This window comes from Mustela lutreola, chromosome 10 (assembly GCF_030435805.1).
Source record: "Mustela lutreola isolate mMusLut2 chromosome 10, mMusLut2.pri, whole genome shotgun sequence".
NCBI classification, from domain to species: Eukaryota; Metazoa; Chordata; class Mammalia; order Carnivora; family Mustelidae; genus Mustela; species Mustela lutreola.
Genome location: NC_081299.1, coordinates 37,220,515 through 37,292,389, shown reverse-complemented (window position 1 = coordinate 37,292,389; position 71,875 = coordinate 37,220,515).

The following is a 71,875-nucleotide window of genomic DNA, read 5'->3' as shown; positions in this document are numbered from 1 at the left end:
CTCATGGAAAACTGATATAATCTTTTCAAAACTATAAAGATCGCTCACCCGAAGGAACATCTGCATGGAAAAAGAAAAGGGTTTTAAACAAACTGGAAAGGGGTCGGGTAACTTGTAAAGGCCGGAGTGTCAGGAGACTGCTGGCTCGTCCCGGGCCCGCTGTCACTCTGCGGGGGGAAGGCCATCCTCGGAGGAGCCAGTTCCCTCACCGAGAGCTCCCGCCATCTGGAATTCATTGCAGGAGGGAACACTGGTGTTTGGAAAAAGAACCTCGGCCTTAACAATCGTCGTTCCTTAAAATATTAATATGGTCCAAGTTCCAGATGGAGAATCCGAGGACAGGAGGGACAGGCCAGGGACCCAGGGCCGCGGTCCTGGTCCACTCCACTGCCCTCCTCCTTGGAAGCCCTGACCACCTCCTCACAGAAACAGGCTCAGGTCAGATTCTAGGCTCTTCCACTAGCCAGCCTTCCACCGCCCCAGACAAGAAACTGCTGCTAAGCAGTTATCTGCGAAGACTCTTCGGGTTCTTAGTTACCCTCTGAGTTCAGGGGCCCAGAAGAGGCTGAAGCTTGTGTCTTAAAGTCCCTGCTGGAGGCCCAACTGCCCGAGCGCCCACATTCCCCAGAGGACTCCAGGGCCCCGTTGGCGGTAACAGTCTGCAAAGGCAGCATCTTCCTTACCCAGGAGATCTGATGAGAGATGAGCTCACACACCCGAGACACGTAGGCTCAAGATACAGCCAGCATGGGCAAGACCCAAGTGCATGACTCAGGCTGTTCAACCACCCAAGATCTGAGATGGAAGAGGTTCTTGTGGGCCCGAGCACAGGGTTTTAGAATAACAGCATCTGAAGATATGCATGGAGAGGTCTGAATGCTGACCTTGTCGCCGCCCTTGGACATATTGATTTTCTGAAAAGTCAAAGGCAGCCTACAGGCCCAGGGAGACCAGAGGTGACTGAAACCCACGTAGGCCCCTGAACACCCAGGGCCTGTGAGCCACAGGACAGCAGAGAGGCCCTCCACCCTGGACAAGAATTGCCTCTGGGCAGGAGTCCCTGTCCCAAAGCGCTGGGCCAATCAAAAAGTTCTGCCCTCTGGGGTATGCGGTGCCTCTGTCCCTCCTCTGTTGTCTGCCCTGGAGCTCTCCAGGGGCCCCTGCCTTTCTTCCTCAGAGCTCTGAGGGAGCTGAACAAGCTCTCCGGTGATGGCCTCAGTTACCATCTCTGTGCTTCTGACCCACAATTCTTGACTCCAGCCTCTCTCTGTGTCTCTCCTGAGTGGAGACCCACAGATTCAACTACCTACCAAACACTCCCTCCTTGAGATCTCGCAGCCTCTGAGCCCCAGCAAATCTCAACCAGAACTCTTCATCCCCCTGAGATGATCCCTCCTCAGTGTCCCCACCTCAGGGAAGGCATTGCCATCTGCCAGGTCCCTCATCCTGGAACGGGAGAGTCATCCCTGATATCTCTCTTGCTTTCTTCTCCCAATTCCCAAGCCCCAAAGACCTGTCCGTTCTTCCTCCCACAGATTTCTCAAAGCCATTCCAATCTTTCCACCCCTACTCTCAGGCCTCACCATTTCATGCCTGGGTCACTGCCACCTGTTCTGGACTCATGTCCAGATCTCCCACCAGGCAGCTAGGGCCATCTTTCTAAAACACAAATCTTACGTGGTTTCTCTCTGCTCAAAAATATCCTTTAAGTAATCATCCATAGGAAATAGTCCCATTCTGTCACTGTACTAGTCCAGATTTGTTAAGTTATGCTGCAGTAACTAACATCTCAGAAATCTCATAAGCTTAAAATATCAGTATTTCCCACTCACACTGAGACATTGAGGGTTGACAGTGGGCTCTACTCATTGTAAGGTCCCCAGGCTCTCAGGGTCCCTGGCTATTAGAGCAGCTGCCATCTTGAGAGTTGTCAGCCACTGTGATGGAAGGAAAGAATGCCGTGGAAGGTTTCACACTGTAATTAAAATGCTGGAGCCTGGAAGTGGCACATGCCACTTCCTTTCACAACTCAATTGCCAGAACTAGTTGTATGAAACCATCCAACCACAGGGTGGCCAGTAAAGGTAGCCCTCCCACGTACTCAGAAGGGGAGAGCCAGAAATAGTTGATAATACCATATTCATACACTTCTTTCAGTGCCCAAATGCCCATGCTTTCTCTTACTTCTGTGTCTTTCCAAAAGCTTCTCCTTCAACCTGGAACACTCATCCTCACACCTAAGTTAACTAATTACCACCCATCCTAGGATCTCAACTTAGACATCACACGCCTATACTGAACTCCCCATCATGGTATGGGCCTCTCCTCTGGACTCTCAAGGCTTTGTTCATTCATACTCTATTACAATTACATTTACTGTCTTCTCTTTCTTGGGCTGTGAGTTCTATGAAAACAGAGGCTTGAATACTGTGTTTATCACTGTATCCCCCGTGCCTGCTCAAGTGCCCACATGGAAGGGTAAGCAGAATTGTTGAATGAATGAATGAATGAATAAGAGAAACAGCAAGATCCCAGAGCTATTCGGAGTGGCAGAGAGCCAGAAGGCTTCAGGAATAAAGCCAACAGTACCTCCTGAGGAGTTCCAAAGGCCGGCATCCATGGGCTCGTGGAGCAGAAGGAAAGAAGGTCTCTGATAGTGCCCACATGAAGAAGGACGGGCCCCATGGAGAACGACAACCTACAGCTCAGTCCCCCAGCCGTCCTCAGTCAGTCACAGAGTCCATGGGAAGCCTCCCCTCCCCCAAAAGCCAAGGGTGAGGAGGGGGTGGAGCGCAGGCCAGGGTCCAGATGAGAGAAGTAGAGTGCCCACATAAAACCTGAGCCAGGGCTGCCCTCCAACTTTCCTGACCCTCTTCACCCCTCCTCTCATCCCCTCCAGACTCCTTCACCTGCTCTGGGGCTGCTAATAGCAGAAACCGTTTGTTTATTTTATTTTGGAAAGCCTTGGGTGCACTCCAAGAGTAAAGATGTGTGTCTCTCCTGCTTCCCAGCAATAAGTTCGGTACTTGGCACATAGTAGTAGCTCAATAAATATTCAAATCTGACTCTGATCCACTTCCTACTCTCCAAGCCCTCAGAAGAGCTCAGCCTGCCTGAGGGCTCAGTGGTAACCACTGTCTCTCTGGTTATCAAGGCATTGGCCTCCGTTGCCTCTCCCCCCTCCCATCTCCCCACTTCTGATCCTGACATTCCTGGGAGTAGATAGGGATGTGTAGACTGAGTGCCCAGACTTGACTCAAGCTCCATGTATCTCAGCCGAGACTCTCTGTCATGGGAAGCTCCTGGGCCAGCCTCCAGGGCATCCCCTCTGAGGCCTCAAAGGCCCCCAAAAAACAAAAACAAACAAAAAATACCAACATCTATTCAGTGTAAGTAATATCATGGTTTCCAAGCTGAGCGCTCCAGGGACAGGGTCCAAGTACTTTATGGGACCTACTGTGGACTCTACTCAACACCCAAGGGCCTAGGAGTCCACAATCCTGACCATTCTCCTCCCCTCACCCCACCCCCCAATGATCCTATCAGTCACCAAGACCTTTCTGGTCTACCTCCTAAATGTCTCTGGAATCCATCCAGGCGCCTGAATCACCTCTAGCTCACTTCTCTGGCCCCAGCCTACTCTTTACACCGCAGCTAGAGTCATCTTCCTAAAGCCCCATAGAGCTTAGATCTTGCTCCTCCTTAAAACCTTCTCCTCTGGAGTTAGGGATAAGGCCTACAAGATTCTCCATGCTCTGCCCCTAGCTTACCTGCCCTCTGCCCCCAGCCTCATCTCTTGCTACCTCTGCCCTCATACTCTCCACCTTTCAGCTTAGCACATGCTGTTCCTTCTACCTGGAACTCTTCTCTCCTAGAAAATATCTACCCATTTCAAAGATTTTTACTCAATTCTCACCTCCTCTAGGAGGCTTTGCCTGAATGCCTGCCCCCCCCCCCCGAGAGTCAGATACACCCTCCTTTCTGTTCCCACAGTCTCCAGGGTTCTTTCTATTATAGTGCCTATTACCATGTCCTATTTTCCTTCCTTCATTCACTAGTACCTAGTATCTAGTCCCCTAGAAATATCTATTGAAGAAGGATGAGAAGGAAGAGGAAGTGTCCAGCTGGTACAGAGTTGAGCAGGACAGAGAGGAAGACTGGAGGAAGTGGGAAGAATCTGACTACTGAGTGAGCTGAGTGGGCTCCCTGGAAGAGGAGTGGCTGGTGGAGAGCCCAGAATGGCAAGAAACATTCAGTTATGGGGAGAATAGGGGCTGGGCCAATTTCTGATAGGAGAATGGGGTGGCCTGGGAGCTGATACAAGGCCCCAAATACTAAGCTAATGAGTTTAGACTCTATTCTGAGGTCAACTACAAAAGGATTTCAAGTAGATGATAAGGAAATGCTTATGATTAAACCGGGATTCGATCTGAGTGTTTGAAGGGTCTCCCTGGCCACAGCATGGTGGGCAGAGACCAGTTAAGAGGCTGCCCCAAGCTCTGTGGAGAATGAGGATGGCCTGCAGGGAGGCCAGATGGACTGAATGAGATCAAGGAATGGGTCTGAGGCCTACCCGGCAGGGCGAACTGACAGGACTTGGACACTGACTGAGGCAGAAAGGGAGAATAGAGTTGAGGAGGCCTCTCAATTTCCCCATCTGGATGACCAGTACCTGCTGAAGACGATTTGTTTTTCTCTGGACACATTGGACATTGAAACTTCAGGTAGGACAGAGGAGGGGAAGGTGGCCCTTAAGCAGTTAACATAGTAGGGCCAGAGTACATAGTAGGAGTGCAGATAAGGTCAGCTGACTTCCATGGAGGTGCTGGGTCTCATCATAAAAGAGCAGATGTGTTCCCCACTCCTACGGCTCAGGATGGGCCTGCAGGCCACATCGGGGTGGGAGGACCAGCCTCAGCAAAGGCCTGGAGGTGAGCACCCCCAGAGTATGTAGGATCAGGTAGACAACATCCAGCAACAGAGCAGACAAGCTGCCCTCTAGAGGACCCAGGCTTCATCTGACGGAACAATGGGTGTGTTCCTAATTTGTCCTCCAAGAAAAGGGCTCTGGTGGTGCTGGCAGACAGAGAGAAGGTCGGAGTTGGTATTCTGGTGCCCAGAAGTCAGAGAGTGGCCTATCCACAGAGTCCAGGCAGCTATACAAGGAAGCCAGAGAAGACCAGAGCATGCCAGCTGCAAGAGACAGTCCACTCAGCTAGCCCCAAAGGCCAGGAATTCCACACAGGAGAGGAGGGCTGGGAGATCTCCAAGTCCAAGGCTGATACACAGTAGGATCTCAATCAGTGTCTCAGATCAGACAGACCATTCTCTGTGCCATGAGTTCCAGACTCCCAGGATCCAGGATGAAGGGAAGCAGAGACACCCTCTGGGCTGCGAGTTCACCCCATGCTCACCCCCCACCCTCAGCTCCAGGCTGGTGGAATGCACCACACTCCCCAGGGCCCTCTGTGCCTCCTCCTCCTTCCTGGCTTTTGTTCATGGCTCTTCCTTCCTCTTGAAACTCACTCATTCTCCCCTACCCCTTTATCCAGCTTAGATGTCACCTCCTCTAGGAAGTCCTTCCTGATACCACCAGGCTAGAGTCATCTCTGTGCCCTCACAGCCCACTCCAGCCCCTGGAAATCACTGTAAAGATCACCCAACAATGTGTCCCTTTTCACTGCATCCTGGCCCCTTGCCTGCTGAACTCCAGCCTTGGGCTCTTCAGTGTGTTCTTCCCCCACCGCCGGGCCATCACAGCCACCCTTCCTTTGCCCAGAAGACCCCCTCTTCTGACTCCACTTGGGCAGCACGAGCCAGGCTCAAGACAAAGCTTCCATCCTTGCAGGCCATTCTTGACCATCATTTTGACCACCCTGGGCCGGGGGCCACTGTTAGAATTTCCCTTAGCCCCTCAGCCAGTGCCACCGTGCTTCCTATCATTCCTGTTGCTCTGTGTGGCCAGGAGGCACAGCCGTCACCTGGAGCCAGAACACCCCATTCACATCCCAGCCCTGCCCCTCCCCAGCTCTGTGTCCTGGGGACAGTTCCTTGGCCTCTCTGCACCTCACTTCTCCCGTCAGCAAAGTGGGATGATCAAATGACCTCCTGCACTGAGCTGAGGTGATGCTCAACTCTGTCATGGACACACGGCCCTGTGGCCATCCTTGGGGCTGTTCATGAAGAGCCTGCGTCTCCCCTCCCTCGTGTCTATGGCAGGACTGAACCCCCACTACCTCCGAAGCCCAGCACAGCCAGGCAGCTGCATTGGCTTGTGATGTAGGAGCTCAGTTAAATGTGCCACTTCCAGGAGGAAGCCTTAGGAGACACTGTGGAATTTGTCACATCCCTTGGTCCTGCCTGTCCCTCATCCCAGGTGCCTGAGCGAGAGCCGGGTGCTATCTCCTGCTGACCCATAGTGAACATATGCTATGAAGGAGAAATAAGCCTGGGTCGTTTCAGTCATCTGAGAGTTGGGGATGCCTGTTTCCGCAGCATACCTCTCCCCTCCTGACTGACGGGAGCATTTAGGGCGGGGCTTGGCCGAGAGTACAGGCTGTAGCCAAGAGTAAAGGTTACCTGTTATCACGGCCTTTCCACACCTGCGGGCTAGAGACCAAGAGTGAAGCCTGCTGTCTTGTGCTCCCTGCAGTGGCCCCAGCTCCTGGCACAGTGCTTAGCAGGTAACAGTTGCTCAATAAAATATGTGTTGATGGTTAGGCAGGGGACCTGGCCAATCACGCACATCCACCCCACCCACCTGACCGGTTCCCAGTAGTGGGTGACTCGGACCCGGCTAAGCTAAGAATCACCCCTCTGCGTTGCCATAATTCCCAATGGCATCGTTTCTTTTGAACAGCCCCCAGAGTTCTTCCATCCTAGCAACGTCTGTCAGTGTGATGGAATAATCTGGTCTCGCCAAGGCTGTGGTCTGGCCCATCCACTGTGGCTCCCTTGTGGATATACTTCCTGGCCTGGCATGGTGGGCGGCCCTTCCCCTGGCAATTATTTGCCAAGCGGTTCCAGGTGGTTTCATTTCACTCAGCAAATCCAAACCACCCAGGGTCTGAGAAAATTCTAGATTCTGATAAAAGGACTATGTCTCATCTCAATCCAGTAAACATCATCCCAGGAGGCACCAGTCGCTGTTTGCCCACCTCTGCTGATGGGGACCTCACTGCCTGAAGAGTTTTAGCTCCACAGCTCTTCCCAATATATGGCTGCCCTCTGTGTGTCTGTACAAGATATTAATAGTTGTTCCTTTAGCAAGATCGTAGAAGACCTCAAAAGTATCTCCAGAAGGATGGCCACTCATGGAAACGTTGACTGGCATTTAAGTTCCAGCCCTGACACGAATTTTGTGTGATCCTAGGTGAATCCCTTCACTTCTCAGGGCCTTAGTTACCCCCATGTCCTCGCAGTAGGGAAGTGGTACTCAGTAATCTCTAAAGGCCCTCCTGGCTCTATTAACCACCCACTTCTTAGTATGAATGAGTACCTTGGCTTAGAGGCAGCAGTGATTAGGTCTCCAAATGGACTGGCTGTGGGTGGCAGTTGAAGAAACAGAAACCAACTCTGGCTAACTCAAGGAGAGTTGAAGAAGGAGGAAGAGTAGCTGAAGGAGGAGGAGGAGAGAGGGGGAGGAGGGTTTATAGGAAGCTTTTGAGTGAACCAGAGAATTAAGGGGAAGACTTGAGCACCATGCTCACAAAATGAGCAGAAGCCAAGGGAAAGCAAAAAGGCAGAACCACAGATAAGTTCATTCCCCCAAAACAGCCTGTTTAGGGAGGTCTGTCTCTTCCTGCCAGGGTAAAGCTTATGCTGTCTTTATATTTTCTCTTCTCTTGATTTTTGAGACTCTACTCCCTCCAATTCTCCCACCATCCTCTTCATTGGCCACTTCTTTCTCTGACTTCCAAATAGATTCAGTTCCCTGAGGTTCTGTCCTCAGCTCTGACCCAGCTGCTGGCTGAACTGGGTTCACAGCTAGAGCCGAGGGCCATCTCCATGATAGCCAATCCTCTCTCCTGGGCCCTCCCTTCTGCTTCCTGCTCTTAACCAAGTGGCTTCCACTTTCCAAGCTGGGTGTTTTCATCACTAAACTGAGGACTGACCTGTGCCCTGAGCTGGTGAAATTTAGGGAGTGCTAGGACAGAAGTACTCAGGACAACAAATTTGCAACCAGCTTTGTGCTCCCCGCTGGGGTGTGGAGTGAGAGTGGGGCACCCCTCTCCTCTGTTCCTGGCCTCTCCTCCTTACTGGTGCCATTTCTTTAATAGCTGGGCTGCAGAGCTGACTTCTGTGGCCCGGCCCCTGACAATTGAAGGGGGCCACCACTGAGTGGGTAGGTGTGGTGGGGGGGATTGTCTCGCTGTTCAAGTCCCCTTTGCATTTGAGCTAAGAGCCCCTTCAGGGTGGCAGCTGTGGCTGGGGTGAGACACCCCAAGTCTGGACAACACTCTCCCTCTCCACCTGTGGCTCTTCGTTGAAGGCCTCTTGTGCCATCATGAGGCTAAGTGGATGTTTTCCTGGCCGGGGAGGGGGGCAAAGGAGCAGGGCCTTTTCGGTAGCTTTCAAAGAGCCTCTGGCTTTATTACCGCCCGTCGTCTCCCCTTCCCCTTCTCATCCTGGAGAGCCCACCCTCCTCCCCATCAGGGGGAAATTATACCAGGTTCTAAGAGGGGGTTGAAGGGAAAGCGTCCCCTCTATTCATCCGGGCGGCTGAACGGGCCTCTTGAGCACCCATTGTGCCCATCCTGCCGCCTCTGCCTCAATTGAGATCAGGTGGTCTGGTATGACCCCCTCCCCCTGGCCTGGGACAGGAAAGGGCTCAGGCAATGGGCCGGCCCACAGACTTCTCTGTCCATCCTCTCAGGGGGCTTTTGTTGAATAAAATAGCACCCGCCACTGGGCCACTTTAAACCAAGGCCAGGCACTTGAATGTGAAAATGGGGCCCAGGCGCTGAGAGTGCAGGGACAATGGCTGCCCTCAATTAGCTCACTGAGGTGCCCCAAATGGACTTGAGGAGGGGCACAAGCACAGCCCATTCATGCATATTTATCACAAGCTGCTGCACATCGGTGTGCACTGTTCCCATGGCAGCGCTGGGGACGGGCGGAGGGGCGAGGGGCTCACCAGGCCCTGCAGGGACTGTGGTTCAGGGACGCTCTGGGCTGTCCCCAGAAGATTGGAAACTACCCCCCATGCCATGTCCCCCTGCCTTTACCTGACCCTGAGACTCTCGAGCCAGCCTAACGCAGAAACCCTAGAAAACAAGACAAAAGGGGCTTCGAAAGGTACAGAGCACACCCACTTGACAGGTGGAGAAGTTAAGGCTCAGAGCAGAGGAAAATGATTTTTTTTTTTCCTTTTTCCAGTTTACATCTAGGATGAGAGGAGGTCAGCAGCAAGAAAAGTATGTATGTATGCATATATTTATAATAAAAGGATTTAACGAATGTCTACTAGGTGCCAGGATCTGTGCTTGGTATGTTCAACTGTCCCAGCAATGCTATGAGATAAATGTTGTATTATCCTCACTTGAGAAGACTGAAGCCCAGGAGACAGCAGAGAATTTTTCCAATATTACATGGTGGGTACGGGTCCCAGAGCTGGGCTACTCACCGTGGCTGTCATTCTCCATAGCCTAGGGCCTGGCCACTGCAAAGACAGTAAAGCAGGAGGAGGCTGTAAGTCGGTCATCAGCTGCTGTGTGCCAGGCACTGCATGAGACGTCAAATTCCCTACTTGGTCATGAACAATACCATGTGAGAGCTCCACGTAACATATGGGGAGACTGAAGTCCAGAGAGACAAAGGGGCCTGCCCGCAGGCCACACAGCTATCAAGCAGCAGGCCTAGGATGGAAGCCGGGCATGGAGGGATGGCCATCCCCAGCTTGCTCTAGGCCACTCATTTCCTTCTTTTCAGGAGCTTCTGGAACAGGAAGGCAATTTGGCTTCCAGATGCTGCTGAGCTACGGAGAATCTCACCCATGTAGGAGGGGCTGCGGCCGGGCCTCCGCTCACAGGGGCTTCCTGAGAACCCATCTGGCAGCAGCTACTCCTTATGGCTCCTAGGCTCTGAAGTTCTCTCAGGAGTCTAGCTCTTCCAAAGAACTGCAAGCCTCAGCTGAGATGCAGGCATGTAGATAAGGTGGGCAGAGCTGTGCCCTCCGCCTGGCAGGCGGCTGCAGCAGTGAGGCCCCGGGTCCCCTCCCAATCTGGGCCATCCTTCTCCCAGAGAGAAACTCCCAGTGTGCTGACCTTGTTCATCATGGGCCCATCCCCCTTGTCCCCGGGCAAGCATCCCAACCACCATATCTTGGCTCAGGCTCTTTCTTCTGCTTGGATTGTGACTTGAGTTGCAACGAGTTGGGGAGAGTAGGAGAGTGTGATTGTTAGTCTGGTTTGGTTGGATCATGTCTGTTGGGTTTGATCTGTGGCATGGGAGCTGAGCTGAGTTCCATGCCATTGAGTTTAGCTGAGTTGAGCTAAAGTCATTTGGGCTGAGCGGAACGAGAATGAATTAAACAAGCAGGGCGGCGAAGCCTCAAGTTAGTAACCTTCAAGGAAACCCCAACTCTGGAAAACTGGGATTCCAGGAATCAGGAGTCCGCCAAAAGCAGAGAGGGTGCTCTTTCCGTTAGGTCCCTCATTTGCTGTGGGACTTGACTCCCCCTTGAGCTGGAAAGTGGATGGAGGCCTGCGGAGCTGTCTCATTATTTTTTATCAGCTCCTTTCAAAGTCAGAGGAGCAATGATCGTGATGTCTGGGAGAAGTCAAAAATCCTCAAACACTGACTCTTGAGAGTGGGGATTCCCTGGAGTCCAAGACCTGCAGCAAATAGCAGGAGAGACTCACAAATCATCTCTCTGTTCCCCCATCGTCCCCAAAGCCAGGACCCCTCCATGGGTCCCCTGAAGGGGCCTATCAGCCTCTGCTCAGAGACAGGATGCCCACCACCTCAAGGGACCACAGTGTCATCTAGTGGTAAAGAATTCTGAGTCGGGCTTGCTCACTGGCTCCTTGGCAGCAACGTGGAACTAATAACTTTCCCTCTCTGAGATTTCTGGGAGGATGGGGTTTTGTGGACGTGAATGAGACAAAATGCATGGGCCACTTAACCTAACACCTGGCGTTCAATGACATCTTCGTCAAAGGCGCTTTCTGTCGCCATCACTAATCCTATTGCCCCTGACTCTTACTATTACCATTGACAATACTGATGATTGTCTAGCTGCCTATCAGAAAACGCTCTGCACTTCTGAGCCGGACGCCCTCACCCACACTGAGCCCCCAGCCTGATTCCCTCACCTCTTCCTTTCCTGACACAGTTTCTTCCCCACTGCACTCAGCTGCCGGTCACAGCTGACTCCTTTTGCTCAGGGACTGGCCCTCCTCCTGGCTTGGACATCGCTTTGTGGGCTGACCTGGGACACGTCCCTTCTCTTCTGAACCTATTAAGTGGAGGATCAGGCTAAATTCCCTGGAGACAGCCCCAGCTCACACACCCCAGTTATGCATCTGAGACTCACTTTCCTCTCTCTTCCCTCCAGTCCCCTGGGCAGGAGTCTGCATGGCCCCCGTTTTTCTGGTCAGTCCCGAGCACCAACTCTGACAAGGATTTACACCAAAAGGCTCCCAGGAAAAGGCGTCAGACCCAGCCACTACGTCCACACCCAGAGCCTAGTGCTAAAGGCCTGACTTAACATCACTGTTCACTTCCCAAGAGCCGGCTGGCCCCAGGCAGGTAAAAACTCCCCAAGGACCACCAAGCAAATGGAAGGCGCAAATCCAGGCCTCCCATCTTCTAGTCCAATCCTCCTCTCTCTGTCAGCAGTCCGTCTGTCCAGGGCATCAGCTGCGTACCAAGAACTGCTCGGCACTGAGAATATCAGGGTGAGAGGAACTCAGCCCATGCCATTGAGGAATTTCAAGAAAGTTCCTAGAAAGAGAGTCATTCATTCATTCATTCATTCAACAAACATACGAGTGCCTGCTTCACCCAGGTCAAAAGACCAGCTCAGACCCGAAGCCCAGCTCCCACTCCTCCCATGGCCTGGCCCCTGTGGTGAGGACAAGGCCTGGTGGTTTGGCAGGCCACCCACGGCCTCCCAAAGGGACTGGCGGGCATGAGCTCATGTCTGCGGAGCCCCGCGGCTCTCAGAGCAGCCTCTGAGCACAAGGCCTCCTTGTGATTCCGAGAGAGATGCGGCGGGGGCTGCTGGGCCCACGAAGCCCTGGGCACTGTGGGGCTGTCAGCAGACACTCCCGAGGCCGAGGGTGCTGGGCTTTGATATGGCATTAATGCGCTAATATCTTAATCCAGCCGCCCCCCGCCAGCTGCCTGGCCACACAGCAGGGCCCTGGGGAATGGGGTTTCCAAATTACATTATTGAATGTTTACCTAGTGAGCTGGCCAACGAGTGTTTAACACCAGCTGAGGGGAGCACACGTGCGCGGGACAGCCCCACACCCTCTGCCCTCACGCATACCACACACACTCGCACTCCCACCTCCTGGGGCTCAGAGACACGTGCGTTCAGAGGTGCGCGGACAGCGTGGTCCTCGGCTGCACGGGGGAATACACACGCGGGCACCCGGCGCCTCACAGACGACAAGCACACCACACACCGGCCCGTGCCCCGCACACATACACACTCATCCCCTGTGCGTTCATGTAGCCCTCGGGGGCTGCCACCAGGACGCCTGCTTTCCCTCCCCTCACACAGTCACCCAGCAGGAGAGTCCTGGGTGGTGGCAGGAAGCTGTCCCTGACTATGCTTGCCAGGCCTCTCTAGGCTCCTGGGACCTCGTTTCCAAGTTCAGACAGACACCAAACAGTTCTTGATGACCAAGCTGTTGGTACGGCTGGTCCTGCCCCCAGGGAATGCAGGGCAGACGTCAGGCCTGGCCCTGTCCTGGTATGGGGACCCTTCTCCACACCCCTCCCCCATCACCCTTCTCCCCGCTAAGCCCTCTATCTACCTGCCCCGTCCTTCTCACATGACATCCTCCAGTCCAAGTTATTCGTGCTTCACGTGACCTCACTGCCCTTCTTCTGAAAGTTATCCCTGCTCCAGCCAGCAGAAGGAAGACCCCCTTTCATGCGTGGGTCCCCACACTGGGAACTCGACTAATGGCTCCCAGCAGGAACTGCCTTGGCGTGAGGATGGGAGCAAGGCCTGCTTCACGGGGCTGCGGCGAGAATTAAGCATTCACACAGGGCTGGCGTACAGAAGTCACTCCACTAAGTATTACCAGCATTATCAGCATTATCAGGGGATGACGATGGTGGTGATGGTTGCAATAGTGGCGGCTGTGACTCCCAACGCCTGGGTTCCGTCTCTTCAAGAGGCCGACCTGACATCCCCCTCCAGCCCTCAGTTGGAACTCAGTGTTGGTTGAGAAAATGACCAAGAAGCCCACTCTCTGCCCTTACATTTCCATGACCAAAGAATGGATTGTTCTAGAAATACCCAATTGAGAGGCAAATGCGAAAAATTCACTGAACTCCGTAGAAGTCCCTAGATCCCCCAATCCTGGCTCTGCCACAACACTCTGTGGCCCCAGATGGTTCCATTCTTCTTGCTGCGACTCAGTTTCCTCATCTGTCAAATAAAAAGTTTGCATGGCAAGGTTTCCAAATTCCTTCCAGCTCTGAAGTTCTAGAATTCTAAGGATTAGGCACAACCTCACCACTAGGGCAGACATCAAGTGGGGAAGCAGGGCATGTCAGCAGAAGTGGCCAGCTTCAGCCAGGACCACCTGGGAAGGAAGAGGAGATGGAAGAAGGGAGGAGGGAAGGCACAGCATGGTGAGAACGGCAGCAGGGGCTCAGAGGCTGCCTCCCTCATGCACTTCTCGGGCATCAGTGACCGCACCAGATAGAATGGAGGATTGGCCCAGGGGGCACCATGGATCCATAAAGCCAAAGGAGTGGATAGAGGCTGGTCTACCCACAGCCCTGCAGACTAGACTGAGCAATTGTGGTTTTATCTTACAGGCCCACGTGTTCCAAACTTGCCTGATCTTCAAAATCAGAATGTGGCAATTGCTAGCAATACAGATTCTTGGATCCCTACCTCAGGCCCTCATTTGCAAGGGACTAGGGATCTGTACTTATGTTAGGTGCTCTTGGTGAGTCTGACAAATCCAGCAAGTTTGGGAAATACAATGGGATGAGAAGCCAACTCACTGAACAGTACAGCAGGTGGGAGAGACGCGTCCAAATGTGCATCGCTACAGGCCATGGGCTCTGGAGTTCTGACTCCTCCACTTTGTAGCACTGGCCTTGGGAAAGTGACTTGGCCTTTCTTCTCTTCCCACCTGTAAAATGGGAATGATCCAGCACTTACCTTAATGGTTGATCATGTACCTTAAATGAGCTCCCAAGAGCCTTACCAGGATCAGGAATGGGGAGGCTGTTTCAGAAAACATGAGCAAATATGCCACCCAAGAGATTTGAGGGAAGCAAGGCAGCCACAACAGAGGAGCCATCTGTGAGTGGAGGCCTGGGCCACAGTGGGCTGGGAAGGAGATAACTGGTGAGTGGAAGCATCTGCTTCCACTGGCTTCCAGAGACTCCTTTGGGCCATGTGGGTTTCATTCATTCACTCGTTCATTCATCCAACAATACTTACTGCATACCTGCCATGATGCTAGGTGCTGGGAGTACGAATAGGAATGAGAAAGACCACACTATGTGTCTCCTTGCAGAGCTGACATTCTAGAGGGAAAGGTTAAATATGGACAAGTAACGGAAATAATTCCAAGTCATAACAAATGGCATGAAGGAAACCAACAAGGGGGTGATCAGAGAAGACCTTTCTGATGGGATGACATTGATGAGAAGGGAGAGGGGATAACCTGGGGAAGTATGAGAGACCACTATTCTAGGCAGAGGGCAGAGCATGTGCAAAGATGCTGAGGAGGAAAATCCCACTTGGTATCCCTGCAGGAACATAACAGTCTGGCCCGCATGGTGAGTGAAGGGCAAAATGGCCCAGATGAAGTTGGAGAGGTTGATAGAGGCAAGGTCACATAGGCCCTTGCAGGCCATGACCAGAAATATGGATTTTATTTAAGTGCAATTGAAGGGTTTTAAGCTGAAGAATGATGTGATTTGATTTATATCCTAAGAAAATCCCTCCAACAGGTGTACGGAGAATGGATTATAGGTGGGGTAAGAGGGGAAGCAGGGAGACCTACTAGAAGGTATTAATCCACTAGGGTGGCAGCAGAAGAAGAGACACGTGCACAAACTCAGAAGGTATTCTGGTGCAGGACTGATGGGACTTAACAGAAAGACTGGCTGTGGGACAGAAGAGCAAAGGGACAGGGAGGGATCAGGGAGCACGCCCAGGTTTCTGGCTTTCAAACTCGGGCATTGAGGGTGCCACTTACAGAGTTGGGGAAAGTTGAAGGGCTCTGTTGTTATCAACTGCACAGTACATACAAGATCCTCCAGGACCTAGAGACCTAAGCAAGCCTGATGCTGAAGCTCTGAGTTGTTGCCTTTCCCACCATAGGCCTGGGGCTTTCCAGCCTCCCTGCCCAAAGCTAATCTCAGAAAAGAATAAGATAGTCATCACCTGCCACTTTCTTGCAGGAATTCTGCAGCCCCCCCTCCCCCACCCCCTGCTATCCCCTGGCCAGGCCTTGTCCCCAGGGAACTGATATATAGCTAGTGTTTAAAAACATGCAGGGGCGCCTGGGTGGCTCAGTCAGTTAAGCATCTACCTTCAGCTCCGGTCATGAATCCAGGGTCCTGGGATCGAGCCCCACATCGGGCTCTCTGCTCAGCTGGGAGCCTGCTTCCTTCCTCTCTGCCTGCCTCCTTCCTCTCTGCCTGCCTCTCTGCTACTTGTGCTCTTTCTCTGTCAAATAAATAAATAAAATCTTTAAAAAATTGGATTCTACCTGGTTTTTGACTGGATTATTTTTTCTCTGAGTGTTGAGTTTGATAAGTTCTTCACAGATTTCAGATACTAGCCCTTTATCTGATAAGACATTTGCCAATATCTTCTCCCATTCAGTCCATTATCTTTTGGTTTCTGTCAGCTGTTTCCTTTGCTGTGCACAAGCTGTTTATCTTGATGAAGTCCCAGTAGTTCATTTTTGCCTTTGTTTCCCTTTCCTCTGGAGACGTGTCTAGCAAGAACTTGCTGTGGCTGAGGTCACAGGGATTGCTGGCTGTGTTTTCCTCTAGGATTTTGATGGTTTCCTCTCTCACATTTAGGTCTTTCATTCATTTTGAGTTTATTTTTGTGTGTGGTGTAAGGAAATGGTCCAGTTTCATTCTTCTGCATGTGGCTGTCTGATTTTCCCAGTACCATTTGTTGAAGAGACTGTCTTTTTTCCATGGGACATTCTTTCCTGCTTTGTTGAAGATTATTTGACCATAGAGTTGAGGGTCCAGATTGCAACGACATGCATGGAACTAGAGGGTACTATGCTAAGCAAAATTAGTCAACCAGGGAAAGACAATTATGATATGATTTCACTCATTTGTAGAATTCAAGCAATAACATGGAGGCTCATAGGGGAAGGGAGGGCAAAAGAAAATCCGATGGAATCAGAGAGGAAGATAAACCATAGGAGACTCTTCACTCTAGGAAACAAACTGAGGATTGCTGGGTGGGGGTGAGGGTGGGGGCCTGGGGTAACTGGGTGACGGGCATTTAGGAGGACACAAGATGTAAGAGCACTGGGTGTTATGTAAGACTGATGAATCACTGAACTCTGCCTCTGAAACTAGTAATACACTACATGTTAATTAACGAATTTAAATTAAACAAACTAACAAAAAATAATATGGGTTCTAGAGCCAGAACACAGAACCTGTGTTCAAATCCCAGCTCTGTCACTTCCGGGCTGTGTGACTCTCCCCCGTGTCCAACCCCAGTAAGTTATTTACCTTCTTTTCCTCATAAAATGTAGGATGGTAATAGTGCCTATTTCATGGGGTTGATACGCGGACCAAACGAGTGTAATGCTTCCCTTGGAAGTGCTTAGAAAAGTGCTCTGGTACTGAGTGGGTGTCAGGAGACGTTAGCAGCTGCTGTGACGTCAACGTCATGGCTACTGGCCACCTTCATTTGTTAGGGATCCAGGGGTCCTCCCCGCCAGAGCTGCCCTTTGCACTTCTGGGCTCCAGATCTCCGTCTTCCAATTGGCAGTGGCACAGCTGTGCACGGTTGCCCTGCGATGGTGTAGGTGATCTCTGTCCTGCCTGCTTCCTAGGTTTGGAGCAAGGGCTCAGTGAGAGGGTGGGCAGATATGAGGCCACACACGGAGATGGAATGTGCCTGTTGATTCAGCACCTTCCCTGCTGCGTAAGTCAGCCACTGTCCTGAACGATGAATCCACAGGACAGGACCGCAGGGTGATACCCGCTCAGAGCTCCACGATGGGCTCAGGTCGGGCTCACTCTTGGTTGAGGCTCTCCCAGGGTCCAGGACCAAGCTTGATTGTCCCCCAGAAATAATGACTCCAGATGCTTCCCTTTCTCCATGAGACTTTCACAGGGTGCCATGACACCCCATAATCTCCTCTAACTCTCACAGCCACAGAGGAGGTCAGGGAGCAGCCTCCCAGGTGGGGGGATGGGGCCTCTGAGGGTGGAGGTGCTCCCTGCTGGCCTGAAGTGCTCTCCCCTACCAGCATCCTCCACTCCCTGCCACTCCGTCCTGCCCCTGCCCTGCCCCCACAGGGCTCTCTTTCCCAAACTCTGTTTTGTCTGGATCTCCCCCCACCCGGCTTTCTCCTTGACTTCCTCCACGTCTCCTCTTTTTCTCCTTAAGAATCTCCTCAGAGACGCTCCTGAGATGGCAGGTCTGGAATTCCAGCCACGCCAACCTCCTCAGGAGATGCCCGTTCTGACCCAGTCTGTCCCTTCTAGCCTGCTTGCGTGGTGCCCCCTCCCCACAGCTCTCCACAACTGGGCCCTTGCTGGTGTTCATGTCTCAAGGGTTTACCAGGCTCCAGACAATTCCAGTTTAGCTCTTGGAAGAGAAAGTCAGAGGAGAAATGGAAAAAGAGAAACAATTTCCCTGCCCCCAGCCACACATTTTTATAACCTGCTCCAAACTCCTCAGCTATAAATGACTTAATTTTGACTGTTTTACAAGCAACTTGACTTTAAAATGGATGGGAGGAGAAGGGATGTGAAGGAGTCTCGAGAGAGACTGACCGAATCCCAAGAAGCAACACAGCGCACCCAGACCGCAGGCCCGGCCCCGCCCGCCTCTGCTCCCCCCCCCCCCCGACGCCTGGCGGGCCCCAGGCCCCAAGAGGTAGAGCCTGGGGTGGGCAGAGTCCGCGCTGGGAGTCAGAAGACCTAAACCCCGGTCCTAAATCTGCCTTTTTTTTTGGATCTCAGTTTCTCCATCTATTAAATGGAGGTTTGGACCAGATGACCTCTAAGGACTTGTCCTGCCCTAGGGGACATGGTGTCTGGGAGGACTAGGACCCAGAGGCCACAGGGGAATAAAGTGCATGCTGAGCACTGGGGGCTATAAAACACCCAGAGAAAGATTGCATTGGCCTCTGGCCGGACTGAGGCCTCCAGGGAGGGAAGATGGCAAATCAGCCACCACTCCCGGGATTCACCCCTCAGTGGTTCTCCACCGCCATTAGGCATCCTAAGCGCTAACTCTGCTGTAGGCCTGAGGCCCCTCTCCAGCACCTCTGTCCCATACCCCCCACCCCCGTGTGGCCCTAAAAAACCAAAGTGCTCCGTTCATTTGCACGAACTTCTCCTCTGCAGTCTCCTTCACAGGGGCACCTTGGCCTGAATACCAACCCCCTTTCGTCTCCCCTCTGGTGAACCCTCCCTTCTCAGGGCCCATTCAGGGAGTGCTCCCATGGGAAGCACTCAGGGTCACCAGACAGGAAGCCACGGCCCTGCATTCACCTGGCAGTGCGTGGCCCAGGTGGGAGGAGGAAGCCTGCCCATTATCACACACGGACGGACGGACGGGGACCTACTGGGAGAGGGAGCAAGGGAATCAGAAAGGGAGATCAAGAGGGGGCTGGAGAAGGCCGGACACTGCCATGACACCCTCCTTTCGCAGACGTCTGAGCAGAGTAACCTTCCCTAGCAGGCTGGAGTACCAGATACACCAGCTAGCTCCAAAGCCCACCTTCTCTGTCCTCCCAGGCAGGATGAAAAACAAAGGTGGGAACCACAGTCACAGAGTTCAGGGATGTTCCAGCAAAAAGCGCTCTTTCTTTAAGCCAGATGGACCCATGTTGGTTGACAGGGAGGAAGAGAGGTGACCCCATTGCACAGATGGAGACGGGGAGGCCCAGGGAAGCAAGGCCACTTGCCCCTGATCACACCGCGCTTGAGGGCAAAGGGCGGCATTTTGAGGAGGAGGAATGCTTTAAAATAATATAGGCATCTAAAAATAGTGCGTGGCTTGGCCTGGCTGACTCAAAGGGGTCAGGTTTTATGGCTGCCCCCATCTGCTTTTCTGGGCTGGTGCAGCCCAGCCTGCTCTGGTTATAGTTTTTCCATGAGCTCGGCTCGAATTTCCCTGTCCCAGTGGTGAGCCCACGGGTCAGTGCCTAATTTTCCAACGTTTATCTTTCCCATTTACAATTTCCCCATGTAAACAACCAATTCCTTCGGTCCCCTGTGTTTCAGACTCCAGACCTAGAATTAGGGGTAACCAGGCACGCAGCGCTCCCACACTCCTCAGAGAGCCCCAGAGCCATTTGCGAGGGCTGCATCCGTCGAGATGGAGCCTGACATGCGCTGCCCACTGCCCCATGCCCACCGAAAAGGACCACAACTGTGCCCCATTGGTTCCCCACCTCTCCATTGCTCCCACAGCTCCAGGGGCAGTGGCCTCGGTCCCTCGTCCAGTCACTGCTCTGCAGGCCAGAGGTAAGTTTGAGGCCCCGTGCTAAGGACGCAAATGTGCGTTTGGCGTCCTCAGTGCCTTCACAGTGCCCACAGCCTAGAAAGAGGAGACAGCGAGGTGTGGCAGCTCTCTCCACACAGAAGGGACAATGGGCATGTGGGGAAGGTGCAGGCTTTGCAGGGCTATGTGAACTTGGAAGCTCCAGGGGAGATGTCTTCCCTGTAACTTGGGTGTGAGGGCTTGGGGTTCCCCCGAGCAGTCTGGGCTGGTATGCCCCTGGCTGTCTCCACCCTGCCCACAGGAAGGATGCTGATGGCACCCTCCAGCTCTATGTCCCATCCCCTCTTGGACCTGTTCCCATTTGTACCCTGTGTGATTGTCCATCTCCCCAGAGAGCCCACCACAGGGTCTGCACAGAGCAGAGGATGACAGGTGCGCCACATGGATCAGGTTGAATGGAAAGCCCAGCTACGTCTCTCTAGCCAGTTCACCGCCATCTTCAGGAAGACAAAGGAGTAGAGAGAAAGAAACGGTCCCCAGAGCTGTGGGTTTGGCTCACGCCTGTGAAAATGAGTGTGGACCTGGCAGATAAGAGGCCAGGGCTCCTGGACAACTGCTCTGGGAGCAGGTTCATTTCTGAGAGAGCTCCTTCTCTCTCAGGAGAAGGAGCTCCTTCTCCCAAACCTGGCACGAGGTCCCTCCTCCCCCTTCCCTCCCTCTCAGGGAGCAGCCCAGAAAGAGTCTCAAAAGGAGGCCACTTACAGATGGGTTTGAGGTTGGTTGGGGTCTACAATGGGCAAGGTCCACCAAAATCTTGCGAGAAACCAGTTTTGAACCAAAACGTTGAGACACCTGAAGCCTCCTGCTTCCTTCTTAGGACCTACCTGGAGCAACAGTACGGGTCCCTCGTACTCCTATTGTCTGCACAATCATGAACTCATCCCTTTCTCTGGGGAACATTCTTGCTCCATTATACAGATAAATAAACTGAGGCTCAGTGAACAGTAGTTCCTGTAATTAGGAATTAATAGAAATAACAGAGCTGATCTGGAAGCCCCTGTACTTTGCCCATGGTTGCCCAGAAAGACCCACGTGGGGCTGCACTTGGAACTTGGAGAGAAAACCATGACTAACTCAAGGATATTCATCTGGTTTCCCTGGGCTCATTTGAATTTGGTCCTCTGCTTTCCCTTCGGTGATCTCAGCCCGTCTGTCTGCAAATGCTGTCCACATGCAGATGACACCCAAATATAAATCCACATTCAAGGACTCCAGGTGCATCCCCCTGGGCACCTTCCACTTCCCCGCTCAACTCTCAACTGACCCCCCCCCCCCCCCAGCCCATTCGTCCCCAGCCTTTCTGCATCCCAGGCAAAGACTCCACCATACACCCGGCTGCTTGTCCAAGGATTGTCTTCGATGCCTCTGCCCCTCACAGCCCTATCTGATCCTTCGGAAACCTTCATTGCTCAGAAACGTATCCCAATCCGTCTACCTCCCTACCCCTCTGCTGTAGCATCTCCACCAAGTCAGGGCTTGCTTTTTTCTGGACTCTGCTCCTTTTTTTCTGGAGCTCCCCAGAGGGCCCCCTGTTGCCGCATTTTCTCACCTCCTCCCCCACACTCTCCACTTCAGTAGCCTGACCAATCCTGAGGAGGGCAGATCAGCTCAAGCCACACCCTGGCTGGTTTTAAGTGGCCCCCCACTGCAACGAAAACATAATCCAATCTCCTTGTGCGGGTCTACCAGGCTCTATCTAACCCACACACCTGCCACCTGATCTCATGTCCTCACCTGCACCCAGTCTCTGGCCCTCAAATGCACGAAGATCATTCCACCCCAGGACCTTTGCTATAGCTGCTGCCTCTTCTTCAAATGTTTCTTCCCGGGAATACCACTGCGTGGTTGGCTTTTATCTTTGCAAATGCCTCCCCTTCCTACCAAAATAGCCACTCCCAACCTATTGGAGGAGCTCTCCTGCTGTCTTCTTGAAGGGCTTGCTGTCTGTCTCTGCCCACAGCCCCCAGCCAGCAACGACCCCATCTGTCTTGTTCTCCACTCCGACTTCCTGCAGGCAGGTGTTCCCAGCACCTACAACAGGCCAGGCCTGGGCAGGTGTTGAGTGACCGAATGGATAAATGAATGAAGCAGCTCATACCTTCTTGCATGAGAATTAAATACAGTATGGTAAAGAAACCACTACAATCCATAGCTCTCTGCCAGGCATCCACGTGCGGATAACACATGTAATAGCCACAGAAAAACAAGGGCTCAGGAGTCAGAAACATTTATTAGTGACCTGACTTCAGAGGATTTTTTAAATCTTTCTGAACCTCAATTTCCTTATCTGAAAAATGGTATTAATACCACTTCCCTCCTTGAAATAGCGTGAGGGCTTGACATCCGTCCATCATGGTGACAGCACCTTGCAGGCAACTGGTGGGCTCCCTCAATGGTGTCTGGCATTATCTTTGCTGTTACCAAGTGCCTCTACAGTCCCTGGCCTTGTCACCCAAGCCCGGTAACTCTCTGGCCTTCTGGTCTCGCTCCTGTCATAATGGCTCAAGGTATGTCGCTTTCAAGTCAGAAAGGAGCAGGACCAAGCCCTCCCTCACCATGTACAGCTTCCTGACCTTGGACTTCTCGGGGCTCTGACCTCTTTCCTTGGAAATGCTGCTCACCGTAGGCCTCACCCCCTAGAGGTGGTGCGACCACCAAATGCAGTGAAGTCGGGAAGATGCCTCCCACCGTGACTGGCACATTGCGGGTGTTTGAAAAGTGACCACTGTTGTTGTCTGTCCATTTGTACCTGCACATGCACACGCTCACACACGTGCACATACACATGGACACACACAGGCCTGCACACGAAAGGCTCTTCTCTGGGCTGGGTCGGAGAGCTACTGATTTGAACTCTAGGGATGGAATCAATTAGAATTATTTTTAAAACCTCATCTGTTTTTATTTAACAGAAAGCTTCTGTTCAATGAAATGCTGCATTAGTCAATGAAAAATCAAAGGCCCCAGATTTGGGGCTCAGCTGTCCATGAAGGCTGAGCAGAGGCCTCAAGATCCCAAGGACCTCCCAGGTCCAGCTCCCATTTACCTGGGTGTATCTCCCTAGAGCTGCCACATCCTCCCTCGGTGAGTTCCAAGAGGAGACGCTTGTCTGACTCAGGAGGCGGGGGCGGGGGGCTCTGTCTGCTGACCCTGAGCCCCGTCCTGCTGAGCACTGGGTGTCCCTACCCGGGGATACAATTACCTGTATCTGCGTTTGCTCCCCTGATCCCTGCCCATATGAGGACAAGGGCTGTCTGACTCCAGTGCCCAACCTGAGGTCTGGCACCGAAAAGGCACCAGAGGCGATTTTTATGGGAAAAACAGGGAGCAACGATTGAATAAATGAACAAACGATTGAGTTGCGATAATAATAATAATTACAACTGATTTTTACCCTGCCACTCCCCATGCGCCCACAAGCCATTCTGAATGCTTTTCATATCTCGACTCATTGAGGCTTCGGAACAATGCCCTGAGGCAGCACTATTTAGCTTCACATTATAAGTGAGAAACCAAGGTACAGGAAGATTAGAAAGTGGAGTAACTAGGATTCCAACCCAGGGACTGGAAGCCCAAGGCCAGCACTCAGGACCATAACTAAGAGTTACTCATTCATTCATTCATTCATCCGACATTCACCGACATCTTTACTCCGCCCAGCCCTGGGCAGGGCCCTAGAAATGCATTGATGGATTGCACTTGCTTCTCACAGGAAGGTCCCGGTCCAGGGGAGGAATCACAGACACAGAAATGAGCGATCACACCTCCCCCATACACATGTGAGCACGCACACACCCATGGGGCGCAAGGGTCGGGACGTGGAAATTATGGACTACTGATAATGACTTCTAACGGAATCCAGGTCTAGCTCCCCGGAGCACAATCCCTTCTAACGGAGGTTGGTGCCCTGAGCCCCGAGGCTGCTTCCCTTGCTGCCATTCCATTCCATGAAAATAGTTCCATCCCTACCTACTGAGGAAGTTGGTCCTAGCCTCAAAGGAGTAGTTCATCAAGGAGCCTTTGACCTATAAGGCTGCTCTTCACTATCTTGTGAGTAGAGATGCTGCTGATGGGGCAGGTGAGATGAACAGTGGGGATGTCTATGACAGCAGGGCTGGGAAGCTCTCCCATGGCCCTGAGATCCTTGATCATCTGTCCCCAGGTTTGGGACCCACTCCACCCCTACTGATGACTCTCTTCCGCTAGGGCTCAGTGTCTCCCCAGGGACTGGTCTGGGGGAAGCCTCATCCCTCATCAAACTCCAGGGATTCTCCGGCTAAAACTTGCTGGTGCTGACACTGTATTGGGGACCATTTAGGAATCTGTGGTTTTCCGTGGGAATGCAGAGACATGCAGTCAGAATTGGAGGTGCCCAGCAGGCCGAAGGATGCAATTAGATTCGGAAAATGAAACAAGGCAACAAAGGCTGACAAGTAAGTTCCTCCAGAAGACGACATGGATGTGTGCTTGACTGGGAGTGAGCGAGAGCAGGTGCTCTGGGGGTCCGGCCCAAGCGAGCTGGCAGACAGATGCCGAGACAGCGACCTCCTCAGCACCTCGCTATGTCCCTGCCCTTCTCTCTCGCCCCATCTTTCTTTCTTTGCCAGTCCCCTTCACCACGTTCCCTCCTTCTCCTCCTCTGTCCCAGGGCTCAGCCACTGACCGGCCTGACACCATGGGGAAGACCCCTTCCCTCTCAGGTCCTGCTTTCTCCTTTCATAAATAGAACACACACGCACACGCGCACGCACACACACCTCTGAAGAATAAATAGCTTACTGTTAATTCTATTAACATTCACACTACCCCAACCTTTCAGAAGCCCCCAACAAAGGCAAAGTGCAAGAGGCCACATCATGGGATGGTCTATTGAACTATCATCACTGATCCCATTTAATTCATGTTTGCTGTGTGTGAGATCTGTGCTCAGCGCTCCACAGGCATTAGCTCATACAATTAAGAAGCCATCAATTGTTCTTATCAAAAAAAAAAAAGAGTGTGGGTGGGAGAGGAGGACGTTTTGTGGGTGCTACACAGAGTTTGGCATTACATTCTTTGTAAGTTAATTCCCAGATATTTAATAGTTCTTGCTGCTATTGTAAAAAAAAAAAACAAAAACAAAAACAAAAACAAAACAAAACAAAAAAGGTGTCTTATAGCCTCTTGTATTTTCTAGTTAGTTATCATTGTTGTTAGGGAACCCTTAATCTTTTACAATCATAAAATATGTCTGACATCAGAAGGTGTAGCGAATGAGAACACCAACATTCGCATACCCAGCAGCCAGCCTGGAAATAAAACAACACGCATACATTTGAAGACCCCTGAGCATCTCTCCCAATCGCATTCCTTCCCCTCCCGTGAGAGGTCATCCTCTCTGATATGACATATTCTTTCCACTCATGTCTTTACGAATGCTCTTACACTCTCGTTATACCCCTTCACGTATTATATACAGTTCATTACGAGCGTAAACACTATCCAGTCATTTTGCCTGCTCCTAAATGTCACACGGATGTTATCATGCTATTTATCCTTTTGCAATTTGCTTTTTTGGTTTTTTGTTTGTTTGTTTGTTTGGTTGGTTGGTTTGTGTTTTTTCTGGGTTTGGGGGGGCTTTTTTTTTTTAAGATTTTATTTATTTATTTGTCAGAGACAGAGGGAGAGAGAGCGAGTGAGCACAGGCAGACAAAGAGGCAGGCAGAGGCAGAGGGAGAAGCAGGCTCCCTGTCGAGCAAGGAGCCCGATGTGGGACTCGATCCCAGGACCCTGGGATGATGACCTGAGCCGAAGGCACTTGCTTAACCAACTGAGCCACCCAGGTGTCCCTGGGAGGGCTTTTTTGTTTTTTGTTTTGTTTTTGCTGCTGTTGTTGTTCAATACTGTGCTCGTGAGATTTACCCACGTAGATGGACGGAGCTCTGCTTCTTTCGTTTTCACTGTTCCGTAGAGTGTTCGCAATGTAATCACCGCCTGCTCATCAGTTCTACTCTAGAACATTTCAATTGCATCTAATTATTTTAACTCTTTCAGTTTTGCCGGGAACGTTCCTATGCATGTCTCCTTGTGTGGGGATTTCATATATACACAAAATGCGTGGGGGGAGGGGTGTCTCTCAGGAATCACCCATCTGATCTTCAGGAGCAATTCACATTCTCATCTGCAAAGCTCGGGACTGACATTGCTCCACATAGTTTGTCGGCAGTTTAAATTGTCAGGCTGTCCCATGTCTGCAAATGCGCTATGTGCCTACTACAACCACAGTGATTTTACTTGACTTCACACTGGTTAGCAATACATGGAGCCAAGTTGCAAACATCTCTTGGCTACTAGATTTTTCTCTTCTGCCAGTTGCTTCTTCCTATATCTTCTTCCTACACCTTGATTTTTCTGTGGAGTCCTTTGTATCACCTAATTGATTTGCTGGTCTTTTTATATATTCTGGATACAAAACACTTTTTGGTTATGTGTTGCAAATCTCCTCTCTCGGCCTGTGACTTCTCTTTTTTACTTTGTTTATAGTATCTTTTGATGCACATAAATGTTTACATTTTAACGGAGTCAAATCTATCCATCTTTTTCCAGGCTTGTTTCTGTTTTTTTGTGAATTGTTTAAGAAATCCTTTCATGCCCTGAGGGTATAAAGATACTCTTCTACATTTTCTTCCAAAACTGTGAAGTTTTTGTTTGCCATATTTTTCTATATTGGTTCTAAAATTAGTTTTTGTGCAGAGTAAACGTTAGCAGTCCAATTTTACTTTTTCCAACTAAATAACACTATTCCCAGCCCAAATGATTGAATTGTCCACCATTTTCCCCACTGGTTTGGAATACTGCCTCCATGGTGTTAAAAGTTTCCACATACGTAGGAATCTCTTTTCTAGTATCTCTGTTCTGATCCATTGTTCTGCTGTCTAAGCCAAGTATGATATCTTTCCACTTGTGATATTTTCATAAATTGCATTAACTTGACAGGTAACACATTGATATAGGACAAAATAAAAAGGTATCAAATGAAAAGTACCGCCCCCATCTGTCCTCGCTCCACTTCTAAACAGACAAACACATGCTTTCAATACCTGAGCAAATATGAATACATATCATTCCCCTATCTTTTACACAAATGGTAATGCACCATAAATGCTCGGTTTTTCACCTAACCTAGGTCCAGGAGATCTTTTCGGTCAGCGATGGAGAACCCCCTTGTTCTTCTGTAGAGTTTTATGGTCTTCCTTTGTGTGGAAATAATTTGTATACCATAGTTTTCATAAAGCCATTTCTCTATCAATGGACACTTAGTTTGCTTCTAATCTTGGCTATTACAAAGAATTCTGATATGTTATCCTTTATGTACACACTAGGTTTTGGAGTAGATTCTTCGAATGGAATTGCTGGGTTAGAGAACATGATGGTTAATTGTCTATGGCAACTTAACTGGGCTAAGGGATGCCCAGATAGCCGGTAAAACATCATTTCTGGGTGTGTCTTGAGCGTGTTTCTGGGAGAGATTTGCATTGATTCAGTGGACTGAATAAGGAAAACCTCCCTCAGTTGATTATGTGCAAGTGAATCCAATCCAATCCACTGGGTCCAAATAGGACACAAAGGGGAAGAGAGGGCAGATTTCCTCTCTCTCTTCTTGAGCGGACACGGCCATCTTTTCCTCCCTTGGACGTCGGTTCTTGGGCCTGCAGACTTGGACTGAATTACACCACTAGCTGTCCCAGTTCTCCAACTTACAAAAGGCAGATTGTAGGACTTCCTGGTCTCCAGAACCACACGAGCCAATTTCTGTAATAAACCTCCTCTTGGACCTAGGCTTCTGTCCGTCTATCTATATCCCATTGGTTCTGTTTCTCTGGAGAGTCCTAATACGGAAAATACATACACTTGTAATTTGAATCAATTTTTGCCGCATGGTCTTCCCTGGAGACTATACCAATTTACATTCTGCAGGCATTGTTTCCTTGCCTTGCCAATGGAGCATGTTTTCAAACTCTGGGATATTTTTTATCATTCTGACAGGAAAAAAAAAAAAATATATGCTATCTTGGTGCAGTTCTAATCTGCATTTCTGTTATTATGAGTGAGCTAGAACCTTTTTTTGTGACCGACTTGTCCATATCCTTTGACTATTTTTCTATAGAGCATTTGTTCTTTATCTCACTGATTTCAAGGACTACTTTATAACTTAGAGAAACTAACCTTTTGATGAAAAATGAGCATCAAGTATTATTTCTCACGTAGTTATCTTTTTATTAAAGATTTTATTTTAAGTAATCTCCACACCCAACATGGAGCTTGAATGCACAGCCCCAAGATCAAGGGTCTCTCGCTCTACTGACTGAGGCAGTCAGGGGCCTCTCATGGAGTTCTCTTTTGACTTTATATCTTGACACACAAAGATTTCCTTGATGCAGTTTAATTTTTTTTCTCTAATGCCTTGTCTTACTTTGTCATAGTTTGAAGGATCTTCCCTCAGTCAAGGTTATCAAAGAATTCTCTCATGTTTTCTTCTAGCATATTTGTGACATTATTTTTCCTTTTAAATCTTTAATCCATTTGGAATTCACCCTTATGTGTGGTGCAAGAACTGAACCTATCTTTATCCTTTTTCCACATGGTCAACCAGTGAGCCCAACCACATTTATTGAATAGTTAATCATTTCCCCCACTGATTTTAGAGGCTGGTTTTTTGTACTAAACTCTCATATGTGTATTCTCTTCTATTTCTGGACTTCCTATTATGGTGGATTGGCCCATCTTGCTATTCATGCATTGGTTCCTCACTGTTGGAATTATTGAAACTTTTAATATGTTTTAATATCTGGTAGAGCTAGTCCCCTGATATTACTCCCCATTTCAGAGTTTGCCTGAATGTTTTGTTGCTTTACTTTTTTCACATGAACTTTAGAATCAGCTCGTCTGGTATTTTATTGGGATGGCATTAAGTTTCAAAATTAACTTAGGGAGAATTGACATTTTACGATGTTGAGTCTTCCTAGCCAAAAACATGGTCTTCTCATTTACTCAGGTCTTCCTTGTGTGCTCAGAAGTGTAGCAATGTTGTCTTTGCACAGGTCCTGCTGCCACGTGTGAATTTCACTGCAAAGTAGTTTACTTTGCTGTTGTCCTTGCCCTTGGAAATGGACCTTTTCTTTCATTATCTCTTCTGAGCAGTCATATTTATGCATGAAAGTAATTGATTCTTTTTTTTTTAAGATTTTATTTATTTATCAGAGAGAGAGAGAGTCTGAGCAGGGGGAAGGGCAGAGAGAGTAGAAGGCTCCCTGCTGAGCAAAGAGCTGGATATGGGACTCCAAGTGTATCATCAGGATCCTGGGATCATGATCTGAGCTGAAGGCATATGCTTAACCAACTGAGCCACCCAGGCACCCCAAAAGTAATTGATTCTTGGTCATCAACTTTACCTACCCATATTGCCAGATCCTTACTGTTGGTGATGGTTCTTCAGTGGGTTCTTTAGGTTTTGCAAGAACAAGATCATCTGCAAATAGTAGCAATTTTATGTCCATTTTCCCAGCTTTTATACCTCGAATTATTTTCTTTTGTCCTATTGCATCACATGTTGGAATTGGGGCCTTGGGGAATCCCAACAAGTAATACCTCACTTTCCCCAAATTCTGAACCCAGGGGGAGTAACACAGATGGAGGCCAAAATATCACTTTTGTGCTGATAAAGTTTAGGTGTTAGAAAATGGGGCTTCTCTCTGACTTATCCACTCACTCACAAGCAGCCCAGCCTGAGAGCACGGCTAGCTTATACCATGGGCTTGGACATCTAATGCTTTCATCAGAATTAGTTTTCTAAATATTCCAGCAATTTTAGTTTTCGTCTCCTCTTTGACCCAAGGCTTTTGTTATTATTGTTTGTTTTGATTTTGAGATAGAGAGATTCTTCTATTTTCTGAGTCTAATATCAAATTGCTACTTTAGACTTATTGTAACCAGAGAATTTTGTCCAAACTATTTTTACATTTTGAAATTTTTCAATGTTTTCTTTGAGGCCTAAATTATTATTCATGAATATTTTATGGGCAATTGAATAAGATAGGTGGATTATCTGCTTTTAGAATTTAGATTTTAAAATGACATTTAGTCAGGGTGCCTGGGTGGCTCAGGGGATTAAGCATCTGCCTTTGGCTCAAGTCATGGCCTCAGGGTCCTTGGATCAAGCCCTGCATTGACCTCCCTGCTCAGCGGGAGTCTGATTCTCCCTCTCTCTCTCTGCTCTCCAACCCCATTCATTCTCTCTCTTTCTCTCAAATAAATAAAAAAGGCTTCTTAAAAAGTAAAATAAAATAAAATGACATTTAGTCTTCTCTATCCTTAACTATTTCTTATCCACTTGCTTTATCATGTACTAAGATCACTGAATTAAGTCCATTGTTATTAGTGTATTTATGATTTATTTTACTTCATATCGCCTAAAGTTTCAGTCTTACGAATGTTGATGCTGTGTTACATTGTGCAGAGATAAGTATTTTTAACCGATATGAACGTTTCCTGGTATTCACACACTTACGTAGTCCTGACCCACGTTATGTCAGGGATGGTCTCTACAACAGCTTGAATATGGAAGGAGTGATGATACATATCACTTCTGAGAATAGGTTGAACGAGATAACCATCACTTTTATCTCTGGTGCGCTCTCTCTCTCTCTGTCTCCTTCTCTCTCTATCCTGCCCCCTGCCCTGTCATTTCCTATGGGGGAAGCCAGCTGCCATATTTTGAGAAGGCCCTCATGGTGAGTGAGGTCCTGAAGCTTCCTGCCAACAGCCAAGTGAGCGAGCTTGGAAGTGAATCCGCCAGTCCCCACAAAGCCCTCAGCTGCCTGCAGCCCTGGGCCAACAGCTTAACTGCAACTTGGTGAGCTACCCAGAGCCAGAGCCAGCCAGCTAAGCCGCTCCAGATTTCCTGATCCTCAGCAACTCAATGTGCTAATAAATGTTTATTGTTTTACACTAGTAAGTTTTAGGAGAATTTGATATGCAGCAGCCAATAACTAATACATATGTTAATTACAAATTGCAGTCTTTATATGGTAATGTGTCTGTCTCTGACTCATTGAATGCTTTTGGGGTCTGAAGCCAAATTAGCTTTTTTGTCTGGTCATGTGTACTTTCTTGGTGTCTACATTTGACTGATACATCTTTGCCAAAACTTTTATTTTTAGCCTATCTCAATGGCTTTGTTTTAGGGGTATCTCTTTTAGGTGGCATAGAACTTCTTGTCTTTGGGATCCAGTCTGAAAATTGTTTTCTTTCAACAAGTGACTTCAGCTTATTTGCATTTATTGATAGGACTGATACATTTGGACTCGGTTTGCGCACATTTTTCAATACTGAAGTTATTTTCAAGTTCTTTACTATGTGATCTCTTTGCTGTGTGTGTGTGTGTCTGTGTGTGAAGTTATTCTAATAGCTAGAAAAAATTATTTTTGTTTTAGTGATTACATTCATAATTATAACTTGAGAGAACTCCTTTAGTTCTTTATTTTTTTAGACAGTATTTGTTAGTTTCCTCCCACAGACAATGATAAAATTAGTGCATTTCTTTTTTCCCCTTTCTCTTCCTCTCCTTCATCTTTCAATTTCTATCTGTAACATTACCCTTTTGGAATACACCTGTATACTGTTAAAGATACATACACTTTAATTACTTGATTTGTCAGCTTCAAAATAATATGCTTTTGCTCTCAGTTGTAAAGATGAAGCACAGCAAATACTCTACCTCCAACCTTCTTACTCCCATCCCTCCCCTGCCCCAGTTTATATTAGTTGTTCCATTTCTATTTCTTTGGAGATTAATTGATTTTCTGTTATTCAACCCAATCGTCACGGTTTTCACTTTTACGGTTTTTTTGCTGTAGTTTCCCTAATTCGTTGTTGATCAATCGTCCTGAAATCAGGCACGTCAAAATTGCTGGTCTAAGAAGACTTGAAAATCAAAGGACTACTAATTGAAGGGCAGTTGGGATGGACATATAAGTCCTCCGGCCTCATTTTCTTCCCTGGAGAGTCTTGTAAATGCTACTCCACTGTCTAAAAACATTAAAAGTTAGTCTAAATGAGTCTGAGTCTATTCTGATCCTTTTTCCTCTTATCTGCAACCCAAATTTCCCTAGGTTAACCAAAAACTCCTTTCTTTGTCTTTGAAGTAGAATATACGTCCTAGGCTATGTCTTGGAATTACCATTCTAGTGAAATATGGTCAAGTGTACTTCATTTCATGACAAGCTTTTTGAATCCAAACTTTCAGTATTTATTTGGTGCTATTCCTTTGGTATCTGCTTCAGGGACTCCAAAAGTACATAAGTTGGATCTTCTACTTTCTATATTAAACATCTTTTCTCAAATCCTTCTTTTAAAACATGTGTATTTCTGGTTTTTGTTTGCTTGCTTGCTTGCTCTTCTCCTGTTTATTCTCTAAGTCACTTACTGTGGGTTTTTTTTTTTTTTCAATGTCCCTTCTTTTTTGTACTCTGAGCTTTCTTCACTTCTAGATGACTCTTTCTCTTCACTCCTTTCTTGAATTTTGCCAGCTCATGTATTATATCCTCTGGTGATCTTATCCCTTCTTCCCTGCGTTCTTTTATCTTTGCTTTGTTGTCTTACTTCATAGATAAAATGTTTTCATTAGGATTTTTTTTTAATTCGTGGTAAAATGTTTCCCATTTTTATTGGCTCTGTAGCAACTTTTCTCTCTTTTGCCCTTCAATAAACTTTTCTGAATATTTTTCTCTTTCTTTCCTATAGTGTCTTTGTATTGATGCTTTGTTAGATCCTTGCTATTACTCCTGATAATAGCACTAAAGGTCCTCATTAGCACTAAATGAATTGGGTTCAATTTTCCTGGACACAGAGATGCTTTGGGCAGGAAAAGAAAGGGGATAGTAAGAGAAAATCCCAGGGTGGCTGGTTTTCACAAGAAGAAACTCTCTTCTGCTGCCACAGAAATAAATTGCTTCCAAAAAGGGGTTCACCCTTAGGAATCTTTCTATAGCCCTGGCTCCTCAGCTTCTCTCAACCAAATCAGATCCAGGAAGGCTCTCCCTTTAGCCCACTCATTACACCTGTTTTTAAAAACAAGTGATACAGTTTGTACTTCTCTACATATACCCCTTACCTTTTGGAAAAATATTTTTGCTTGGCTATCACATCAAAGAAATCTTTCTCTGAGCTTCTTTCTCTTCATTTCCTCCTATTTGTTTTCATCCTAATCTCAGCTTCTTTGGACAGTTCTTACACATATTTGGGAGTCTTGGATAATACCTGTCCTCAAGTTTTGCCAAAAATAGAGTTTATTTTTTCACTCCTTTTGTTGCCTTTGGATGATTTCTAGGAGAAAGAGAAAAATGTTGATTTACACAACCATATCTATTCCAGATGTACACAATGTCTTAATTACTAAAGTTTTAAAATAAGTCTTGCTTTTTTGCTAGGGCAAATTTAACCACCCTATTCCTTTTCTTCAATTGCTTCTTAACTGTTCTAAACCTTAACTCTTCCATATAAATTTTAGAATGCATTTCTAAAATTGTATACACACACACACACACAACACACAAAGACACATACATAATGTTGAGATGTTGGCTTTAATCCAGTAACTGTACTATTAATTTAGAGAAAACTGACATCTTCATGGTATTTTCATATGATATGTCTCTCATTTACTTGGATCTTCTTTAATACCTTAAAATAAAATTGTGGGTTTGGGTTTTTTTTTTAATATTTGGTCCTTCTAATCATCTTATTTTTTTTTTTTTTACTGAAGTATCATTGACATATAACATTATATCAGCTTCAGGTGTACGACATGATGATTTGGTATTTTCATATTCAGCAAAATGATCACCACAGTAAGCCTAGTTAACGTCCAACACCTCACAGTTAACAAAAAAATTGCTTTGTGATGAAAACTTTTATAACCTACTCTCTTAACAACTTTTAAATATATAATGCACTATTATTAACTGTAATCACCATGCTGTATATCCCCATATTTATTTTATTTTATAACTGGAAGTTTGTTTCTTTTGACCCCTTTCACTCATTTCACCCACCCACAACCCCCCACCTCTGTCAACCACTAATCTATTCTCTAGATCGATGAGTTTGTTTTTGTTTTTGTTTTAGATTCCACGTATAAGAGAGGTCATATGGCATTTGTCTTTCTCTGACTTACTTCATTTAGCATAATACTCTCAAGGTCCATCCATATTGTCACAAATGACAAGATTTTACTTTTTTTATGGCTGAATATATTCCATATTTATATGTGTGTGTTGTTGTTGTTGTTGTTGTTGTTGTGTATATATTAGCTGTTCCCACATCTCTCAATTTATTTGGATTTTCTTTAATACCTTCAAATAAAGATACCACACATCTGGGACTTACTAGGTCAGAATTTCTGGGGATGGGGCACAGCAGTCTATTCTAATAAGCCCTCCAGTCGATACGCACTCAAGTTTGAGAACTGTTCTGTACTCTCTCCTTTATCCTCATTTTCTGAAAGAAGAAATTGAGGCTTAAAAAAAAAAAAAAAGATTCAGGAACTTGTCCAGGTTTTGTTTTTGTTTTTAAGATTTTATTTATTTATTTATTGGGGTGGGGCGCAGAGGGAAAGGGAGAGAAACAGTCTCAAGCAGACTCCATGAGGAGTGCAGAGCCTGCCTCAGGGCTCAATCTGCTGACCCTGAAATCATGACCTGAGCGGAGATCAAAAGTCGGGATGCTCAACAGACTGAGGCTCCCATGTGCCCCAGCACTTGCCCAGGCTGTAAAGCTAGGAAATAACAGAAACAACGTTCTAGTACAGGTATCACGGACCCTGCTCGCCTATCTGTGATGTTAAATTCCTTGGCCTAAAGGTAAGCCATGGAAGCTGGCTCCTCCCGCTCACGGAGGGTCTTCATGCCTCAATGGTGGCCGGGTAAGGCCAGCTTCTGGCATGTGACTACACTCTAAGACAAGCAAGGAACTCTAATGTCAGGAAGTTGCAAGTGCTGAGGGCTAGGTGGGGAACATGCCAAGGAGAGAAATGTGCCCACGATAGCCCCTATCAGCTGCCCTCAGCACTGTCTTCCCTGGGGCTCCTCTCCCTGGCAGATCCCCTGCTCCTGCCCCCCAGGCTGGAGCTACCTGAGTATGTATGTGGCGGTTCTGGCTCCCTCTCTGTCCCCAGCACCAAGCTCAGGGCTTGGCACCAAGAAAGTTCTCTGTGAAGCTGTGTGGTGACCCACTTCTGGCTGGATGGCTACAGAAGACATCATGGAAGGCCCTGCAGACCTTAAGTGGCATAAAGATGTGGACAAGCAGGAGGTCATGGGTAGGGTGTTCCTGGTGAAGGTTACAGGCTGAGGAAAGGCACAGCAGTGTGAGAACTTAGAGTTTGTGGTTTTAGCTTCCGTCAAGTTCTTGGGAGTCATATAAGAACCTGAACTCTAGATATGACAGCCAGTTGGGGAGGCCTGGAATGCCAACAGGGACATCTGGGGTTTGTTTTATAGGGACCCAGGGGCCACGAAAGGCATTAGGACAGGAGAGTGGCAGGGTCAAATGGAGTCTTGAGCTGATGAGGGATGGAGCAGCAACTTCCACATCCCAAAGCCCGCTCTGTATCAAGCCCAGTGCCTGCCGCTTGCCCCCAGCCCAGCTCATTTCATGGCCCAGTCTCAGGGTGCCTGGTTCCAGAGAGCACAGCTAGGACACAGTGGAGCGGAGTTTGCATCCAAGGCTGTCTGACTGGAGAGCCCAGGTTCTGGCCCCGCACCCCGACCCCATTCCTGTCTGGGCAGCCTCCAGGGGTTGAGTTTGAGATCATGGGGAGGCCAAGGTTCCCTGACTTCTGCCGGGAGTAAGAAAGCAGCCCTGGAACCCAGCCCCTCATGGAGACTTCCATGCTGTGAATCTGGGGAGCGGAGGTTGGAAGCCAGGGACGGAGGTGCCCAAGAGACAAGGTCTGAAGCTCAGAAAAAGAGAGCCAGACCAAGAGCTCAAGCCTATCCCCAGGGCCCTTGGCATGTCTTCGGGGGCAGGCGTCCTATTGTCCTGACCTAGGCGCTGAGTCCTGGGCTTCAAGAGCCACTCTTCCCCTGGCCAGAAGGGCCACCTCCCTGCATGGACAGGCGCGGAGAGGGTCATGTGCAGACAGCGGAAAGTGTGGGATTAGGAGAACGGGCATCCCCCCATCCAGAGGATTCGGGAAACTCAATGGGATGAAGCAGCAGTCCGGGAGGGGTGGGGGACTGAGAGCCCTAGAGCCGGGTCACGCGAGGCAGCCGCAGAGAGGGCCAGGAGAGCGCTCGGAGGTACACCGCCTTCGTCGCCGCGCGCCCCACGCGGTCCAGCCGGGCGGCAAACTGGAAACAGCTGCGGAGGTTTTGGGTTTCCGCCCGGCCTCCCCCCAACCCCCCCCCCCCCCGGCCCACCAGAGCAGTTCCCTCTTAATCCCGCTCTCTCGGGAAGCCGAGCTGTGAAAATCCCCTGCCCTGCCTGCGGAGATCAGCCCGGGCGGCGGCGGGGCGGAGGAGCGTGGGGATCCCGACGCGGGGTGGCCGCGGGATGCGGGACGCGGGATGCGGGACGCGGGATACGGCTCTTGGGTTCTGCTGAAGGCGTCGCCGCCCGCCCGCCCTCCCGCCTCGGACCCCCGCGTCCTCCCCCTGTAAGCTGGGCTGATCCTGCCTACCCCGCAGGAGAGCTGGTGTGAGGGTTTCACGGAGGGTACTGGAGACCCTCCCTGGCATCGGCAGGTCCTCCCGGGACTCACACAGGTCGCATCATTGCCACGTCCGCCCACAGGGGGCGCCTTTTCCTACTTCTCACAAAGAAACCCTGTGGGGTTAGCAGGGGCCCTGCCTCCCCTTCTTCACTCTCCCAGAGACTAGAGTTGAGGTGTGTCCCAGCCCAATGCCCTGGAGCACTGACCCAGTGGCCTTGCCCCCAGACGACATGAGTCATCACCCCAGCTCATCAGATACTTCCTGAGGCGCCACTATGTGCCTGTCCCGTGCTGGATCCTGCTCAGAGCCAGCCCTCAGGAGCCAAGAGACGGGATTCTGCTCAGCTGCATCACAGGGCTTTGTCAATGGAGCCTGGAGATCAGATAGGCCTCACTGTCCCTTCTGAGCTTAAGATGAGAGAGCATGCAGGCTGATCCAGCCATCATCCAGAGAGGGCAAGTGGCTTACTCCAGGTCACACAGCAGGTCCGGAACAGAGCTCAGCCTCTGGGTCACACTTCTAGCCCTCCAGTCAAGATTTGGTTTTGTTTGGTTTTGAGCACTGGGCTGTCTCCTCCATTCCAAAAGGCAAATTGGGATTTAAGGCTCTGGCCTAGCCGACAGGGAGGGTTACTGCCAGCTCCAAAAGTCACTCAGTTGGCAAGGGTTTCCTGAGCCGCCTTTGCCCCAGCCCTGGGCCTGGAGTCACCGTGGGGGGCAGGGAGGCCGACCCCCAAAGCAGTGCTGTGGACCAGGTGAGCATGAGTCCAGGAGGGAGGGCCTCTGAGGGTCTTTGGTAGCCCTGAGCCCCTGACCCCTGAGAAGGACTTCTGGGCTGGGAGATGGGCCCTCACCCCCAGCCCTCAAGCCCTGCCACCCACTTCCAGGGAGTCTGCAGGAAACTGCTGGACAGAGAGAATGAGGCATCCGTTCTCCCTGACCCCTTCCCCCAACCTCTACATGGCTCCTGGGTGTGCACACACAACACAGACTCTCGCATGCCCTGCGTGCGTGACACACGCATGTTCACATTCACCTCAGTCTCTCACACACACAGGAGCTCACACAGACACAATCACTGCTGTGCAGAGGTGGCCTCCCACAGCCTCACACTCATCTACACTCGGTTCCACACGGGTCCTCTTGTCACTCTTACACACCCTCTTGGCTGTCGGGCTTTCACACACACACGGAGCTCCCTGGGTGCCCACGGCCAGCATGGTGAATGTTGACCTTGATGCCTCTGACAGCACTGGGGCTCCTAGCAGCACATGGGGCCGGGGCCTGGCCTTGCCTGGCCTTCTCCATCCCCCAGTGGCCGGCCCTTGCCGGCACAGCTCTGGGTGGGACTGGTCACAGCAGAGGGCATGGCTGGGCGGCAGGGTCCCAGGCCAGATGCTGGCCTGCTGCTTTATGGCTCCCAAAATACAAGCTCACTGTTCTCTCACAGACTGAAGACTGCTAATGTTCTTACAGAGGCCCCCGCGGTCCCCCCATCCTGCCCTACCTGGCATCCTGCCTGTCAGCCACTCACTTAACACGGGAGAGAACTCACCCTCACGCCTCCCCTGACCCCTGCCTCAGACGCACACCTGCCCGTCCAGCATCCCGCATGCCTGAGGGGTCTTCCTACAGCCCACTCTGAGCCTGTCACCCCCTGGGCCACACAGTAGCACACCTGCTGGACTCAGCAAAGCCCAGACTCCCTACCTTGGCATTCCGGGTCCCCCCACGCCTGACTCAACCTCCTCCTCCAACCTCAGGTGACACGGGCCCCTCCCCCATTTCCCTCTCTCTCTTTCTTTCTCTTTCTCTCTCTCTCACACACACACTTTCAGAAGCAGGGTCACCGTGACCCCAGGTTTGGGGGTCCTGGCTTGCATAGCTCCTGGGGTGTTCTCCCCCAGGCTCGTCAGAGGAAGTGGCACACAGAACAGAGGCTGGCCTCAGTTTCTCCATCGGAACACTGGCGAGAGCCTACCTTCTAGAGCGGGTATCAGGGTGTAGAGATGGCCTCTTGGAAACTGTAAAGTGTTGTACACACGGAGGTAAAATTCACTGTTACTAGGAGCTGCTAGCAAGAACTTGTCCCTTGGACAGTGTCTCTCCCACATGAGCCCTGGGCCAGGGTGAGGGCTGCTGGTGAGACGCGGTTCTGCTGTCCCTCACGACCTAGCTGCAGGCTCTCCTTTACTGTCTCTGGTCCTCAGTTTCCTAAACTGGAGAGAAGCAGGATGGGCCTGGACAATCTGTACTGTTCCTTCCACCCTTTACCTTCCTGGCATCCCAGGACCCTTGTGGTAGAGGAGGGGAGGAAAATGAGCCACAAGAGCTCCCAGCGTTCCCTCCTCACTTCGCAATGGAGGCCACCCTTCACGCCCCATGCTCCCTGCAGCCTGGGGGTTAGGCACGGAGCTGGGAGCAAATGCATCAGCAGGCGGGCAGGCCCAGCAGGCTCTGGGAGCGAGTCAGGAAAGCTGAAGGTGTGCCTCCTTTTCAAAGATCGCAAGAAACAAGAAAGTTAGATCTCAAGGTAGCTGAGCATCTCCCTTAGGAGAGAGACCTGAGTGCAGGCTGGAGGCTTTTTGTAGAAGGCAAGCTCTCTGGTACCCAGGATGAGGGTCAAAGAAAAACCAGCCAGGCAATCCTCCAGTTTAGAGTCCTTTCCAGTTAAAACTGGGAGGAACTGCTGGGCCATCTTATTTTGTCCTCTCTTTTTTTCATGTGAAACTGCAGATGACTAGAGACGTTATGTGGCTTCCCTGAAGTCACACAGCAGTGTTCAGGACAGTACCACAAGTCCTAACTCCCAGAGCTGAATTTCTCTACTGCATCCCTTGCCTGGCCCATCCCCAGGCCCCCACTTGAAGCTCCTAGGGTAGGGTTAGGCCTGTGCCTTCCAGGGCCCAGCACAGGCACGCGTGCGCACACACACACACACACACACACAATTCTGGTGGCCTGGTGACTGCCTCCAGCACAGGACAGGGGTCGGGCTCCCTGCTCACCAGACGATAAACCTTGGAGCCACAGAGCGGGCTCCACAACCTTGCCACACTATCCCCTAAGGCATTTCCACTTGATTTTGCTTTTATCTAAATATGTTCCTGTGCCTTATCTCACAGGAAACTTATTAGCCCTCTCCCAGGAGGCCGGGAGGCCCAAGAGACGAGCTGAGCTTCCCCGGGCTGTTATTGCCCGGCGGTGAGGGCCCCATGGGAAGGAAGGAGGCAATAACCTTAGGCTTCCCACAAGCACCCAGCTCCCTCCTCACCACCTCCTCCTTTCCCCAAGCCGGCCCCACAGCACTCCTTCCCCCAAGAGAGGCTAATCAGAAAGGGCTGCCTCCATCTGGCTAGAGACCCGCAACCTTCCCAGACCGATGGCTTCCTTGGTGTTATCGTGGCACCTGGGGTTTTTAAGCAGTGATTTTTCTCCATCTTGGCCCTGACCAGCAGTCAAGGTCCCCTAACTCGGAGCAGACAAGGGACTGCCAACACACATGCATCGGCATTTAAGAAGTAATACAGAAAGCTTACATACATGACTTCACCTTTTTAACGTTTTTCTTGCAAAGGAACAGGGACTCACACCAAGTGAACATGTAGTGGAATGAACCATTATTAGGGGAACACGTTTGCAACCATACCATGATCAGGAGCTAGAGCAGGGCCGCCCCTCTCCACCCACCCTCCCAGGCCAGCCAGGTAGGTGCCTTTTGTCCCAGTCACCACCTTCTCCCTTCGCCAAAAGTAACCACCACCCTCACTTTTCTAACAGTCGCTCTCTTGGTTTGCCTTGTGATTTTTTTATCCTCCAGAGCACATCTCCAGACACTGTCATGTAATCCTGCCTGTTGTCTACACCCAAGGTGTCCTTTAAGTTTTTCCTAATCCCCAGCTGTCCCCCTCTCTCCCTTACATTTCCTGCTGTGTCTTGGGAAGAAGCCTGGCTTTCCGACCTGTAGATTTCCACAGTCTGGCTTACTGATCGCACATGCACAGTGCCATTCACCATGGGGGTCTGGCCTCTGTTTTTCCTTCAAATGGGCAGCTGGATCCAGAGCGTAGATCAGGCTCAGGCCCAGACTCCCCAGGCAAGATGATGGGTGGGACTGTGCTATTTCATCAGAAGCTCAGATTGTCTGACTGTGTCTCTTTCCGGGATGGTTATCACCTATTGAAATTCAATGTCAAGATCCTTTTGTTCCTCAAGTATTACGAAATGACAGGTAATATCAGCCTTTGTCTCTCTCTCTTTTTTTTTTTTATCATTCATTCATTAGTTGGAACATTTATTATGACCAATTCTTGATGCCTCATTCAAGGTCGTGGGTTTAAGTCCTGGGAGGACATTGCCTTCTCAGGGCTGGGCAGGGGCAATCATGGGGACATGATTAATCTTGATGTCTTTTAACAGCTGAGGATATGAGTCCTGGAATTACCTCTAAGGTGAAGTCCACTCCAGTTACAGCCCCCAGAACGAGAAACCACGTGGTAACCTCCCTACTAGTTGGCCATTTAGCCCCTGCTTGCAGACCTCATGGATCAGGATACTCACTACTTTACATCCTTGGGAAAATTCGACTGTGAGAAGGTCCTTCTTCTTGCTTGACGAGTGCCTCCTCACCTCTCCCTCTGGGCCGCACAGGGCAGGTTGTGCTCCCTCCACCAGGAAACGGCCCTCCAAAGACTCCTCCCCCAGGAAGTCTTCCAGCTGCTCCTCTCCCTCCTCTTCTGGCTATAATTTCACATAAAATCCATCGCTGCAGAGCTGTGATTGATGTCTGCTCAAAATTCCAAAGCCGGCTTATCTGTAATTTTCAAAAGGCAGACGATCATTTGGAGGTGATCGGGTCCAACGTCAAACACTAATGCTTGGACTCCCAGGCCAGTCTCACCGCAGCCCGCCGACCGCAGCAAAGGCGAGCCTACGGGCGGGCCTTCCACTCTGTAACCCCCTCCACCTCCAAGAAGCCACATTTCACAGACACCCAGATGTAAGACAGCGGAGATGAATGGGGCAGCCAAAACGCCCTCTTCTCCCGGCACTTGGCAGAACCAGACAACATGAATCAAAAATAAAATCAACACAACACAAAAAATGTGGGTCAAATTGTAATTGAAAGTTGTCTTTGAAAGGGAGGTCTTGAAGCCATCATCTTTCCTTCTCCTCTTGAAACCCCCAAGATCCCCCTTGGTTAATGACATCATCTTCCACCCAGACTCTCCAACGCATAACCTGACTCATCCCCAAAGCTTCCCTCGCCCTCAGCCTCCACATTCAATTACTCACCAAACCCAGCCGTTAGGCCTCAGGAATATCTTTGCAAACACAATCTCCACTTTTGTACTTGCTTTGCGCTAGCTGTCCCGCCAACCCAGAATATACTACCCACCACCCAACATCTCTGCTAACACAAGCATCCCAGCCTTTAGAGCTTAGTCCACAGGCTACCATCCCAAGCAGCTATCTTGCATCCTAACCCCCCTCCAAAAGCAACCTTCTTTCCAGTAGACTCTTGGGGCTGGACATACGGAATAGATGAGTGAGTTCACTAATTCCATAAACATTTATGAATTCTGCCCCCCAGACACTATGCTAGGCACTGAGGATCTAGTAATAAAAGCTATAGACAAAGTCCCCATTTATTGGGACACCTGGGGGTTGGGGTGCTGAGAGAGTTAAGCAGCTGACTCTTGGTTTTGGCTCAGGTCACGATCTTGAGGTTGCAGGATCGAGCCCCACATCAGACTCTGTGCCCAGTGCAGAATCTGCTTCAGATTCTTTCTCCCTCTGCCCCTCTACATGGACATAATCTCTCTCTCTGAAATGAATAAATAAAATCTTTTTTAAAAAAAATCTCCATTTACTATAGTCAGCAGAGTCATAAATGCATAAAACAAGTAAGTCCATCAGACAGTATATTTTGAAGGTGCTGTGGAGAAAAGTAAAGAGAAAAGGGGGGATTGAGGGGCTGCTCTCCAAATGTGCCATTGAGAAAGAGACTTAAAGGAGGGGAGGAAGAGGCCATGCAGATCTCTGGACAAATGGATGAAAGGAGAAATGAACGCATGAGCAGATAACTACATATAGTAAAGATGAATGAGGGAATCACTGAATGAATGAATGAATGAATAGATAAGCAAAAGAAGAGGTAGGAATCGTGTCTAGTTTATTTGTTATAATGAATTGAAGGGAAGCGAAGTGAAATGAATTGGTCAAACTACACTGGCTGGAAATAAAACACCAGCTATTTCTTTGACTTTCAGGAGCCCATTTGGGCCTTGAAACTGTGCCTAATAAACTTGGGAAGTGGCTCCAAGAAGCTTTCTTCTCTTTAGAGGCCTCCTGGGGCTCAGCGGGCTGCACTCAACTCGTTCTAGCGCAGAGGCTCAGGCAGGCTGGTGGCATGAATGGAGAGTGTCTCCTTGGAGGGGAGCATAGGGAAAGGCTACAGAGTCACACCCAAGCCTTGCTGGTCTCGGTGCTCCTCTGTCCCAAACTCCCAGTCCCTCCTTCTGGGAATGGGGAGGTATCCCTGTGTCCCTGTTCCAGGCAGCCATGCTCTGGAATGGACCAAGCCTCCGGAAAGGGAAGGTGCTGCATTCATTCCTTCTTCAGTCCTAAAAGGAGATACAACAAGGCAGTCCCCACTGGCTGGAAGGACCATTACGTAGGCTATACAGAGTCTGGAGGGAATTCTAAAGATTCTGCCTCTACTCATTTCTGCCCAGGTCAGAGTGTTGTCCGGAAAGACGTAGAGGGCAGGCTGGAGACACCACAGGGAGGCCAGAGCTTCAGGGGAGGGCAGCAGGGCTGTGGGACCGCAGAGCAGGGACAGGAGCCCCTGGGATCTCAACCCGAAGCAGCCCCACCCTCTGGAGGACAGTTTCTGAGGGGCAGGAGAGCATGGAGCTTAGGACTGGGGGCTTGGAAGTCAGACAAACGTAAGTTCAAAGCCAAGCTTTATGGCTTCAGGCGAGCTATTTAACCTTTCTGAGTTTTAGCGTTCTCTAAAATGGGTATAATAATGGTGCTTACTAAGGGATCAAATGAGACCATGTTTATAAAGCTCTGAGTGTAATGCTGGCACAGAGTAAACACTGGGTGGATGATTGTAATCATCACTGGCAACAAAACACGACACATTACTGATAATACTGATATTCTAACATATAACCATATCCTGTATATATAATAATGTTAAGTTAAGTTAACCCCTCTCCAGTGACTAGCTTTGTAGGGAGGGAGTTCTCCACCACCAAAAGTATGTCAAAAGAGGCTTGGACAAGTTCTGCCATACCAAGAGAGGGTTCTTAGAAGGAGACAAAGTTGGTCCCCATTCACACTTAGACCTTTTCTTGATCTATTGTTCAGGGTCTCTGACTCATGGCACATCTGCCCTTATTGGAGTCTTGGAAATATACATATTAGTTATCTATTTATCTATTCATTTATCTGTCCATTCATTCATGCGTGTGCTGCTGCATTCAGTGCCAAGGACAGAGCAAACACAAACACCTCCTTCCTGGGGTTTACATTCTAGAACGGTGGCTCTCAGAGTCTACATGCATCACTCAAGAAGAACAATTGGAATAGGTACCCAAGAAAATAATGAAGTTGGACCCTTATCCCATGTGCCATATAAACAATTAACTCAAACTGGCTGGCAGACTTACATGTAAGGGTCAAAACTAAAAACATAGGGTAGAAAACACAGAGTACATCTTCCTGACCTTGCACCTAGCAAAAGATTCTCAGATCTGACACAAAAGCAACAAAAGAAAAAAGGGATTAGTTGGACTTCCTCAAAATTAAAAACTTCTGCGTTTCAAAAGACAGCGTCAATAAAGTGAAAGAATATCCCACAGAATGGGAAAAAATATTTGTAAATCACACATTGGATAAGGTAAAAATATCTAGAACACATAAAGAACCTTTGAAACTTAGAAATTGAAAAAAAAAAACCTAATTTTCAAATGAGTGAAGGATCTGGAAAGACATTCCTCCAAATAAGATATAACAAATGCTAGCAAGCACATAAAAAAATCTTCAAGGTCATTCATCCTCAAGGAAATGCACACCGAAACCAAATTGCGATATGGCTCCACACCCACCAGGATGCCTGTGCTCAAAAAGTCAGACACTAACAGGTGTCGGCAAGGACACAGAGCCACCAGGACCCTCACGTGCTGCAGGTGCAAATCTAAAACCATGCAGTCCCTGCGAAAAGCGGTCCAGCATTTCTTCAAAAATTTAAACACAGGGTTACCCTGTGACCCAACAATTCTGCTCCTAGGTAAACACTCAAGAAAAATGAAAATATATATCCAACCAAAAACTTGAACATAAATGTTCATAGCAGCATCACATAGAATATACATCAGCCAATAAATAAACAGAACGTGCCACATGGATTCTAATCAATAGTCTGCTACCCCAGTGTAGTGAACTATCATTCAGCTACAAAAAGCACTGACGTAATGATACAAACTCCAGCTTGGGTGAACCTTGAAAACTTCATGCTCAGTGAGAGAAGCCAGGCACAAAACACCACATGTTGCGCTGTTCCATATGAAAAGTCCAGAATAAGCCGTTGAAAGAGATAGGAAGTAGATTCATGCTTGTTTAGGACTGAGGGGATGGACGGGCAGGGAAAGATGACAGGACGAGGGCACAGGGCTTCTCTCTTTGAGGATGAAGTGTTCTAAAATTGACTGTGGTGATGGTTACACCACCCTGTGAGTATCCTAAAAACCATTGAATTGTATATTACACATAGGTGAATTATTGGGTGTGGGCATTATGTCTCAATAAAGTTGTTACCAAAAAAGAATCACCCAGGATGCATTTGGAAACATCACTGCCAGAGCCGCAGGTCCCTGCTGCCTGGGTGGGGGGTCGGTGTCAGTAGTTTTAAAGCCCCTCGGGCAGTTCCCGTATGTAGCCAACGTTGAGAACCACTGGTCTAGGGGAGCCAATACCTCCCATTTCTCAAAAGTCTGCCAGCCATCTTACCTCCACTGTCTCCTGCCATCTTTACAGCAGCCCTCTCGCATAGACGATACAGGTACACAGTCTTTTATCCGTAATTCTGAAATCCAAGAAGCTCTGAGAAAGGGGAGCCTTTCCATCAATTTGCAGAAATTCATGTCACCTCAAAAAAACCCTAACTGAACCTACGCAAGGCTACTTACGGTCTCTCCTAATCGGTCGGAATATGACTACTCATATATTGCCCCACAGAAATCATCATGTGTTTGTTTCCAGGCTGCTCCCCTGACCCCACCGCAGGGGCTCTAGAAAGCAGAGCATACATCTTACTTTCTAAAGATCTGAACCATTCTGACTTCCAAACCACCTCAGGCCCCAAGCGTGTCAGATAATGGACTACGGACCTACATGTGTTTCCATTTACAGAAAGAGGAAACTGAGGCTGAAAGGTAAAAGAGCCTGCCTGAAGTCCCAGAGAAGACTCTTGCCTTAGTTCCTTCCCTGTAATCAGGAACACCCTCCGGGCCTGGGGTGCAGCCTTCCCTGCCATCCTCGCCGGCCCAGGGCACGCAGTAGCTCCCATGTACCCATGTACCCCCATGCCCCCTGCCACTCGGAGCCCATCGTCCGACGCAGGCCATCTCCTGGCAGTCTCTCACACACACGGGAGAGGCCTGCCCTGCCTGAGCAAGAGTTGGAACCGGAGCCGGCTTTGTGATTTGCTCTGCCAGCCACCCTCCCAGCTGCAAACGGAAAATCCAAGAAGGTGGTCTGCTTTTCTGGCAGATGTCAGCCCCAGCCGGCTGAGACGGTGCGGCTCAGCAGGGAAAGGCCTGCTGCAAAGTCTGGCAGGGCGACCGTGGCTAGGCTGGAAACACATTTTGGTGGAATTAGCAGAGGGGAAGACTGCTCATTCTGCAATACCGAGACTGCTACAAAATAGCTTATCTGCAAGAAACAACAAAAAAGGTGACAGATTGAGGGCCGCCCCCTCACTCCTCCCACCCACCAGTGGCATTTGTTAACATAACTAATGGCCATAATAAAAACTACTATGTAATGAGCACCCCACCGCCCCCACTGTGGGCCAGGGGTTGAACTCAGCCCTTTTCAGGCATTGACATGCCCTGGGGTGTGAAATACTATTGTCCCATTTTTCAGAACCAAAACCAAGTCTCCAAGAGATAGTGTGAATAACCTGAGGTTACAAAGCAAGAACACAGCTGAGCAGGACCACACCCACTTGTCCTGTGTCTGAAGATCAGCCTTTTTCCCCCACTCACACATGGAGGGCCATTTTGGCCAAAGGCTATATAAAGAAGCTGAACCATGTGTTTCCCCAAGACAGAGTTACTCAGGGAGAGAGGTAGGGCAGCTTTAATTCAGTTTGCTTCCTTCCCCCCACCCAAGACCATATATACCTCTGCAACTTTTCTCTCAGTTAGCTTCAGAGATGAGTTACCTAGCCCATTTCACAGATAAGGAGACTGAGGCCTGCAGAGAGGAAGCAGTTGCACCAGGCCACAAACCCAGGTTTTTCCTCTTCCCTGTGTGATGCCTCTATGTAACTCTCAGCTCCATGCCAGTTTCCTGTAGCTCCAAAGAGGGGAGAAGCCTACACAGGAAGAACCATGGTCCCTTTTCTTTGATGGACCGAAAGACAGTCTAAGACTGTAGGAGTCCCAGGAAGGCATTGATGCACAGGCATCTGCCATTCACTCACTCATTCAAGGAGCCTGGACACGCCCCTTTCTGAGCTCCAGCTGAGCACTAGGGACACAGTGAGGGAATGTCTCTGACTTCTGGGAGCTCAGAATCTAGGAGAACAACCTGCAAACTCACCATTCCAACACAACACAGTACAAACTGCAGTAGGGTCCTCTAATGCAAAAGCCCCCACCCCACCCCACACCCACCCCAGACTTCCCTTCCTAGAAGCCAGGGAAGGCTTCTCAGAGGAGGAAGCTTTGCCCCTGAGAGCTGATGCATGGGTAGACTTCAGTCAGGCGTCCGGAGAAAGGCTGCCCAGGCTGAGAGCACTGCATATGCTCTGGTCCAGAGATAGGAAAGACAGCGGGGTCCTTTAAGCAGGTTGGGGGACTGAGGCATAGATCAGAATTCCACCAAGCTCTGGGGACCAGCTCCTCTCCCCAGATAGCCATGGAGAGCCATGGCCAGAAGGACCCCCCAGGATGGCCAGGGTTTGAGAGTGGCTGTTACTCTCGGGGTACCAACAGCCTAAGCGATTGGCCGCACCAAGGAGAAGACTCTACCCTGAGTTCCAAAGTCCGGGCAGCCCCTGTGGCTTTGGCCCAGCCAGTGACAAAGCCTCTTGGTCATTAATGGCAGCGTGTGCTAATGTTTGATGAATCGCCCAACAGTTGCGTTAGCTAATAACTCCCCGAACAAAACCGGAGAGTTCATCTGTTTTTATAAGACGCCCAAGAGCATCCTGGGAACAGGCACGGTGGTCGTGAATAAAAGAGAAACATTCATTTATGGTAATTGGTTTCAGCTCCTCACTTGGCTGCTTGTCCTGACCTAAATGTATCCAGTTGTTCCCTTTGCCTGGCTCTGGTTTGGGGGTCACTCCTAATGGTTTAATTCAACAAAAAATGTCTGCCATTTCCTGTAACCTCTGTCTTTTTTCACCCTCCTCCCAAACGGTTTTCTTGCAAGCAGCATCTCTGCAAGGCCCTCCCGGAGCTGTTTCCTTCTCAGGGAACAAAGTCAAGATTGTTGACAGAGAAAAAAGGTCTTAACTCCAGGCCAAGAAAAGAAGGTTGGGGGAGGGATAAATGAAGGTAATAATCATTTGTTTGTCTTTTACCCGGACTTCACAAAGCAGGTTTTGTCCGAAGCCGGTGGTCAGGGACTCTGACACAGAACATGGCCCTGGTGACCAGGGGCAATTTATGGGAGGGAACGAACACAAATCCTCATTCATGGAGCCGGGCTGGCCGCGGAGGAAGGGACAGGGGAGGGGCATTCACGCAGGGCCACTGGGCCCTACCTCGGTCCCTCCCGCGGGTCTGAGGCTGTGGAGGGCTGGGGAGAGGCCCGCTGGGTGCTGTGAGTCTTGGCCAAACTTCAAAACCCCGGTGTGGCCCTAGGTCTCCTCCGGAGGGCCTTTCTTCCCCAGTCAGGAGCAGAGATGAGCTCCCAGCAGGAGCCCAGGGAGGCTGTGAGTGTGCTGGGCCTCAGGGCCCCGGTGGGCTCCCCAACCTCAGGTGGGTCTGGGGTCGCCGCTGGCCTTTGGGCCCCAGGACGAGGGGAGGGTGGGTGGGGGCAGGGCTGGAGAGATCTGGAATACATTGCGCCGTCAGCGGGGACAGCTTGTAAACTTTGTTGGGTTGCATCTGGTAGAAAGGCGTTGTATAAATATTAGATCATTATCGGCGTATTGTGTTTCCCGCTTGGGCGGAGGAGGGGCTGGTGGGCCCAGATGCCTTTCGTCAAGAAGACGAGGATGGCTTCGAGGAGTCTTCAGAACATCACTGCTTGCCAACCGGTGGCCTTCAGGGTCAGGGCTCAGAACCCAGGGAGGACAGAGGGGACTGCCAGCACAGGAGCCCAGGCTCTCCAAGGGGACGACTCTGGGCACCAGGCTGAAGGGGAACAGGAGCCTGACCGGGTGCAAGGGGGGCAGGTTGGAACAGACAAGGCCAGCTGGTAGGGAGGCAGGGGCCGCTTTGTCACTGTGACAACCTGTCTCTCTGGTTGGGTCCCTTTCTCCATCTGAATGGCCATGAGGGGCCCTGATTTTATGACATTTAGGAATACCTGCCCAGTGCCACCTTATACCAGGCACAGGGGGCACTGAAGTGGACACAGCCCCACAGTGGGAAACTCAGTTCTCGGTTGTAGAGCTCCATTCTGATTACCCAGAACCTGGAGGGGCACGACATCCCAGCATCCCCACAGCCTGACCTGAGGGAGCATGTCCAAGGCATGTGCAGGCAGCAGTCCGTGGGAAGCAGGGTCTGAACGGCACCCCCACAACATTAAATCCTTGTCACACCATCTTCTTCATCATCATCATCATCATCAAAACCCTGGCCATCCTGGGGGGGGTCCTTTTGGCCACGGCTCTCCCTGGCTATCTGGGGAGAGGAGCTGGTCCCCAGAGCTTGGTGGAATTCTGATCTATGCCTCAGACTCCCCCAACCTGCCTAGGGAACCCCGCTGTCTTTCCCACCTCCGGACCAGAGCACATGCAGTGCTTTTGGCCTGGGCAGCCTTTCTGCCGAGATGCCTGACGTAAGTCTACCCATGCATCAGCTCTCAGCGGCAAGGCTTCCTCCTCTGAGAAGCCTTCCCTGGCTCCTGCTGGCAGTCTGGGACAGGTGTGTGTGTGGGGGGGGGGGGGGGTTCTGCATTAGAGGACCCTACTGCAGTTTGTACTGTGTTGTGTTGGAATGGTGGGTTTGCAGGTAGTTCTCCTAGATTCTGAGCTTCCGGAAGTCAGAGACGTTCCCTCACTGTGTCCCTAGTGCCCAGCTGGAGCTCAGAAAAGGGGCGTGTCCAGGCGCTTTGAATGAGTAAAGGAATGAATGTCATCCTCATCATCATGGTGGCTACCGTTTGTTATACATTCTCAATACGAAGCAGAACACTTGATTTTCACTGCATATCCATGAGGTTGACTCTGTGGGTGCCCATTTCACAGTAGAGAAAACTAAGGCCCGGGTTCATACAGCTAGGAAGGCATTCAGACCCACATTTGTGTTCCCCAATCTGAAGAGGAGTTTCTGTCAGCAGGCATCACCAAGGGCAAGGGAGCCAGAGAAGGGGCCCGTGCCGCCTGTGGCTCAGGGAGACTTCTAGAAGAGGTCCCTTTGAGCTAAGACCTGCAGGATGAGAACTTGACAAGGAGGCCCACTGAAGACAGACATGATTCCCCGCCCTCTCCTCGAAGGCAGGCTGACTTCCACCTGCACCTTCGGAGAACAGGCTCTGCCGTCGTGTCATCTGTGGCCCTAAGCCGGTCTCCTGGACCTCAGCCTACCCTCTCCTCCATAGAACTGCTGGAAGGGAATTGGACTTCATGGTTTCCCATGGTCTGTGGATGATGTCATCTTGTCCCAACACCTCTCTGCCAAGCTGGAGTGCCAGGCGTTGGCATCTCCATTTTACAGGTGGGAAACTGAGACCCCAGGGGCTTACATGCCTAGAAAAGGAGGCCCAGGTGCAGTGAGGACGGAACCCTGGGCACTGAGGGGACAGTGAAGGTACTGAGGCTGTCTATTCTAGAGCCCTGCAGAAGAGCCAGGGGCACGGGTCTGCCTCAGATCTGGACAAAGCATATCCACAGGAGAGGGAACAGGTGAAGTATAGCCTCACTAGACAGATGACTCTGCAGGTCAGAGTCATCTGACCTGTTCAGCAGCATCTAGTCTAAGCTATAGATTATTTCCCGGCCAGGTGTTGTCAGATTCTGTCTTGAATACCTCCAGTGACAGAAAGCTCACTACCTGTTAGTGCAGCTCATTCTGTACTTGTACTGTTCTGATTTTAGCTCATTGGAAGGAAGCATTTTCTATTAAGAAGCAACAGAGAACATCTAGAAGAGGCTGGGAGCCACAGGAAGTCATTGGAAGCTGTGAACTCTGCAGAGAGAACTTGTGCTTATCCCAAACATCCAAAGACTGTCATGGAATCAATCCTCCCAGAGTGCCCTCCCTTTTGCAGTGACAACAGACATATACACAGCACTTGACAGTTTACATTTGTTTAAATGCGTCCTCCTAACCACCTTGCCAGATGGCCAGGGCAGGAATTATCCCGCAGCTGAGGCAAGAGGAACAGCAGGAGTCCAGAGAAGGTGCGGGCCTGCTCTGCCCATACTGCTCAGACAGGAGGAGGCTGCAGCTGGGCCTGACCCTTGATCTTCCCTGCCAGGCGCTACTGCCACGGTGGTGCCTGTCCGTCACTGCCAAGCCACCCACGGAGGGGGCCTGCTACAAAGAACTCTCCGGGCCACTTCCAAATTTGGGATGGGGCGCCCTGGAGCCCCTAGGAATTCCAGGCTATGCTATTTTTAGGCTGATCAGCTGTTCCACCTCTGCTCCCCTACCCCAGGCCCCCCAAGCAGATTTCCCAAGCAATCAAATCCATGTGTCGCCAGTTCCGGCCCTGGAGCTCTGTGAGGTGTGCGCTGGATCCGTCGGTGCCACCGAAGGATCCATGCCCTGCCCAGACTGGACAGTCCTGCCTCTCCTAATGGTCCAGAGCCCAGAATCCCCTGCCTTCCTCTGTCTTGGGGCCAGGCTCTGGATACCCTCAAAGCCCCACTGTACCTCCCAGAAATCTTCAGAAACTACCCTATTAGACAGAGCAGCTGACTGAAGACCAGAGAGAGGTCTCATGGTGCCCTGCTGCCCTGATCCAAGTTTGCCCATGCCCTATAAGGCCCATCTAATTGCTTCCTGTCTGAGCCAGGCTGGGTAGGGCCATTGATGGCCTGGTTCCAAGAGAGTAACATGGTCTCAGACCACCCTGGGATCAAATCCCTGCTTGGCCACTTGTGGTCAGAAAACCTTGAGTCAGGGTGTCTGGCCCCTGGAGCCTATTTCCCTCATCTCTAAGATGTGGATGATAACAGGACCTTGTCCACAATGTGGCTGTGAGGTCTCAATGACAGGCTGTGTAGAGAAGGCTGACACAGTATACAGCAAGAAGCTGGCCCCCTGGACATTTTTAGCTGTTATTGCTTCCTGATGATAGTAGAGTTATTACAAAAAGGGGAGAGAAATAGCTAGTTTGCTTCTATAGTTTAGCAGGGGAGGGATATCTGCATATCCTCATGGCCCTCATGTCCATGAGGACATGGACTCTTGTCCAGACCCCTGCTCCTCGGCGGAGCAGTCCTCGGGGACTCAGGCTGTGCCAGCTCCCCCACAGGCAAGACACCCCAACCTGGTGGAGCTACCCGCCCTGGTTCAATGAGGGCAGGGACCGTGGCCCCCACTGAACCCCCAGTCCCATGGGGTGGGTCATTCAGCAGACACTAGACTTCTAGAAGGACACAGAGAATTTAAAAGATCATGGCTTTGTCATATGACAGGCCTGCTATGCCATTTTCTACCTGTGGGACTCCCAGCAGGACCTTCAGTCTGAGACTCTGTCTCCTTATCTGTAACATGGGCATGAGAATACCAACAGACAGAATCTCAAAGGTATTCCAGATGTCAAGGGTAAAGAGAACAGATGTGAGGCTCTTCATAACCAGTGAAGGATCTGCAAGCCAGGAGGTAGACCCAGTGACTTTTAGGACCACACCACCTCCACAAGGAAATGGGAACGTGGAGATGAGAGGGCTCCTCCAAGGTCACCCAGAGAATCATCAACAGAGGGCCCAAAAACTACATCCCAGACTCAACCCTTTACACGTGCAATGAGCAGAAGCTATAAAAAATGCAAAAAAAAAAAAAAAAGAGAGAGAGAGAACTACCAGAGGCTTCTCCCTTGTCCAGAAAGGCCAGTCAGGGAGACCCCACCCCCAGAGTCCCCAGGACGGCATCCACACCGCCAGCACCCACTTCCTGCAGCCAGCGCACACACGCCGTGCCAATGTGTTAGGGCTTATGCATGGTCCCTGCCATGGGAACCAGCCACCTCCCTTCGCCTGCCGCCCCTAATTCTTCCAATGTGGCTGAGAGCTAGCAAGGCTCCGAGGAGGGAGGGGGGTGGAGTGGCAGGAGCGAGACCACCTCTGCTGACGGCTCATTTACAGCCCGTGCATCAAGGGCACTTTCCCTGCAGCGACTGGCCCCTGGGAGTAGAGAAGCTGGGGGGCCCCCGCTCTCAGCTTCCAATGACACGTTGCAGGCACCAGGGGAGTGCCTGGTGCCCCGTCACTCGGAGTGGCCCCAGGGACTGCCAGAGCTGGCCAGAACCAGGAAAGAATGGGCTAGCCCCGCCAGCCAGAGGAGGCCTTGTGGCTCTGGAGCAGGCTTGAGTCAGAAAATAAGAAACTGCCCATGCTCCCCATCCCCACCCAGCCCCCGTGTCTGGCCAGTGCACCCAGCAGGCCTTGGTAGCACAGGGTTAGCTGGGCTGGCTGGGCAGCTCGGGGGAGGGCAAGATGGACAGGGAGAGCAGTGGTTCAGAGCCAGCTGGCCACGTGGCAGGTCTCATGGGCAGATCCTGAACGAGTGAGAACAGGTAGGTTACCAGCTGGCACAAGAAGCTCAGGCCTCTGGTCCAAGGTTCCCGTCAGTTTGCTGTGGAACCCTGTGTCAGATCTCTCTGGATCTCTGAAGAGCGGGCGACAATATCTCTCGTAGGAGAAAAGACTATAATTCCAAAGAGAAAAAGCTACCAGAAAAAGCCCAGCCTCCTTACCTGGTTCAAACTATCCCAGAAAGCTGAGGATGAATTAGGAGTCAGATTGGGATGGGGGTCAATGCTGCAAACTCAGAGAACATTCGCTGAGGTCCAGGGCTGGATGATGTTGAGGGCGCTGTCATAGACCAGCTGCAGTCCTCACCCTTCAGGACCTCCCTTTCTGGCTAAGGACTCATTAGGACAAAAGGCAGACTGCTGAGTGTGATACTGGAAAGCCAGACATTGTCTGGGAAGAAATAGGGCTGGGTAGGCAGTTTACACAAAGGAAGGTGGGAAATCACCCGGAGGTCATCAAGCCAGGCCGTGAATGGTGTGGTCCTTCACTTGGTGTGCATGGCGCACAGCAGGGACACCGAGGACGGACGGATGGATGGATGGATGGGCGGATGGGTGGATGGACGGATGGACGGATGGATGGGAGGATACACGGGTGGAATATGGAAAGAAAGACGGGAAGGAGGAAAGAAGGAAAGAGAGGAGGGAGGAAGGAAGGGAAAATGAGATGATCTGATGCGTAGGCAGATGTGAGAACAAAGAAACATTTCATTGAATTAATTCTTACAAGATGTCTGCCGAGTAAAAGGATGGAAAGGCAGCCTCCTTCCCCAAATTACTAATAAGAACACCTGATGTGGAGAGTGGAAAAGTGACTTACATAAGGTGACACAGTAAATTAGTGACAAATCCAGGACCAGAATTCAAGGCTCCTCCTGACTCCTACCCAGGACTTTCTCCATTTCGTCTTGCCCACGTAGTCTGTTCTCCTACTCCCTCCAACCTCCACATAAATACTTGTGGAAAGAAGGAAGAAAAGGCAAAGACAGGGAGGGAGTGGGGAGGCAGTCGTGATTTTGTAGTAAGGGTCCTGAGCTCTGGTCCTAGGTCTTGCATATGCCATTGGCCTGGCTTGGCCTTTTTCTCCATCAGTACAACGGGCTGTGAAAGCCTCCTAGATCGCAGGCAGGAGAAGTGCTGTGAGAAGCAGAAGCCCCTACAGATGAGGGGAGGGAGGACAGTCACTTTTGTCAGGGCTCCTCACAGACTGGGTGATGTCCCCTGGCTTCCAGACAGAAGTGAGTCCCACAGTCAGGTTAGAAGACCCAGCCCAATTATTCTCCCTGCAGGACCCTGCACCGGCATGGGGTTGGGAAACTGGGGGCAGGAGACTGAGGGACAGGGAGATTTCAGACGTCGGCCAGGGACTGACACTGGACTGTGTTCCATGGGGAGCGCAGGGGACAGTGTGGAGCAGACGATGCCAGCTCTTGGCTGCCCGGGTCAGCCGATGGGGCAGAGCAGGAAAAGGCCTCCCCCATTCCTAGGTGACTTCTACACTCATTCACTCACTCATCCACTCACTCACTCGTTTCCTGAGGAAAGAGAAGTGAGTGTCCAGAGACTGAGCAGGTACCATGAGCCGGTCTGGCAGTAGATGTTGAACAAAGGCTTTCCCACCCAATTCTGACCACGTGACCGTGCCCTGGAGTCGGCGACGATGGCTAGCACCTCTGGCAAGGAGATGCTCTGGCCTCCGAGTCCAGAATCTCAGCTTCCAGTTGCCATTATGGAGACTGGTCCTTTTCTGTCTCACCGGGTCTCCATTCCCCCCCCTACAGAGTGAAAAGAATGCCTCCCTGCTGGCCTCAGAGTGGCAGCTGTCACCAGAGGCAGGGCTAGCCCCAGCCACCATTGCCCAGATGAGGTCCCATCCCCCAGGCAGAGCAGGGGATGCCCAGGTACACCCCACACAGAGATGGCCTTCCCGTCCTGGGGAAGGTAGAGCCAGAGCAAACATTTCCCAACCTGGAAGGACTGGAAGGGTATTGCCCTGTTCACGGGATTGTGAAGGGATGAAGGCACCCTCCCTCATTTTGTTAAATATGGTGATGTTTGTCCCAGAGCCTAAGTGGTCCCTGCCCTTCCCCCACTCCCCCTCTCTCCTCCCCCACTGCTTTTCCCCTCCTTAGCTGTGTGACCCGAAGCAACTTACCTAATCTCTCTGTGCTTCAGCTTCCTAATGTGTAAAATGAGGATAGTGAGCCTCACAGAGCTGTTGCAAGGATTAAATGGCTTAACCTGTGCAAAGGGCCTGGAGCAGCACCCTGCACATAGTAAGCACAATGTTCGGTGTTAGCAGGCAGCAACATGGTCCAAGGCTCTCCCTTGGTGTTAGTGCTCCCAGAAGATTCCCAGCGCCACAGGCTGCTTACACACTGCCTTGGAGCCCCACCAGCCACTGAGCTGTCCTCTAACCAGTTGTCTCTTCTTACAGTTAGGTCTTACTCTCCAGCCCACCTTACAGAAGAGGAAACTAAGGACCATAGCTGTTAAGTGATTTGTCTCCCTGCCCTGATCTGCCATCCTGGGCTTAGACACTCCAAGAGCACAAAACTCCATCCTTGGGATGGCAGTACCAGCTGTGTGCCCAGTTTTGCAGGATGAGAGTTAACCAGGAGAAGCTGGGGTGGGAAAGGTGGCATTGGAGGCAGAGACCCACGGGATAAAGCCATGAGGTGAGGAACCCCAGGAAGCTCAGTAGTGGGGAGCACAGAGCGAGCAGGCAGTTCAGGATGCGGAGGGAGGCTCTGCCCCACCATGAGGGCCCTGACTCCCAGGCCAGGAGACTCGGATGTGACTCTACAGCCACAGGGAAGCGATTAGACCATTTTCAGCAGACATGGAAATGGCCAGATTTTCATTTGAGGCCCTTGGTGAGCTATAAACACCATGCAAAGCTAACTATTATGGCCAATAATGGTTTAGCACCCTGAGCCATAATTGCCGTTCACATGTCTGTCTCCCACGAGATCATGAAGCCTGTTAGAGCGGGATCCATGTGTCTGGCTCATCCCTGTGTCCCCATGCATGGCGCGGAACACACCCTCGAAACACGTTCTGTGAAGTTAATTAATCGAAATAACATCAGTGACACCAACTGTCATGAATTCTCTTGCAGAAGGAAACCCCTGGAGCTGGGCAGTCCTCGACCCAAACCCCGATGCCAGCTCTTACAGCAAGCAGCCTTGGCAAGTCCTGTGACGGCTCTGGGTCTCAGCTTTCTCCTCCTCAAAATAAACTCAATAATTCCTCCCCTCCGGGTCATGCCGGAGTCCCCAGCGCTGCGCCCCACACGCACGGAGGTCCTCAATAAATGGTGGCTAGCAGAACACCACAAAGATACCCACACACTAACAGTAAAACCACCGCTGAGTGCAGACAGGGGACAGTGCAGACAGGGGGACAGTGCAAAGACACAGAAATCTAAACCCAAGGACCTGGATTTGAATCCTGACCCTGCCCTGCCCCCAGCTGTGCAACCTTAGGGAAGCAGATCAACCTCTCTGGTTTCTACATCCGCTCCATCGGGGTATGAACAGTAATACCAAGCCCAAGGATTTGTTGCATGGACTAAAGGAGATAACAGATGTGAAAGTGCTTAGTGTATACAAACGTGGGCGATGATTATTATTATCATGACAGCTCATAAAACCCGGGTGGAGCTTCCTGTTATAAACAAGTGCTCCCTCCCCCACCCCAGACCCAGGGGCTGGCTCAATGCTTTGTTCCCAGGAAGGGCATAGCTGGAGGGGCCTGCTGGTCTGGGCCAGAGGCCAGGGCAGGCTCCTTGCTCCCAACATCTGCGCGGTGGGGTCGGCCCCTCTGTCCAGCAGTGGGCACACATGTGGCCTCATCTGAGGGCGCAGGGTCATTGGGGTCAAGCAGGAGAAAATTGGGGGCAGATGAGGGGAAGGTTGCAGCTTATTTTTAGAAAAGGGGGAAAGAGAGGAAGACAGGAAGGCCCTTGTTTCTTGGCGTTTCCACCATGTGGATGGCAGGCGGGCAGGCAGCCAGGCAGGACTCGAGACAAAGATGCAGCCACTTCTGTGGCTGTCACACGGTCGCCGCGGGACCTCAGATGACCGCACAGCCCAGCCGGTCAGCAGAGTGTTCCCCTTGCATCCCTGGCTGCCCCCAGTGAGAACATTCATGGCAAAAACCCAGGGCCCTGAAGGAGACCACGCCAGCCCAATGGGCCCAAGCCCGCAGGGTCACATTTGGGTGTTAGGAGGGCCCCTCCACCTGTGGGTGGAGGAGAGCTTGTGGGGTGCAATCTGATGGCAGACAGGCCAGTGAGCACTCCCAGGACACAGCCTGGCACACAGTAGGCCCACAAGTGCTCTCCTCCTGGTCTCCCCTAGAGGTCCAAGGTCCTGGCACCTCTCCAAGTTACCCTGCCCTGTGTCCCAAGACACAGCACAGTGGAGCGATGAACATGGTGACTCTGGCGCCATATTGCTGGGACGTGAATCCTGGCTCTTCTACTTCCTGACTGTGTGACTTAGGGCTAGTTGCTTTACCTCTCTGTACCCCGGTTTCTTTGTCTGTAAGTTGGACATAGCCGTAGTTCACACTGCATAGTTTTGTTGTGAAAATATGTCAATATATGCAAAGCACTTAGAACACTCTGCCTGCGCTTGGAGCCTGGCATTCAGCAAGCATTCGGTAGCAGATGTTGTTGTTGTCAACATACAGTAGGGCACATGCAGCTGGGGTGGCCTTGTCCGGGGAGGACCATGCTGAGCGTGCACAGTTCTCCAGCGGAATGCCTCGGTGGGGGGCTCGGTGTCAGCAAACCAGATAGGCTGGACCGGGCCACGGTGGGAGGCCCACTCTGCAGCAGTGGGGCCGGCCCAAGGCTGGACGTCGCCAGCCCCACTGTGGCTCTTGTGGGTGTCTTTGGAAAGAACTCAAAAATGACAGGAATTTTCCAAATCTCCTGTTTTTCCATTCTCGGGTCCCCCAACCCCCCATCCTTAGATCTAATTCTGAAGAGAACTTTGAAATGTGTCAGGAACAAAAAGGTGAGTCTAAAACTCCAGAGAGGATGGTCCGCTTCAAGTCTGGCTGGCAACAGGCCGCAAGAACGCACCTGTGCGGGGGCGTGCGTCCATGCATGCATGTGGGGGCACACATGTGGCCCCCAACGGGAGCACATCCAGACACGGGGCGCTGACAGGCAGGTCGAGTAGCTGTGGGGATCGGGGGCCACTGGCCCCTCATGTCTGCATGCCTGGGACCGCATGCTCATCTGAGCACATGCACACCTGCTGCCACCCCAGATGCATGCTGGGTGTAACCAGCTGGACACACAGTAGGTGCTCTCAGCTGGACTCCCCACGTGCATTCCCCTGAGCATGGATGTGCAGGGAATGCATCCCGCCCCTCCGGGTATGGTTTGGCAATGACTGACCCAAGGACCACGTCAGTGGCTGGGCCCGGGGCAAGACGAGATGGAGAAGTGAGAACTGGCCTGCTGGAGTCCTTTATAGAACACCTAGCAAGCCCAGGCTGAGGCCCAGCTCTGGGTCCACGTGGCACTAAGCAGAACAGGCTGGGCCCTGAGACAGGGAGAGGGTCTATATGAGGGCATCTGGGCCACGGCTCAGCCCCAGCCCAGGGATCCTCCATGGGCAGCAAGCTCAGTGTCCCAAGAGCCTAAAGAGACCTTGGAGACCACCAACAGCAGCCCAGAAGGGCAGCGGCCTGACTGGGGTCTCACAACAAGTTCAGGGCTGGGGCTAGAAAAAGAGGTCGTGATGAAAAGCAGACTCTGAAATCTGACAAACCTGGGCTTCATCTTGGCTCTCCCACTGACTAGTTGAGTGACCTTGGGCAAGTCATTTCACCGCTCCCAACCTGTTTCTTCATCTTGAAATGAGCATTCCACAACTCAAGAAGTATGGCCAGGACCCTCAGTCGGGGGTGGGATTGATGACCAGGTCCCCTGACTCCTCTTCCTATGCTCCTTGATGGATCCAAAGGACCCTCCACTGGGGCAGCTGAAGGCGGAGAGGCACAGTCCCAGGTGCTACTTGGGGTTGTCTCTTCTCCAGATCACCCTGGGAGGGGTCTAGAGCCCTGTCTTGGGAGGCTAGAGACCAAGCTTCTAGTCCATTCTGGCAAGGGCAAGTGTCTACTCCTCTCCAGGCCTCAGTTTCCCCATGTTTCCCCATCCCTGCCAGGAGGGCAAGCTACTCCGAAGATCCCTGGTTCCACAGGGGAGGGTAATTGAGAGCAGCTGCCACTAGAGCAAGCAGGGGCCCTAGGGAGAGGGGCCTCTGGGCTTCTCCAGGCCCCGGACACTGCCCTGTGGTTTATGTCAAAGTGTCAGCCTCAATCCTGCTTTCCTCCTAGGCAGGGCCACCTTCAGTGGGCCTCGGGAGAGGTGGCCTGTCCAGCCGCTGTGTTTACAGTGCTCAGACGCCGCCGGGAACCTGATCTGGGCAGACCAGGGTGGGCTGCCCCACTGGGCCCATGCCGTGTCCACACTCATTTCCCGGAGAATGAACACCACCGGCCTGCCTGCTGTGCTGAGTCCAGCAGCCCAGCCACCCATCCTTTGAGGGTCCAGCCTCTGGGAGGCAAGTTCCCTGGAAAACTGTGGGAGGCAGCAGGGCCCAGGAAGCCAGAGCCGGGCTGGCGGGAGCCGGGCACAGAGGGAGAGAGAAAGGGGTGTCCTCCCTCTAGACAAGTTCAGGCTGTGCTCCCCTGGCAAGTATGCATTCCCTGCCCCTCTGTCCAGGTGTAGGTCCTGTCCAGGACCCTACTGACTTGTCCACACTCAGCCATCTGTGTCCACATCAGCCAACTCTGGCCCATGGGCCAAATCTTGCCACCACCTGTGAGTGAAGATTGCCTTTTTACATTTTTCAGTGGTTGGGAGGGAATCAAAAGAAGAACATTTTAAGCACATGAAAATCACATAAAATTTACATTTGTGTCCATAAATAAAGTTTTATTGGCACAAGGCCACACTCGTGCGCGTTTATGGATGGCTGTGCCGTTTTGGCCCAACGGCAGCAGATGTACGTACTTACGATGGAGACAGTATGGCCCACAGAGCTGAGACTATTTACTCTCTGACCCTTTACAGAAAACATTCGCCACCCTCTGATCCAAAGCAGGCATGAACGGCAGTATAAACCTCACATCTCGGTCTGGGGGATTTCTTATCCCAAGTTTCCAGGGCGATTCCATACTTGGGGGACCCTACATGACATTATGGTGTGGGGTTGGGGGGCAGGGCACATAGCCCCCGAGCATAGCTCCACACCAATTGCTCTTGTAGGTCCCCTCAACACCTGACCCTGCCTGGCTGGCTCCCTCTGTCTCCCCCTGCACTAGGTCTCAGGTACACCCCACCTCTGCGTGTCTCCTGAGGCTCCCATCACCTCCCAGCTAAGCTGCTTAGGATGTGTAGGCCTGGCCATACCCCTCTCTCCCCTGCTGACCCTTCTTCAAGGCTCTCAGCTTAGCCTTCTTCTCCTGCTTGCTTGCTCTGGAAACATCCTCAATTCCAAAAACTCAGAGGTCTGAAGAACAAAGGCCAGAAAGGCTCGTGTGCTCTGTGTTCTGCCGGTCACATAGCTCCGGAGGGGACAATGAGCATCAGGCCAGGGTCCTGGGAGCAGGAAAAGAACCTGGAGGGAGCACAGGCCTGGTGAGCACTCCAGTCCAGCCAGACACCCATCCATCCCTTCACCACTCTGGCCACCGTCCTGAGGGCACTCATTCTCAGTCTGCTACACCTTGTGGAACAGCCATTCCTCGACCAGACCCTGCAGGAAGACAGAATCGGGGCCCATGGGCTGTCTGCACTCCAGAGCAGTGGCTGGGGGGCAAGGTTTTCAAACTGCCTCTGGGGAAGGAAAACAGTCCTTATCCGCAGGGCTTGCTGCTTTCTGGGATGTAAATACTCCTACCGTGGCCAAATTGCAAGTTGCCCGCATGACGCCACTGAACTTGGAACTGAGAAGAGACATGCTCGACCAAGTCTCACCAGCGGGCTGGAGCCAGATTCAGCCTTCTCCTCCGCTCCCTGGGAACCCAGGCACATTAACGGCTGTCACACACAGTGAAGGAGGTGTGAAACACGAAAAGCAAAAGGGCATGGGTTCGCAGGGGAAAAGCGCTGAACCTGGCTGGGAGGGCAAATCCTGAAGGGCTTCTCAGAGGTGGCATTTAAATCTGAAACCACAAAAGAAAAGTAAGAGTTTGCAGGGCTAGGGATAGAAGGAAGGGTCTCCTGACTGGTTCACCCCCTCTTGCCCTCCTTTCTCTGCAATCCTTTGTAAGCCCCACAGCCCGAGTCACACTTTTAACGTCCAGTTTGGGGATCTGTTTTCTCCAAAGGCACCACAGACTTAAATTTAGCCTGTGTCCAAGCCATACAAGGTTGACGGAGGGAGTAGGCTTCAGTTGCATGAGGGTCCTGACCTGTCATAGGTTGTGTTCTGGCTCTGATTATCCACTCTGTCCTCCCTGTAAGAGGCTTTTCTACCTTCCTTCGCCCATGGGAGGCCTTCATGTTGGACTCTGCCATGGGTCTTGCTTTGGTTGATGGTGTATGCGTGAAGGGGACATTAAGAGCTATTGTGTGGCTCAGTCATTTTTCTTTTTGCTCTCTGCCTGGAGTACATCATGTCCCAAAGAGGGACAGCTGCTTTGCAAGGATCCTGGAATAGAGAGGGCACACAGAGCAGAGCCACAGTCAACCCACAGCCACCACAGACAAAATATAATGTGGGGGAAAAGTAAACTTGTTATTGTAAAGCCCCTATTTGGGGCATGCTATGGTGTGTTTGTTACCACAACATAACCTAGAAAAAAACTGATGGAGGTTCAGCCCATCCCATCTAAACCTGGCTCACGGCCCAGCAACCCCCCGTGAACCCCCTAGAAACACACTGAGTCACTGTGCCTTCGCCAGTTTTAAGCAAAGATTTGCCCAGCCCAGGCTGATGAGGTGAGCCTAGCATCCCTGAAATGTCCAGAATGTTCTACAGTTCTAGGGTAACCCTGTGGTCTTAGGGAAAGCAAAAGGAACCCCTTGCTAGCAGCATCCCCAGCTCAGCTCTCCCATCACACAGAAGCTATTTGGAAATGTCTCTCTTGGCACCAAAAGAAATTGCTCTCAATCCCAACCCAGAGTCACTCCAGGCATGGAAATTCTCTCTTTGGGGAAGAGGCCAAAGTTAGGGATCTTTCTGTGTAAAAGAAGAGGCAAGGTGAGGGGGGCAGGGGGCAGCCTCTGTGTCAGGCAACACCAGAGACGGAAAGTGTCAGGACCGGCTCTTGCCCTCAGAGAGCTCCCAGGCTGCTGGGTCGTCCGGTGTTGTCAAGGGGGTGGTGCTTGGCTGCGGACAAAGGGCGGTGGCTCATAGAGGAGCCAGTGGCGAACTACCTGGACAGCCAGAAATCCATCTGGCACAAATTAAGGGAGAAGGAGATGGATGGTGGATGATGGATGGATGACAGATGGATGGATGGGTGGACAAAATAAAATCTACCTGGAAGGGTCAAAGAATCTTTCACAAAGGACATAGGAAGCAGACCTGAAAACAATGAGAATTTCACCAAGTAAAGAATGTGGGCAGAAGAGATGGTGTTCCAGACATAAGAACAGAAGAGAGAAGAGGAGGAAGGCCATGGCTCAGCACATCTTGGGAAGAAGGGAGGAAAGAAATGCAAAAAGCCATAGTGGCCTCCTGCAGAGATATGACTGCAGAGTCCCACAGACCCAGCAGTGCCCCTCTCTGAGTGTGACCCTGAGCAAGTCACTTATGCTCTCCATGCCTGGGCCACTACCATCAAGCCCGACCCCAGCATGGAAAATCACTTCCCCTCACAAGGCTTTGAAGGCACGTCAGTGAGAGAACATGAGCACAGCTCCTGGCACACTGTAATCGTGCAATTCATGCCCCTTGCCTCTTTTCTCCCTTCCACCAGGACCAGTTCTTCCAGGGTCTGGGCCCGCCCCATGCTGACAGGCTCTGCCTCATAGCTAAGACTCTACCTCCCCCCTGTTCTGGGACGTTCCTTCCCAAAGTTCTTACCCCAAAGGATTTCTTTGCCTTCCTGCCCTTCAACCACTCGCTCCAGCCCCAGCGCTCAACTGTGCCCCAGGCACCAGCCAGCCTCTCGTATGAAAAGCCTCCCCTCCGGAGCCAACACCCAGACATGGGACCAACCCCAGAGACTGGTGAGGGGGACAGCTCCAGGCAGGGTGAGGCTGCAGGCTGCTGTGTTCTAAGGGAGAGTAGTGTCCAGGCAGAGAGGTCAGCTGGCCAGGCCGAGCCTGATCTCCCACCCTTGCTGTCTCACCTGTCCTAGGCAACAAGGTCCCTGATTCTATTCCCAGTCCCAAGGCCAGTTTCCTGTCCCAACTCCCTCGAGTGTAGCTATCTCCATGGGAAGATGGGAGAAGACAAACAGTAATTAACTAAATTTAGAAAACAATTATTCTTATAGCTGTTTTGGGCACACAGGCTAGAGCCCAGGAAGGAAAATGATTTGGGATTTGGGACTGCATTCAAGGCCTTTCACAATTTAGCCTGATGTTTTGTAGAGAGTCAATAAATATTTTTGAGCAAAAGAATGCTTGTCCCTGCCCACCATCCCTGCGACTCACACATATGGTTGTGCCCACAGTAGCCCCTGCAGCCCCCTACCCCAACTCACTCTGTCTCCCACAACTGGGTCTTTGCTTATGCTGTTCCCTCCACCTGGAACATTAACCCTTCCACCCCTCTCCCACCCCTCACCTGCAGCCCTCTTGCCAAGTTCTGCCTCACCCTTCAGGATTGGGCTCAGACATCACTGTCTCCAGGAAGACTTACCAGGAAGGTTCCCCTACATTCCCATGAGACCCCACTCCCCACCCCAGTCCCAGCCCCTGCTGCCTTTGGGTGGCCTCCATGCATGTCTGCCCCCTCACTGGCCTGTGAGCTCCTCCAAGGGCCGGGATGGGTCTCCAGCACTCAGCAAGGAGACCCACCCGGAGAAGAGCTGAAGGTGTGAAAACACATGTTTTCAGATTAGATGATCCCCAGGAGCTGAGTACTGAGCACTCCAGGAGGACACAGGAAGTCCTTCAGAATTGCAGTAACCCTCCACGCCACCAGGGGGGTCAGAACAGAAGGTAAGCAGAAATCATGCAGAATGCTCCCTCTCCCCCTGGTGGTCCCAGCGCATTACTGCAGCTCGCGTGGGCCAGGCTCCCTCCACCCAGAAGTAGAGTCTGGGGAGAATCTGGGCTGAGTTCTGGGACCACAGAATCCTAGAATATGGGGGCCAGAAGGGATTTGACATCTCAGAAGCTTGACCACCATGCTCACTCTCATTCACAAATGGAAAAACTGAGGTCCAGAGAGAGGATGTACACTACCAGAGGGAAAGATCTAGAACTAGAACCCAGAAGTCCTGAGGAATACAGAGAATATTTTGAGGACAAAAGTGTCCAAAGTGATGGGGTACCAGACTGCATTGCTCTCTGATCCCTAGATTCTCTTTTTTTTTTTTTTTTTTTGAAGATTTTATTTATTTATTTGACAGAGAGAGAACACAAGTAGGCAGAGAGGCAGGCAGGGAGAGAGGGAGAGAAGCAGGCTCCCTGCTGAGCAGAGAGCCTGATGCGGGGCTCAATCCCAGAACCCTGAGATCCCAGAAACCTGAGCCGAAGACAGAGAGGCCTAACCCACTGAGCCACCGGCGCCCCCCTAGATTCTCTTTTATCTCTTTATCCAAACTCCATACGGTCATGTGGTTCTTAATTACCAGATACTTGTGAAATAATCCATTCTAAGCCTTCCCCTTTAACCTCATCGCATGCTCTGGAAGGTGGGTTCCAGATCCTGCTCTCCCGTGACTGGTCGTGGAACTTCAGACAAGCTGCATCTCTCCCCTATACTAGCGGTTTTCTCCATCACAGACAAGAAAATGGGCTAGATCTCAGTGGCAGATAGGCTTGCTAACGCGGATGGGCCAGCAGTGGCTGCTCGAGAACTCGAAGGACGGGAGCACTGTGGCTCATTAGCGGTGCTTGTCAGGGGCTGGGAAGCAGTCCAGCAGACGCCAGAGGGCCATGAACCCCAACCCAGGTTCAAAGCCCCTGACACCCTTCCAGTTCTAGCCACTAGATTTCTTGTCTTTCCTGTGTCTGCTGTGACCATCAGTAGCCGTCTCAAGCCTTGCCTGAGGTACAAAGTATTCAGAGACCATCAGACAAGATCCCTGCCTGTAAGAAGCTCACAGTTTGGTAAAAGATACTTATCCCAATTCACACACCAATGAGTCGAGGTGACAGAGCAGCGGTCTTAGGAAGAAAGGGATCCTCGAGGTCAGGAGTCTGACGCCTCCACGGTTACAGGAACCCTCCCAACCAGCAGGTCGTCATCGACCTCGCCCTACCATGCACCAGCATCCCATCGCAGAACGTCCATTTCTCCTGTGGGCACAGCATCCCCCATGTGGCCCTGTCACTTCCCAACAGATCAGCTGTAGGCAGGTCCCTGGAGCCCTCTGGCTCTCCACTTCCCTTTGGCCCCTGCCCTGCCGGGATTGCTGTGGGGAGCAGTTAAGTAAGCATGGGTAAATCTCCTCGCACTTAGAAGCCCCAGGAAAGAGGAGCTGGCAGCGGGGCTCCGAATTAAAGCCCGCCTCCTTAGCATTCCCCTGGCTTCTTCCCTCTGGGGGGACACTGGCATGCCTGTTTCCCCTGCCCAAGGACAGCTCCCTGGGGAAGTGAGAACGACAACAGGACCCCATCAGGTCTTCCCTTCTTGGGACCCGACATGGGTGCCTCCACCTGCTGTTCCCAGGCACACTGACCAACCACAGCGCCTGACTGCGAAGCCAGTGCCGTGGAGTGGCCCCTCCGGGGGGGGGGGGGGGTCCAGGTCCCCTGAAAGTGAAGGAAGGGACCAGGGCCCTGAACATGCTCCCTCCCAACTCTGGCTGCTACCCACCCTCCCGGAGGCCTGGCCTGAAACCTGTCCTTTCCCACCTGGGGCGCCGGGGGGGGCACCTCTACACAGTCCCTCCGCCCTCCGCCTCCCTTCTGGTCTGAATGTTTGCTCTTCCACCTCTCCCGGAATCATTAAACATTCTGCAGTGGAAACACAGCCGGTCACGTGGCGAGCACGGCCCGCCAACCTTGGCACTTCTCCTCTGATCCCGTTTGTTTTTCTAATATAAAACTAATATGACATAATGTATAATCTAATTTGGAAATTACCATTTGCTTGGCTGGCCCACACTGCCAGCCAATACCAACAGCAAGAGAAATTATTTAAGAATGTTTCTTTTCCTTCGGAACACTGCTGATAATTTATTTTTCCGTCAGAAGATTACTTTTCTCTTTACGACATTTCCTGCCCCGGTGATTTGCGTTAGCATTCAATAAAATGGTCTGTGCCTAATGTGGGGAGTGAGTCAACATGCCTTTCCTTGAATGAGGGGAGGGTGTCAACTGTGGTCAGTAGTGGGCTCAGACCTGCTGCCCAGGTACCGGAGGCAGGCGCCAAGGGGGCTTTTAGTGGGGAGGATCGGGCAGATGTCAGGAAGTCGCCTGCCCCCTGTCCTATCAGCCAAACCTCAAGGCCGCCTATAGGTCCAGGTCCCCCAGGGCCCACCAGCCTCCGGGAGAGTGAGTGATACCTATATGGCATTCCTCGGCAAGAGGGGTTAGTGCTGGGGTAGACTCGAAGGTGAGGGTGTGCTTTCCTGAAATTCAGGCTCTCGACTTGTCTACACCCGAGTCTCCACCAGCATGAAAGACCTCTTCTCCTACGGTCACCACGAAGACAGATGAATGGGGGCCTTCTAACGCACCGCCACCTGTCTGGCAGCTCCAGCCGACTCTTTCCCTCACCCCTTCTTCCAACAAATATGTTGAAGGGACAGTTGGCTCCTAAAGTCTGAGCTGCTTTCAAATCCTGCCCCAGCCTCTTAATAGCTCTGTGACCTTAGTCAACTTTCTTTACCTCTGCAAGCCCCCAAAACCCATTGGTGAAATGGGGGGTCACAATAGCGCTGAGCTCATTGAGTTTTGTAAAGATAGCATGTGCCGAAGTCTGCAAAGAACTTCTTAGCCCAGTGCCTGGCCTGCAGAAGCTCAGCGGTGTCACTGGCATTAGTAAGCCAGGCACAAGAGATAACCAGAGCTCCTGGAATTGCTAGGAAAGTTCTGCTCCCAGTGAAGGACTCCAGCCTTGGAAACCAGGCTCATGCCGTGGGGCAAGGGCCTTCTGGCTCTGAGAAATAAAGAGTTCAGCACTGGGCCGTGAATCCCCACTAGGTCACTGTAGGCCCTGGAGAGCCTCCCTCGTCCCCGGTAAGGTCGCTGGAGAAAAGTCTCCCCATCCCAAACACTTTGCAACAAGGGACACAGATGGGGTTCTTTGCCCCCTACTGCAGGCTGGGGGAGGGGACAGAAACAGTCTTCTCCCATCTTCTCCCCTCCACCCTCCATTTCTCTCTAAGAAACCCAACCTCCACGCCAGAAAGTTTATTTACCCAGTCGAGGCACAGGTCTGATTTCTCTCTGGATGTTCTGAGGCTGAACAGATGGGCGCGCGGGCGACGTCCAGACAAGGGAGCCATCCGCCTGGCAGCGTCCTCCCTCTCTTCTGGTGTCACTGGCTTGCGAGTGCCGGACAGAGTGGAGGTGCTCTCGAAGTCCTCTCTGCCTTGTCATTAATTCACCCAAGTTAAGTGGTTGTTTTGGTTTCATGGTATCAAGACAACTAGCTCTTCATAGAACTGACTGAATGTTTAGACACAGCCTCTCCCGCTTGAGAGGTTGTTTGACAGAATGGAGTGGGTGTTTTGTTACTGCTTGGTGACCAGTGTGACCTGTTGCTTTTGCTTCATTTGGGTTGACTGCTTGTTTGGCTGTGGTGATTGGTGGTTTCACCAAGCTGACCGGTTGTTCTGTCACGGTTAGCTCCCTCTGACTGACTGTTTAAGTTGGATGGGTGTTTTGGCATCCATTAACTGAGTTGACTGGGTTTGATTGAACTGACTGGATGTTTGAATGAATTAATCCAAATATTTTGACATTGTCTGAAGCGGTCGATTGGCTGTTTACAGCAGCCTGAGCGTGCTGCTATCATCCGACCCAGCCGACCTATTGTTCTGGCATTGTCTAACCCAATGGCTCGATATGGAGCTGGTTCGGTGTTTTGGCTTCGTTTCGCTCTGAAGACAGATTGTTTGAGTGTTGTTTGATCAAGCTGATTGCTTGTTTGACTAAGTTGAACAATTGCTTTGGTATGATTTGACTAAGTTGACTCGTTATTCAAACTGAATCAATGTTTTATGATCGTGTGACCCAGTTGCTTTGAAGGTACCCATTTCTGGGGCCACGCCGACGGGCTCCTTTGGCACCCTTCAGACCAGCTGACTGATACTTAACTAAGCTGAGCAGGGGTCTGGGCTCTGCTTGCCCACTTCAGCTGTTGCGTGGCCAACCTGACTGAGCCCCCGACTGAATTGGACGTTTAGACGGGGCTTCCAAAGCTCACCAGGTCCTCACCGAGTTGCACAGCTGTTTGGTCTCCGAAGGACGGGAGCAGCAGCGGCCAACACAGCCCTGACGTTTGCCAAGAAGGGGCCCTGGGCAACTCCCTCAGGAGGGAGTGGGAAGGAGAGGGGCGTGGGGGACCCCGAGTCTCGAGCTCATGTTGAGGCAGGTGACAGCAGAAAGGCTGGTGGCTCTCCAGCCGCCGCGCGCACGAGCGCTCAGGAGCTGCAGTCTCCCCAGCCGGGAGATGAATGCGTTTGGCAGAACACTTCAAGAATGCAACCTCTGGGTTAAGTGGTTGAAATTAGGCCCAACGGGGCCGTTTTACTGAGAATTTACAGTTGCTCGTAGAACTCAGCCCCGATCAAGTAAGAGTCCCTCCTGCCAAGATGGAGATTTGCTCCCAGGCCAAGGGGATTCACCAGCGAAAGCACACGTCCTCCTGCCTTTGATTAGACCTAATGGTTGCTCCTCCGAGGGGCGACCACGTGGATGCTAGTGTTTGTTCTCCCTGTTGGGGGGGCGGTTCTCGCTGAAATCCACATGTGGTGGGGGGAGACCTTTTCTCCACATTGACCCAGAGACACCTCCTCCACTGTGTGTAATGTGAGTGGTACCACCAATACATTGATCCTACCAGCAGGTCATGGGAGTGGGGATGCCCACGTCCCACGCTCGGCTCATCAGACATCAGGGCCAGAGCGGACTCTGCAGCAGGGCTGGACTGGACTCCTCTTTTGACACACAAGGAAACTAAGTCCTAGAGAGAGAAAGTGACTTTCTGATCCATGCCTTAGGGCTCTCCAAGTAATTAACCCTTTCAACATAGACTGGTTACAATTGGAAAGCTCTGATTAGGGTGCCAGGTGCGGGGAGAGGGGTGGGAGAGGAGAGTTCTGGTACAAGAGCAAGGAGAATGGGGAAAGGAAAGGCTGTAGCCAGGATGAGGCTGAAAATGGAGCCCAGCTGTCTAAATCACTGTGTGATTTAATGCAGGTCCCTTCAGGAGAAGATGAATAAGCCATTGTTGAAGGAAAATATAGGGTCACAAGCTCTGGTCATTGAGGCTTAAGGATTCACAGTACCTGGGCCTCCCACCTCTGGTTGCATCAATAAGAGCATCGTCATCAGAACAAGGGAAGTGGTGATCTCACTAGACCCCATATGGAGTTCAAGACAAAGATTAATGGGAGAATGAAAGATGGGATCACTGTTTAGAAAACACAGAAGACTTTCAGAGGATAAGAGAGCAAATAAGCTTAATGAGTGCCAGAGAACAAAGGTAAAAACAATACAACACCCAGTACGTACTTGAAAATATTATTGAATAAAATCACAAGGAGGCAGAATATAAGGAAGAACTTTCTCACAGAGCCAGCTGAGGAGGGGGAGAACTCCCAGTCACTGGAGGCTTGCAGAATTCCTATGTTGGGTAAATAGGGAGTCAGATGAGTCAGAAACAACAGACTTGTTACTTCCGTGCTCAAGAATCCATGCCTACTTTAATGCAACCTCAGTTGCACTTCCTTACTCTGGCATGGTCAGCTTGCACTGCACTTGGATACCACTAAGACCCCCAGATTGTTTTTGCACAAAGAACTTTGAAACATACCTCACCACCATACAATCAGGCAATCACTTTTCAAACCCATGTTTTCAAACACCGAACCTTTCTAACCCTGGTTCTGCCAGCCAGCGTCTGCACTGTCCCTTCAGCTCCGTGAAATTAACAACTAAGAGTAGCGTCCAGCCCTGGCTGAGGACAGAGCCTTATAGTACTTCACTGGAGACCTTCCTTGGATTAGGTCTTCAAGGCGCTTAGAAGTCGGGAGGCAGAGGAATGCTCTGCAACCCTCTGACAATTGTAAATTGTTGGTTTTAAGATGTTGCTGTCCATTTGGTGCTAAGTGGCCTGAGTCCCGGGGCTGGCTCTCAGAAAACACTGGAGGCAGGCAGGAAAGGAAGTCAGATAGCCAGCTAGGGCATCAAGTCTCCCATTAGGGACCCCGAGAAAATACTGGTGGGGCATGTAATCAGCCTCCGTGGTCCTCAGAAGCCCTGGCCAGACAAAGACATATTGTGCCTCTGCACTGTGGGTCCAAGGGCCACAGGCCACCCATCCAGGCAGCCTGGGGAGGCCGCCCTGGAACTCACAGGATACCAGTGGGGCCTACTCACTGCTCCCTCCTTCAAGAAGATGCCTTTCCAAACAGCCAGTCCTCATCACATACGCACGCACACACACAGCACAGAGGCCACCCAGGGTTTGAGAAGAGAGCATCAGAGGGGGGAGGCTTGCTGAGGACCCAGTTCAGAGGCACTGAGGGCAAAGGAATGATCACCGTGCAAGAAATGAAGGCTGAGCTCTCAGGCTCACTCCCCGGCTCCCACGAGCTGGGCCCCCAAATCTTGCTGGGCTCCCTCTTCACTGCTCCTAAGAAAGCACCGGTTAGAAATCTTGAATCCCACTCCTTTGGTTCAC